This window comes from Nerophis lumbriciformis, linkage group LG20 (genome assembly GCF_033978685.3).
Source record: "Nerophis lumbriciformis linkage group LG20, RoL_Nlum_v2.1, whole genome shotgun sequence".
In the NCBI taxonomy this organism is placed as follows: Eukaryota; Metazoa; Chordata; class Actinopteri; order Syngnathiformes; family Syngnathidae; genus Nerophis; species Nerophis lumbriciformis.
Genome location: NC_084567.2, coordinates 39,133,444 through 39,205,532, shown reverse-complemented (window position 1 = coordinate 39,205,532; position 72,089 = coordinate 39,133,444). Strand labels below are relative to the sequence as shown.

At 39.0% G+C, this 72,089-nt stretch overlaps 3 protein-coding genes across 4 annotated transcripts in view; 2 read left to right on the top strand and 1 right to left on the bottom strand.

Annotated features, from left to right (window-relative positions):
* The window catches only part of gsna (gelsolin a), a 110,111-nt gene extending 104,265 nt beyond the window's left edge, over positions 1–5,846 (bottom strand). Inside the window, exon 1 of one of the 2 annotated variants that reach the window (XM_072915358.1) lies at positions 5,625–5,846. The gene's annotated coding sequence lies outside the window, so the exon portion shown is untranslated. The remainder of the gene's footprint in view (positions 1–5,624) is intronic. The other variant, XM_072915359.1, reaches the window with a different exon arrangement.
* Positions 5,847–21,430: 15,584 nt separating this feature from the next.
* On the top strand, positions 21,431–65,965 carry LOC133619682 (serine/threonine-protein phosphatase 2A 55 kDa regulatory subunit B alpha isoform). The gene is made up of 10 exons (XM_061980893.2): positions 21,431–21,738; positions 28,255–28,323; positions 40,937–41,034; positions 42,281–42,446; positions 46,281–46,393; positions 46,809–46,986; positions 52,450–52,614; positions 55,887–56,056; positions 56,326–56,417; positions 64,867–65,965. Exons 1-10 carry the CDS (start codon positions 21,732–21,734, stop codon positions 65,144–65,146), a joined length of 1,338 nt encoding a protein of 445 aa, XP_061836877.1. The 5' UTR covers positions 21,431–21,731; the 3' UTR covers positions 65,147–65,965.
* Positions 65,966–68,079: 2,114 nt separating this feature from the next.
* LOC133619671 (BCL2/adenovirus E1B 19 kDa protein-interacting protein 3-like) overlaps positions 68,080–72,089 on the top strand; it is a 39,054-nt gene continuing 35,044 nt past the window's right edge. Inside the window, exon 1 of the mRNA XM_061980867.2 lies at positions 68,080–68,323. Coding sequence (XP_061836851.2) covers positions 68,272–68,323 — 52 coding nt within the window. The 5' untranslated portion in view covers positions 68,080–68,271. The remainder of the gene's footprint in view (positions 68,324–72,089) is intronic.

Sequence of the window (72,089 nt, the reverse complement as noted above, 5' to 3'; positions counted from 1 at the left end):
GATGGGAACGTAGATCGACCGGTAAATCGAGAGCTTTGCCTTCCGGCTCAGCTCCTTCTTCACCACAACGGATCGATACAGCGTCCGCATTACTGAAGACGCCGCACCGATCTGCCTGTCGATCTCACGATCCACTCTTCCCTCACTCGTGAACAAGACTCCGAGGTACTTCAACTCCTCCACTTGGGGAAAGATGTCCTTGAATTGTGAGGGATCAGACAAAGAGCAGCTCGAAGACCTCTATGAAGAACACTAACAAAGGACCCAGATTTCTCTCGCCCGGACGCGGGTCACCGGGGCCCCCCTCTGGAGCCAGGCCCGGAGGTTGTGCACGATGGCGAGTGCCTGGTGGCCGGGCCTGTCCCCATGGGGCCCGGCCGGGCACAGCCCGAAGAGGCAACGTGGGTCCCCCCTCCAATGGGCTCACCACCCATAGCAGGGGCCATAGAGGTCGGGTGCAGTGTGAGCTGGGCGGCAGCCGAGGGCAGGGCACTTGGCGGTCCGATCCTCGGCTACATAAGCTGGCTCTTGGGGCGTGGAACGTCACCTCGCTGGGGGGGAAGGAGCCTGAGCTAGTGCGTGAGGTGGAGAAGTTCCGGCTAGATATAGTCGGACTCACTTCGACGCACAGCAAGGGCTCTGGAACCACTTCTCTTGAGAGGGGCTGGACTCTCTTCCACTCTGGCGTTGCCGGCAATGAGAGGCAACGGGCTGGGGTGGCAATTCTTGTTGCCCCTCGGCTCAAAGCCTGCACGTTGGAGTTCAACCCGGTGGACGAGAGGGTAGCTTCCCTCCGCCTTCGGGTGGAGGGACGGGTCCTGACTGTTGTTTGCGTTTACGCACCAAACGGCAGCTCAGAGTACCCACCCTTTTTTGGATTCACTCGAGGGAGTACTGGAGAGTGCTCCCCCGGGTGATTCCCTCGTTCTACTGGGGGACTTCAACGCTCATGTTGGCAGCGACAGTGAAACCTGGAGAGGTGTGATTGGGAAGAATGGCCGCCCGGATCTGAACCCGAGTGGTGTTCTGTTATTGGACTTTTGTGCTCGTCACAGATTGTCGATAACAAACACCATGTTCAAACATAAGGGTGTCCATATGTGCACTTGGCACTAGGACACCCTAGGCCGCAGTTCCATGATCGACTTTGTAGTTGTGTCATCGGATTTGCGGTCTCATGTTTTGGACACTCGGGTGAAAAGAGGGGCGGAGCTTTCTACCGATCACCACCTGGTGGTGAGTTGGCTGCGATGGTGGGGGAGGATGCCGGACAGACCTGGCAGGCCCAAACGCATTGTGAGGGTTTGCTGGGAACGCCTGGCAGAGTCTCCTGTCAGAGAGAGTATTAGATGACCATAGTCACTAATGAGATGACCATAGTAACTAGTATATCATCCATAAGCGCAGATTCCAACCATTGAAATATTTTGTATAGTTAAAGACTTACGGTCATTAGAAAACATGACTGCACATCATAATGGCAGCTACACTTTCCATCTTAAAGATCTAAAAAAATATTTGGGAATGTTTGGCGGGCCAGATTGAAAAGCTCAACGGGCCGCATGTGGCCCCCGATCCTTAATTTGCCCAAGTCTGCTCTAACCACTAGGCCACTGAGTAGGTTTGTAGGCATTGTGACATTTGGTGGAGGAGGAATTATGGTGTGGGGTTGTTTTTTTAGGAGTTGGGCTTGGCCCCTTAGTTCCAGTGAAAGGAACTTTGAATGCTCCAGGGTACCAAAACATTTTGGACAATTCCACGGAATGGCACTTCAAGTTTATATGTGAGTAAAGGCAGGTGGCCAAATCCTGTGGGAATCTTAACTAAGATTGCTCGCCAAATAAAAACTATATTGCTTTTTTTTTGGTCTCCTCTTTGGAGCGTACACAAACATCCAAATCCCCGTCTACCACGCAGTTGTCGAAGGCCTCTCAGGGTGGATTATCACCGATGAGATAGAGGATTTGGATCTGGATGGCAACAGTGTGTCTATATCTCCTCCCCACACAAACAATCATGGCTGCTGATACCTACTCACTCAGGATGTTGACACTAACTTCCTCTGTCTCCCTCATTATTTGCTTAGACGTTTCTGTGGCAACAGCAGAAACTGTGAATGTCATCCATGTCTGATGATGTCATTGTTCAGTGTTGGCGTTGACGCACTTTTTGTGTCTTTTTACTCATTGAAATCAGAAAGGACTGTCATGACTTGGTCTTGGGTGTGTGCTTTTCCGGGATGCAACGGAAAGTTGGCTCGGGCGAGACGGGAATGAAGGTACATGATTTATTTATTATTATCAAAAAAAAAAGGAATAAATGAAAGCGCGCACAGTGGCGGAGAATAAACTATGAAACCAAAAGACTATAGCAAAAAAAGTACAAATGAAAAGCACGCACAGTGGCGGAGAACAAACTATGAAAAACAAAAAGACTATAAACATGGAACAAAAACTTACTTTGACAAGGGACGTGAAGCAGGATCTTAGAGGATGAAGAGAGTACACAAGCATAAATGTGGAGAGGTCGTCAGAACGACAAACTGAAAAGAATGAACTTAAATACTATGGACATGATTAGTGAAAGCAGGTGCGTGACTCAAAACGTGAAACAGGTGCGTGACGTGACAGGTGAAAACTAATGGTTGCTATGGTGACAAAACAAAAGTGCACAAAAAGTCCAAAACCCAAAACGAACATGACCAAAACAAAAACATGATCACACAGACATGACAAGGACGCGCATTTCCGGAAGCCCGCGCGTCCACTGGACGCGGATTTTTATTTTTATTTTTACCTACTACTTTGTAGGTCAACAAACGGGGCAAATATGTGCCTTTTGAAGTGTTAAAGGGGAACATTATCACAATTTCAGAATGGTTAAAACCATTAAAAATCAGTTCCCAGTGGCTTATTTTATTTTTCGAAGTTTTTTTCAAAATTTTACCCACCACGCAATATCCCTAAAAAAAAGCTTCAAAGTGCCTGATTTTAACCATCGTTATATACACCCGTCCATTTTCCTGTGACGTCACATAGTGATGCCAACACAAACAAACATGGCGGAAAGAACAGCAAGCTATAGCGACATTAGCTCGGATTCAGACTCGGATTTCAGCGGCTTAAGCGATTCAACAGATTACGCATGTATTGAAACGGATGGTTGTAGTGTGGAGGCAGGTAACGAAAACGAAATTGAAGAAGAAACTGAAGCTATTGAGCCATATCGGTTTGAACCGTATGCGAGCGAAACCGACGAAAACGACACGACAGCCAGCGACACGGGAGAAAGCGAGGACGAATTCGGCGATCGCCTTCTAACCAACGATTGGTATGTGTTTGTTTGGCATTAAAGAAAACTAACAACTATGAACTAGGTTTACAGCATATGAAATACATTTGGCAACAACATGCACTTTGAGAGTGCAGACAGCCCAATTTTCATCAATTAATATATTCTGTAGACATACCCTCATCCGCGCTCTTTTCCTGAAAGCTGATCCGTCCAGTTTTGGAGTTGATGTCAGCAGGCCAGGGAAGCTAGGGTCGATAGCTCGCTCGTCTGCGGGAACAAACTGCCGCCATTGCTTGCCGTGCTACCGAGGACCTTTGTCCCTGAATTGCTCACACACTCCGGCAGATTCAATGGGGGTCTGGCGGCAGATTTCTTTGACTTTATCGTTGGAAATGCATCTGCTTTGAGTGTCGCAGGATATCCACACATTCTTGCCATCTCTGTCGTAGCATAGCTTTCGTCGGTAAAGTGTGCGGAACAAACGTCCAATTTCTTGCCACTTTGGCATCTTTGGGCCACTGGTGCAACTTGAATCCGTCCCTGTTCGTGTTGTTACACCCTCCGACAACACACCGACGAGGCATGATGTCTCCAAGGTACGGAAAACAGTCGAAAAAAACGGAAAATAACAGAGCTGATTTGACTCGGTGTTTGAGAAAATGGCGGATTGCTGCCCGATGTGACGTCAACGCTCCGAGAGCGAATACTAGAAAGGCGTTTAATTCGCCAAAATTCACCCATTTAGAGTTCGGAAATCGGTTAAAAAAATATATGGTCTTTTTTCTGCAACATCAAGGTATATATTGACGCTTACATAGGTCTGGTGATAATGTTCCCCTTTAATGTGCGAGGAGTGTTCAAAAGGAGTCTCTTGGAGAAGTGGCTGACAAGTTACACTGCAAAAAGTCAGTGTTCAAAAACAAGGGAAAAAAACACAAAAATTAAGGGTATTTTACTTGAACTAGGCAAAATTATCTGCCAATAGAACAAGAAAATTTGGCTTGTCAAGACTTTCCAAAACAAGTAAAATTAGCTAACTTCAATGAACCCAAAAATACCTTAAAATAAGTATGTTCTCACTAATAACAAGTGCACTTTTCTTGGTAGAAAAAAAGAGACCTTTTTGTTCAATATGTTGAAAAATATTCTTAAATGAAGTAAATGCTAGTGCCATTATCTTGACATAATGAAAAATAAACAAATTGATAAAACTGCCGCAGTCATGTCCCTCTTTGGTGGTCCATGGAACCCGGATGACAGTGAGAGACTGTCACAACAACATAAAAAATAAAAAAAATAAACTTAGAATTGATGGATAGGCGGTATAGCTCAGTTGGTAGAGCGGCCGTGCCAGCAACTTGAGGGTTCCAGGTTCGATCCCCGCTTCCCCCATCCTAGTCACTGCCGTTGTGTCCTTGGGCAAGACACTTTACCCACCTGCTCCCAGTGCCACCCACACTGGTTTAAATGTAACTTAGATATTGGGTTTCACTATGTAAAAGCACTTTGAGTCAATAGAGAAAAGCACTAAATAAATATAATTCACTTCACATCTGAAGTTGATGTAGACTCTAGAGATTTAAGCGTTAAATAAATAAAGTATGCATGCCCTGGCACACCATTATCATCATTTCATGACTAAAGAAAAATAACTTTTTACACTTTTATACTGAAAGAAATACACCTACAACTTATTAAATACAAATATAGAAAAAACTACTGGCACGGTAAAGTTTAGCTCCATGAAGGAAAGAAGAAAGTGAATGAATGTTTATAACTGAATCAATTACATAGGCATAAAAATGTGTTTTCTTTTGTATTATTTAAATTTAAAACCCAACAACATTATGATTTGTGCAATTTCAGAATGTGCTAGTTCTTATTTTTAAACAAAGAAAAACAATCTGAAGTTGTCTTTATTCTTAAGTTATCGTGCCGTGATTTCACCAGTCCGGCCCACTTGGGAGTAGATTTTTCTCCATGTGGCTCCCACCCAGATCTAAAATGAGTTTTGACACCCCTGGCTTAGACGTTTCCGTGGCAACAGCAGATGTCTCATCCTGAGAATGTCATCCATGTCCGATGAGGTCATTGTTCTTTAATTTGCCACACAGCCTTGCCATCCTGCATTACAGTTTATGTCCTTATATGGCAACAGCTGTCTGCAGTATGTAATTGCTGGTACTAGTTAATAAAGCAGGACTAAACAGGCCACCGTACAGAGCTAAATCCCCGTTAGTCTCCACCGGTGTGAATGAAGGTTATATCCCATTAATAAAACAACAATATGGTCCGAACATTGGAGTGATTGAGTAAAAATTGGGGCGTACCTGACAGAGCCCGGAGGTTGTAATGTGAAACAAAGGGAGTCGTGGGAGAGCCGCAGTGAAGGCTTCAAGCTGCTGCGGGGGAAGGGAGGCGTCGAGTCGGCGTGGCAGCTGAGCGCAGAGCGGCCGTTTTAAAGCCGCTTGTCCCGGGACACTCCCCGCTATGACACGCCCTCTGCCCGGCCAGCACGGAGGTCATGTACCTAAGACCGATATCGTCCTCTTTTTCAAACATGAGAGTCATAACCTCACCTTTTTTGGTATATTATTAACCCAAACATATATAAAGGTTGTATTAAACTTATTTAATCTTTTTTTTTTTTTGTTACACTTCCGGTATCCAATACAGTGTTCCGGTTGCACTTTATCACCATCCACTGGTTGGGGTGTGAAATTACAACAGGGTAAACTTTGTTTCTCATGAACAATTTTGTGTAAACATTTGTCTTTACAGGTAAAAGCCAGTAAATTAGAATATTTTGAAAAACTTGATTTATTTCAGTAATTGCATTCAAAAGGTGTAACTTGTACATTATATTTATTCATTGCACACAGACTGATGCATTCAAATGTTTATTTCATTTAATTTTGATGATTTGAAGTGGCAACAAATGAAAATCCAAAATTCCGTGTGTCACAAAATTAGAATATTACTTAAGGCTAATACAAAAAAGGGATTTTTAGAAATGTTGGCCAACTGAAAAGTATGAAAATGAAAAATATGAGCATGTACAATACTCAATACTTGGTTGGAGCTCCTTTTGCCTCAATTACTGCGTTAATGCGGCGTGGCATGGAGTCGATGAGTTTCTGGCACTGCTCAGGTGTTATGAGAGCCCAGGTTGCTCTGATAGTGGCCTTCAACTCTTCTGCGTTTTTGGGTCTGGCATTCTGCATCTTCCTTTTCACAATACCCCACAGATTTTCTATGGGGCTAAGGTCAGGGGAGTTGGCGGGCCAATTTAGAACAGAACTACCATGGTCCCTAAACCAGGCACGGGTAGATTTTGCGCTGTGTGCAGGCGCCAAGTCCTGTTGGAACTTGAAATCTCCATCTTCATAGAGCAGGTCAGCAGCAGGAAGCATGAAGTGCTCTAAAACTTGCTGGTAGACGGCTGCGCTGACCCTGGATCTCAGGAAACAGAGTGGACCGACACCAGCAGATGACATGGCACCCCAAACCATCACTGATGGTGGAAACTTTACACTAGACTTCAGGCAACGTGGATCCTGTGCCTCTCCTGTCTTCCTCCAGACTCTGGGACCTCGATTTCCAAAGGAAATGCAAAATTTGCATGGTTGGGTGATGGTTTGGGGTGCCATGTCATCTGCTGGTGTCGGTCCACTCTGTTTCCTGACATCCAGGGTCAACGCAGCCGTCTACCAGCAAGTTTTAGAGCACTTCATGCTTCCTGCTGCTGACCTGCTCTATGGAGATGGAGATTTCAAGTTCCAACAGGACTTGGCGCCTGCACACAGCACAAAATCTACCCGTGCCTGGTTTACGGACCATGGTATTTCTGTTCTAAATTGGCCCGCCAACTCCCCTGACCTTAGCCCCATAGAAAATCTGTGGGGTATTGTGAAAAGGAAGATGCAGAATGCCAGACCCAAAAACGCAGAAGAGTTGAAGGCCACTATCAGAGCAACCTGGGCTCTCATAACACCTGAGCAGTGCCAGAAACTCATCGACTCCATGCCACGCCGCATTAACGCAGTAATTGAGGCAAAAGGAGCTCCAACCAAGTATTGAGTATTGTACATGCTCATATTTTTCATTTTCATACTTTTCAGTTGGCCAACATTTCTAAAAATCCCTTTTTTGTATTAGCCTTAAGTAATATTCTAATTTTGTGACACACGGAATTTTGGATTTTCATTTGTTGCCACTTCAAATCATCAAAATTAAATGAAATAAACATTTGTATGCATCAGTCTGTGTGCAATGAATAAATATAATGTACAATTTATTATTTATTACAAGTTACACCTTTTGAATGCAATTACTGAAATAAATCAAGTTTTTCAAAATATTCTAATTTACTGGCTTTTACCTGTATATCCATCCATCCATTTTCTACCTCTTGTCCTATGTAAAAAAAAAAATTTTTTTAAAAAGTCTCTAAATTTAAAGACAACTCACACATGTTCATATGTATTTAGGTTTGAGTGACACTTTTAAATAGAATTGTATGAAAAATGTGTGTTGACAACCTCCCTTGATAATATTTCACGATGATGATAATATATAACTCTGAGTAAGCTGGTGTTTTTGTTTATTGTTAGAATCATTGTTTCTAAATTATCACAAAAGCTTTGTATTACATTGAGTTCCTGGCAGGGAGACGGGAGCTGTCTTTGGGGCCAGGAGGGAAGGCTCGTAAAACTCCACTGTGACTTCAAAGCGCGGAGATGGCAGGATCTGCCCAATTTCCAGACAAACTCTTTTTCATACTTGCCAACCTTGAGACCTCCGATTTCGGGAGATGGGGGGTGGGGGGCGGGGCGGGGGCGTGGTTGGCGGCGTGGTTAAGAGGGGAGGAGTATATTTATAGCTAGGATTCACCAAGTCAAGTATTTCATATATATATATATATATATATATATATATATATATATATATATATATATATATATATATATATATATATATATATATATATATAACAATTTCACCCTCACCTATGAACCCACGCCAGGAAACCAAGCAAAAAAGAACAGAAAACGAAACGACATCATCTGGTACAACCCCCCATACAGCAAAAACGTCTCAACTAACATTGGACACAAATTCCTCACTCTGATTGACAAACACTTTCCCAAAGACAACACCCTAAGAAAAGTATTCAACAAGAACAACATTAAATTGAGCTACAGCTGCATGAACAATATACGACAAAGTATCTCAAACCACAACAAAACAATTGCAAATGAGCCGTCGGCCCCCGGACAGAGCGACTCCAAAACCAACAAAGGCTGCAACTGCCGCATGAAACCTGATTGCCCTCTCAACGGGGGGTGCTTACAAACATCAGTTGTTTACCAATCTAAGGTAACACGCAAGGACATTAACACATCCGACACATATGTAGGATTAACCGAGGGAGAGTTTAAAACCAGATGGAACAATCACAAGGCTTCTTTCAGGAACCAAAACCTGCGGAATACCACAGAACTCAGCAAACACATTTGGGACCTCAAAGACAATAATGTTGAATATTCAATAACATGGCAAATTCTTGCATCCAGCACACCTTACAATAGAGGTAATAAAAGATGCAACCTATGCTTGAAAGAGAAACTGTTTATTATTTACCGTCCAGACCTGTCATCCTTCAACAAGCGCAGCGAAATTGTAACAGCATGCCGCCACAGACGGAAACACCTCCTAGGTAACACATGAGCCAATCACCACGCCCCTACGCCAGCCTGTACCCACCCACTCTGTGCCCTATATAAACCATGGTATGCGAATGCTCCCATTAAAATCTCCTGATGATTGAGGGAACCCCCCTCATGAAACAGGCCTGTAGAGATGAAATAGTCTTGAGATTTTTTTCCCCACACATACATATATATATATATATATATATATATATATATATATATATATATATATATATATATATATATATATATATATATATATATATATATATATATATAAGAAATACTAAGTCAAGTATTTCATATATATATATATATATATATCCATCCATTTTCTACCGCTTATTCCCTTTTGGGGTCGCGGGGGGCGCTGTAGCCTATCTCAGCTACAATCGGGCGGAATGCGGGGTACACCCTGGACAAGTCGCCACCTCATCGCATGGCCAATACAGATAGACAGACAACATTCACACTCACATTCACACACTAGGGCCAATTTAGTGTTGCCAATCAACTTATCCCCAGGTGCATGTCTTTGGAGGTGGGAGGAAGCCGGAGTACCCGGAGGGAACCCACGCAGTCACGGGGAGAACATGCAAACTCCACACAGAAAGATCCCGAGACCGGGATTGAACCCAAGACTACTCAGGACCTTCGTATTGTGAGGCAGATGCACTAATATATATATATATATAAAATAAATACTTGAATTTCATTTATTTACACATATACACACACATAACACTCATCTACTCATTGTTGAGTTAAGGGTTGAATTGTCCATCCTTGTTCTATTTGTCACTATTTTTCTAACCATGCTGAACACCCTCACTGATGATGCATTGCTGTGTGGCGCGCAAAAAGTGCTTTCATCAAATGCACTAGATGGCAGTATTGTCCTGTTTAAGAGTGTCACAACATTGCTGTTTAGGCAGACGAACTGCTTTACGGTAGACAAAACGTGACTGCTGTTGTTGTGTGTTGTTGCCGCGCTGGGAGGACGTTAATGAAACTGCCTAACGATAAACCCACATAAGAAACCAAGAACTCGCCCTCCATCATTCTACAGTCATAACATGATTGGGCAGGTACGCTGTTTATTTTGTGTGCCTGAATTTCGGGAGATTTTCGGGAGAAAAATTTGTCCCGGGAGGTTTTCGGGAGAGGCGCTGAATTTCGGGAGTCTCCCGGAAAATCCGGGAGGGTTGGCAAGTATGTTCTTTTTGAAGTATTTTACGAACCCTTTTTGAACTATTTTATGGAACTCTTTTTGAACTATTTTACGACCTCTTCTTTTGAACTGTTCGGTAACCAAAGGCAACGCTGTTTACGACCCACTTCCCTCTGGAAGCAGCTGTGGTCAGGTGGGGGGGGGGGGGGGGAGAAAGTCAAATATAAAAGGAGGAGTGCAACCTTTTGGCAGAGCGTGGGTGACACTGTAAGAGGTTACAGGTCCTCAATATTGAGTCCGAATTGAATTCTGCCTCTGTTTGATTCTTTGCCTCTTGTCTTGTTTAATAAATGTCATCCGTGTTTGAACCTGACATTCATTTTTCTTGTACAGTATGTCATGAAATAGAAATACAGTGCATTCTCAAAGTATTCACAGGGCTTCACTTTTTCCACATTGTGTTATGTTACAGCTTTATTCCAAAATGGAATAATTGAATTATAATTTGATTAAATTTTTGTGCTCAAAATTCGACAGACAATAACCCATAATGACGATGTAAAAGTTGTTTTTTTTAAATGCAAATGTATTAAAAAAAATAAATAAATAAAAATCACATGTGCATAAGTATTCAACGCATTTGCTCAATACTTAGTTGATGCACCTTAGGCAGCAATTACAGCGTCAAGTCTTTTTTAAAACGATGCCACACCTATCTTTGGGCAATTTCGCCCATTCCTCTTTGCAGCACCTCTCCAGATCCATCAGGTTTTCATTCAGTATGTCTCTGTGAACGGTTGCATTCATATTTCCCTCCATCCTGACTAGTCTCCCTGCTGAAAAGCATCCCCACAGCATGATGCTGCCACCACCATGCTTCACCGTAGGCATGGTATTGACCCGGTGATAAGTGGTGCCCGGTTTCTTCCAAACATGATGCCCGATGATGCCAAAGAGGTCCAGAGAGTTTTGTTTCTCGTGGTCTGAGAGACTTTCAGGTGGATTTTGGCAAACTACATCCTTTCCGCACGCACTGTACCGCCTTGATAGTCTTTTAAGTTAAATAAATGTTGTATTTGTATTCCAAGAATGGGAAGCTACTGTACAAGTTTATACTTCTTTCTGCTCATTTTCATGCATGGTGTATTTTAATGTTGTAACAAGTATGTAATACTGAGTGAGTGAAATAAAAATGGAATTTTGAAGAATTCTGTTATTCTTTGTCAAATGTGTTCCTCAGACACCAAATGACATGATGATGGCTTATTAAAAATGAAAGGAGGCCGGGAGAAATGTTGATGTTTATTATAAAATCACCCACCAAAATGTAACGCTCTTATTTGTTTCATACATCATAGATCACTTGTTTACATTTTAACTTACATGTGAAAAGGAGTAGAAAAAAGCATAGCATATACAGTACTTAATTCTTACTACTTTTTAATTGAAAGTTTACTAAATGATCGTGTATTTTTTTCCTTCTATCTTCTGTAACTAGAATAAAACCCAGCATAAAAAATGTAGGCAAAAAAAACTAATTTTTTGGTGAACACATGCGATAAAACAACTCTTTTTTAACCGTATGTATCACATTTATTTACAACTACGAACATATACAACATAGGTACAGTCGTGGTCAAAATTGGACATATACTTTTAAAGAACATAATGTCATGGCTGTCTTGAGTTGCCAATACTTTCTATAACTCTTATTTTTTTTGTGATAGAGTGATTAGAGCACATACTTGTTGGTCACAAAAAACATTCATGAAGTTTGGTTCTTTTATGTATTTATTATGGGTCTACTGAAAATGTGAGCAAATGTGAGGGTCAAAAGTATACATACAGCAATGTTAATATTTGCTTACATGTCCCTTGGCAAGTTTACCTGCAATAAGGCGCTTTTGGTAGCAATTGTCGGAGGCAGATATTTACATATATCCGAATTTAAGTTGTACTTCTTCCATTTCTTTGTCATATTTGAAAACAGCTTGTGTTTTCCATTTCTTCTCTTGATGCTCTGTCAGCAAGTAAACTGTGTGTGTTAACCTTGAGTTCTTTGGAATGTATTATGGCTAGGGAGACGTTGTGCTTGTATTATGGCTAGGGAGGGGGAAGGAAAGAGAGGTTTTTGGAGTTGGGAAGACAGACCATTTTGGGAGGCGCAATAGAATGTTTTAGGGTTAGACTGGTCTCAAAATGTATATTGGCAAAACTTTGAAAATATACAACAAAATACCTATTCTGTCTCTGGTGGTTTTTCAACTCAGCTTTAAGTGTCGTAAAGAGCTTGGGAGCGAATTGTGACTTGAATTCCCTGGGAGGAACAACTGGTCCAAAACGCAACACCATCCACAAGCTTCTGCTTGAATTTTTGACCACTCCTCTTGACAAAATTGGTGACTTTGAGACCTCTGCTCGAACCAGTTCAAGTCAATTTAGTTTTATTTGCAACTTTGCCAGTCAAACTCTGGTAATGTTAGAGAGCAACATGGGGCCATGCATTTATCAATATTTTTTTATTTTAATTTTATTTTAGATCTACCAATAAAATGTATTAAACATTTGTGTAATAATAGTATTCACTGTTAGAAACGGTCCTCTGGGGCCAAACATGACTGTGATGTGGCCCTCAGTAAAAACAATATTGCTCTAACCAGTTCAAGTCAATTTAGTTTTATTAGCAACTTACACAAGCAAACTCTGGTAATATAAGAGAGCAACATGGGGCCATGCATTTATCAATATTTTTTTTTACATTTTAGTAAAAAAAACAAAAAACTAATAAAATGCATTAAAAAAAATTGTGTATTAATAGTATTCACTCTGGGGCCAAACATAACTGCGACGTGGCCCTCAGTGAAAACGACTTTGAGACCTCTGCTCGAACCAGTTCAAATCAATTTAGTTTTGTTAGCAACACAATCCAACTCTGGTAATATCAGAGAGCAACATGGGGCCATGCATTTATCAATATATTTTTGTACATTTTAGTTGTTTTTTTATATCTACTAATAAAATGCATAAAAAATGTGTGTAATAATAATATTCTGGTACCAAACATGACTGCGATGTGGCCCTCGGTGAAAACGACTTTGCTCTAACCAGTTCGAGTCGATTTAGTTTTATTAGCAACTTACACACTCAAACTCTGGTAATATTAGAGAGCAACATGGATTTATCAATATATTTTTGTACATTTTTTTAAAAATCTACTAATAAAATGCATTAAAAAATTGTGTATTAATAGTATTCACTCTGGGGCCAAACACAACTGCGATGTGGCCCTCAGTGAAAACGACTTTGACACCTCTGTTCGAACCAGTTCAAGTCAATTTAGTTTTATTAGCAACTTATACAATCAAACTCTGGTAATACCAGAGAGCAACATGGGGCCATGCATTTATCAATATATTTTTTTACATTTTAGTTGTGTTTTTTTTTTTAAATCTACTAATAAAATGCATAAAAATGTGTGTAATAATAGTATTCACTGTAAATGCGGCCCTCTGGGGCCAAACATGACTGCGATGTGGCCCCCAATGACAATGAAAACGACTTTGCTCTAACCAGTTCAAGTCAATTTAGTTTTATTAGCAACTTACACAATCAAACTCTAGTAATATTAGATACCAACATGGGGCCATGCATTTATCAATATATTTTTTTACATTTTAGTTTTATGTTTTTTTAAATCTACTAATAAAATGCATAAAAAATGTGTGTAATAATAGTATTCACTGTAAACGCGGCCCTCTGGGGCCAAACATGACTGCGATGTGGCCCCCAATGACAATGAAAACGACTTTGCTCTAACCAGTTCAAGTCAATTTAGTTTTATTAGCAACTTACACAATCAAACTCTAGTAATATTAGATACCAACATGGGGCCATGCATTTATCAATATATTTTTTTACATTTTAGTTTTATGTTTTTTTAAATCTACTAATAAAATGCATAAAAAATGTGTGTAATAATAGTATTCACTGTAAACGCGGCCCTCTGGGGCCAAACATGACTGCGATGTGGCCCCCAATGACAATGAAAACGACTTTGCTCTAACCAGTTCAAGTCAATTTAGTTTTATTAGCAACTTACACAATCAAACTCTAGTAATATTAGAGACCAACATGGGGCCATGCATTTATCAATATATATATATATATTTTTTTTAATCTACTAATAAAATGCATAAAAAATGTGTGTAATAATAGTCAGGGGCGCCGAAAAGGGGGGGTAAAGGAGACGGATTCTAGGGGCCCATGATGGAGGGGGGCCCAGAGAGGCCCCTAATGATGATGAAATTATAATACAGAAAAAATAATGACACTGTGTTGGGGGCCCTGTAAAGATTCTTTTCATGGGGCCCAAAATCCCTGGCGGCGCCCCTGATAATAGTATTCACTGTTAAACGCGGCCCTCTGGGGCCAAACATGACTGCCATGTGGCCCTCGGTGAAAACGACTTTGCTCTAACCAGTTCAAGTCAATTTAGTTTTATTAGCAACTTACACACTCAAACACTGGTAATATCAGAGAGCAACATGGGGCCATGCATTTATCAATATTTTTTTTTTTTACATTTTAGTTGTAAAAAAAATCTACTAATAAAATGCATTAAAAAATTGTGTAATAATAGTATTCACTCTGGGGCCAAACATAACTGCGATGTGGCCCTCAGTGAAAACGACTTTCAATCAATCAATCAGTCAATGTTTACTTATATAGCCCTAAATCACGAGTGTCTCAAAGGGCTGCACAAGCCACAACGACATCCTCGGCTCAGATCCCACATCAGGGCAAGGAAAAACTCAACCCAATGGGACAATGAGAAACCTTGGAGGGGACCGCAGATGTGGGGACCCCCCCACATCTGACTTTGACACCTATGCCCGAACCAGTTCAATTCAATTTAGTTGTATTAGCAACTTACACAATCAAACTCTGGTAATATTAAATACCAACATGGGGCCATGCATTTATCAAAATATTTTTTTTACATTTTAGTTTAAAAAAAATGGTGTAATAATAGTATTCACTGTTAACTTATACAATCAAACTCTGGTAATATCAGAGAGCAACATGGGGCCATGCATTTATCAAAATATTTTTTTTACTTTTTAGTTTTTTTTAAATCTACTAATAAAATGCATTAAAAATGGTGTAATAATAGTATTCACCGTTAGAAGTGTAGAAACATAACTGCCACCTCTGCTTAAAACAGTTCAAGTCAATTTAGTTTTATTAGCAACTTATACAATCAAACTCTGGTAATATCAGAGAGCAACATGGGGCCATGCATTTATCAAAATATTTTTTTTACTTTTTAGTTTAAAAAAAAAATCTACTAATAAAATGCATTAAAAAATGGTGTAATAATAGTATTCACTGTTAACTTATACAATCAAACTCTAGTAATATCAGAGAGCAACATGGGGCCATGCATTTATCAAAATATTTTTTTTACTTTTTAGTTTTTAAAAAATATACTAATAAAATGCATTAAAAATGGTGTAATAATAGTATTCACCGTTAGAAGCGTAGAAACATAACTGCCACCTCTGCTTAAACCAGTTCAAGTCAATTCAGTTTTATTAGCAACTTATACAATCAAACTCTGGTAATATCAGAGACCAACATGGGGCCATGCATTTATCAAAATATTTTTTTTACTTTTTTAAAAATCTAATAATAAAATGCATTAAAAAATGGTGTAATAATAGTATTCACTGTTAACTTATACAGTCAAACTCTGGTAATATTAGAGAGCAACATGGGGCCATGCATTTATCAAAATATTTTTTTTACTTTTTAGTTTTTTAAAAATCTACTAATAAAATGCATTAAAAATGGTGTAATAATAGTATTCACCGTTAGAAGCGTAGAAACATAACTGCCACCTCTGCTTGAACCAGTTCAAGTCAATTTAGTTTTATTAGCAACTTATACAATCAAACTCTGGTAGTATCAGAGAGCAACATGGGGCCATGCATTTATCAAAATATTTTTTTTACTTTTTAGTTTTTTTTTTAAATCTACTAATAAAATGCATTAAAAATGGTGTAATAATAGTATTCACTGTTAACTTATACAATCAAACTCTAGTAATATCAGAGAGCAACATGGGGCCATGCATTTATCAAAATATTTTTTTTACTTTTTAGTTTTTTTAAAATCTACTAATAAAATGCATTAAAAATGGTGTAATAATAGTATTCACTATTAACTTATACAATCAAACTCTAGTAATATCAGAGAGCAACATGGGGCCATGCATTTATCAAAATATTTTTTCTACTTTTTAGTTTTAAAAAAATCTACTAATAAAATGCATTAAAAATGGTGTAATAATAGTATTCACCGTTAGAAGCGTAGAAGCATAACTGCCACCTCTGCTTAAACCAGTTCAAGTCAATTTAGTTTTATTAGCAACTTATACAATCAAACTCTGGTAATATCAGAGAGCAACATGGGGCCATGCATTTATCAAAATATTTTTTTTACTTTTTAGTTTTTAAAAAAATCTAATAATAAAATGCATTAAAAAATGGTGTAATAATAGTATTCACTGTTAACTTATACAATCAAACACTAGTAATATCAGAGAGCAACATGGGACCATGCATTTATCAAAATATTTTTTTTACTTTTTAGTTTTTTTTAAATCTACTAATAAAATGCATTAAAAATAGTGTAATAATAGTATTCACCGTTAGAAGCGTAGAAACATAACTGCCACCTCTGCTTAAACCAGTTCAAGTCAATTTAGTTTATTAGCAACTTATACAATCAAACTCTGGTAGTATCAGAGAGCAACATGGGTCCATGCATTTATCAAAATATTTTTTTTTACTTTTTAAAAAATCTAATAATAAAATGCATTAAAAAATGGTGTAATAATAGTATTCACTGTTAACTTATACAATCAAACTCTAGTAATATCAGAGAGCAACATGGGGCCATGCATTTATCAATATATTTGTTTTACTTTTTAGTTTTTAAAAAATCTACTAATAAAATGCATTAAAAATGGTGTAATAATAGTATTCACCGTTAGAAGCGTAGAAACATATCTGCCACCTCTGCTTAAACCAGTTCAAGTCAATTTAGTTTTATTAGCAACTTATACAATCAAACTCTGGCAGTATCAGAGAGCAACATGGGGCCATGCATTTATCAAAATATTTTTTTTACTTTTTAGTTTTTTTAAAATCTACTAATAAAATGCATTAAAAAATGGTGTAATAATAGTATTCACTGTTAACTTATACAATCAAACTCTAGTAATGTCAGAGAGCAACATGGGGCCATGCATTTATCAAAATATTTTTTTTACTTTTTAGTTTTTTTTAAAATCTACTAATAAAATGCATTAAAAATGGTGTAATAATAGTATTCACCGTTAGAAGCGTAGAAACATAACTGCCACCTCTGCTTAAACCAGTTCAAGTCAATTTAGTTTTATTAGCAACTTATACAATCAAACTCTGGTAGTATCAGAGAGCAACATGGGGCCATGCATTTATCAAAATATTTTTTTAACTTTTTTAAAAATCTAATAATAAAATGCATTAAAAATGGTGTAATAATAGTATTCACTGTTAACTTATACAATCAAACTCTGGTAATATCAGAGAGCAACATGGGGCCATGCATTTATCAAAATATTTTTTTTACTTTTTTTTTTTTTTTAAATCTACTAATAAAATGCATTAAAAATGGTGTAATAATAGTATTCACCGTTAGAAGCGTAGAAACATAACTGCCACCTCTGCTTAAACCAGTTCAAGTCAATTTAGTTTTATTAGCAACTTATACAATCAAACTCTGGTAATATTAGAGAGCAACATGGGGCCATGCATTTATCAAAATATTTGTTTTACTTTTTAATTTAAAAAAAAATCTACTAATAAAATGCATTAAAAAATGGTGTAATAATAGTATTCACTGTTAACTTATACAATCAAACTCTAGTAATATCAGAGAGCAACATGGGGCCATGCATTTATCAAAATATTATTTTTACTTTTTAGTTTAAAAAAAATATACTAATAAAATGCATTAAAAATGGTGTAATAATAGTATTCACCGTTAGAAGCGTAGAAACATAACTGCCATCTCTGCTTAAACCAGTTCAAGTCAATTTAGTTTTATTAGCAACTTATACAATCAAACTCTGTTAATATTAGAGACCAACATGGGGCCATGCATTTTTCAATATATTTTTTTACATTATTTTTTTTTTTTTTTTTTTAAATCTACTAATAAAATGCATAACAAAAGGTGTAATAATAGTATTCACTGTTAACTTATACAATCAAACTCTAGTAATATCAGAGACCAACATGGGGCCATGCATTTATCAAAATATTTTTTTTTACTTTTTAGTTTTTTTTTAAATCTACTAATAAAATGCATTAAAAAATGGTGTAATAATAGTATTCACTGTTAACTTATACAATCAAACTCTAGTAATATCAGAGAGCAACATGGGGCCATGCATTTATCAAAATATTTTTTTTTACTTTTTTAAAAATGTAATAATAAAATGCATTAAAAAATGGTGTAACAATAGTATTCACTGTTAACTTATACAATCAAACTCTAGTAATATCAGAGAGCAACATGGGGCCATGCATTTATGAAAATATTTTTTTTACTTTTTAGTTTTAAAAAAATCTACTAATGAAATGCATTAAAAATGGTGTAATAATAGTATTCACCGTTAGAAGCGTAGAAACATAACTGCCACCTCTGCTTAAACCAGTTCAAGTCAATTTAGTTGTATTAGCAACTTATACAATCAAACTCTGGTAATATCAGAGAGCAACTTGGGGCCATGCATTTATCAAAATATTTTTTTTACTTTTTAGTTTTTAAAAAAATCTACTAATAAAATGCATTAAAAAATGGTGTAATAATAGTATTCACTGTTAACTTATACAATCAAACTCTAGTAATATCAGAGAGCAACATGGGGCCATGAATTTATCAAAATATTTTTTTTACTTTTTAGTTTTTTTAAAATCTACTAATAAAATGCATTAAAATGGTGTAATAATTGTATTCACCGTTAGAAGCGTATAAACATAACTGCCACCTCTGCTTAAACCAGTTCAAGTCAATTTAGTTTTATTAGCAACTTATACAATCAAACTCTGTTAATATTAGAGACCAACATGGGGCCATGCATTTTTCAATATATTTTTTTACATTTTGGTTGTTGTTTTTTTTAAATCTACTAATAAAATGCATAAAAATGTGTGTAATAATAGTATTCACTGTTAACTTATACAATCAAACTCTGGTAATATTAGAGAGCAACATGGGGCCATGCATTTATCAAAACCTTTTTTTTAACTTTTTAGTTTTTTAAAAATCTACTAATAAAATGCATTAAAAAATGGTGTAATAATAGTATTCAACGTTAGAAGCGTAGAAACATAACTGCCACCTCTGCTTGAACCAGTTCAAGTCAATTTAGTTTTATTAGCAACTTATACAATCAAACTCTGGTAATATTAGACACCAACATGGGGCCATGCATTTATCAATATATTTTTTTTACATTTTAGTTTAAAAAAAATGGTGTAATAATAGTATTCACTGTTAACTTATACAATCAAACTCTGGTAATATCAGAGAGCAACATGGGGCCATGCATTTATCAAAATATTTTTTTTTACTTTTTTTAAAATCTAATAATAAAATGCATTAAAAAATGGTGTAATAATAGTATTCACTGTTAACTTATACAATCAAACTCTAGTAATATCAGAGAGCAACATGGGGCCATGCATTTATCAAAATATTTTTTTTACTTTTTAGTTTTTTTTAAATCTACTAATAAAATGCATTAAAAATGGTGTAATAATAGTATTCACCGTTAGAAGCGTAGAAACATAACTGCCACCTCTGCTTAAACCAGTTCAAGTCAATTTAGTTGTATTAGCAACTTATACAATCAAACTCTGGTAGTATCAGAGAGCAACATGGGGCCATGCATTTTTCAATATATTTTTTTACATTTTTTTTTTTTTTTTTTTTAAATCTACTAATAAAATGCATAAAAATGTGTGTAATAATAGTATTCACTGTTAACTTATACAATCAAACTCTGGTAATATCAGAGAGCAACATGGGGCCATGCATTTATCAAAATATTTTTTTTACTTTTTAGTTTAAAAAAAAATCTACTAATAAAATGCATTAAAAATGGTGTAATAATAGTATTCACCGTTAGAAGCGTAGAAACATAACTGCCACCTCTGCTTAAACCAGTTCAAGTCAATTTAGTTTTATTAGCAACTTATACAATCAAACTCTGTTAATATTAGAAACCAACATGGGGCCATGCATTTATCAAAATATTTTTTTTACTTTTTAAAAAATTTAATAATAAAATGCATTAAAAAATGGTGTAATAATAGTATTCAATGTTAACTTATACAATCAAACTCTGGTAATATCAGAGAGCAACATGGGGCCATGCATTTATCAAAATATTTTTTTTACTTTTAAAAAAATCTAATAATAAAATGCATTAAAAAAATGGTGTAATAATAGTATTCACTGTTAACTTATACAATCAAACTCTGGTAATATCAGAGAGCAGCATGGGGCCATGCATTTATCAAAATATTTTTTTTACTTTTTTAAAAATTTAATAATAAAATGCATTAAAAAATGGTGTAATAATAGTATTCACTGTTAACTTATACAATCAAACTCTGGTAGTATCAGAGAGCAACATGGGGCCATGCATTTATCAAAATATTTTTTTTACTTTTTTAAAAATTTAATAATAAAATGCATTAAAAAATGGTGTAATAATAGTATTCACTGTTAACTTATACAATCAAACTCTGGTAATATCAGAGAGCAACATGGGGCCATGCATTTATCAAAATATTTGTTTTACTTTTTTAAAAATTTAATAATAAAATGCATTAAAAAATGGTGTAATAATAGTATTCACTGTTAACTTATACAATCAAACTCTGGTAGTATCAGAGAGCAACATGGGGCCATGCATTTATCAAAATATTTTTTTTACTTTTTTAAAAATTTAATAATAAAATGCATTAAAAAATGGTGTAATAATAGTATTCACTGTTAACTTATACAATCAAACTCTGGTAATATCAGAGAGCAACATGGGTCCATGCATTTTTCAATACTCAAAAACAAAAACACGCAGAAAAATATCGACACGGGATTACGCGCCCATCCGAGCATCTGCCCCGCGTAGTGCGCGCGCATGTCAAAGAAGCATTAAGGAGGCTGTGGCCGGTCACGGGTGGAGGACATCGGACATTTGGACAAGTGTCTCGCGTGGGATGCGAAGTCGCGACTAAAGCGGAACAAGGCGTGTGTGGGGGGGGGGAGAAGAGCGTGGAAAGCATCCGTGTCACGGCTGACTCAACCACCGACATTCAGCGGGATTTCAATCTCAGGAGAAAAGTTGACTTCCTTCCCACGAACCGACGCGTGGGAGTGGGAGGAAGGATCGCGTTTTTTGGCCGCGGCGAGCCCCGGCTGTCTGTGTCGTCATGGCAGGTAACTCGCGTGGACGGACTTATACATGCACCATTCTGTTGACGCCCTGTTGACACTTTAGCCCACGCTAGCAGGCTAACGAAACTTAGCCCGTGCTAATGCTAATGCTAATGCTAATGCTAACGTTAGCTCGCCCGCAAACTCCAGCGTCATCACGCATTGCTAATGCTAATGCTAATGCTAACTAGCCTGCTAGCTCACGTAGCACGGTCACCCCACCAAGCTGAGTCCCCACTCGCGAAACACATCGATAGTCCGTGTCCACGCGTGTAAAACTCATCATTTTTAGACCAGTGCTCGTTTTGTCGAATGGGTTATTTTTGGAACATTAAAGTTCCACACTGTCCGAGGCGAGCTAACGCTAGCTCAAACTTTGACATTGCCCACATGCTATAAACACCGCAGAGCTAGCTGATAAATATCGTGGAATATAATTTTTTTTATATATAAGCGCCTGAATAATTCACCGGTATATACCTTCTTTTTTTTTTATTCATGCAGCCGAATATTAACAATGTAATGTTCAATTCATCAGCTGTTAACGTCACTTGTTCAGTTCATTTTCTACCGCTTGTCCCTTTTGGGGTGGCGGGGGGTGCTGGAGCCTATCTCAGCTGCATTCGGGCGGAAGGCGGGGTACTCCTTGGACAAGTCGCCATCTCATCACAGGGCCAACACAGACAGAAAACATTCACACTCACATTCACACACTAGGGACCATTTAGTCCTATTTGGGATTTATTATCAATATATATATATATATATTTTTTTTTTACTTAAATTGGACATAAAATGACTATTTGGTTAGTCGTGAGGCGTAAATGCTGCAATGTATGTGTTCATTTTGGGCGGGGGAAATGAGACGGATGCATTGCTTCATCCCCTGTTTCAAGAGGATGATGCCATGACCTCATCAGAATACCTTTATAGATAATACCGTACTTTTCGGACTATAAGTCACAGTTTTTTTCATAGTTTGGGTGTTCGGGTGTGCGACTTATGTGTGAAATGATTAACACAGTAGCGTAAAATATCAAATAATATTATTTAGCTCATACACGTAAGAGACTAGACCAGGGGTCGGCAACCCGCGGCTCCGGAGCCGCATGCGGCTCTTTGATCACTCTGATGCGGCTCAGCAGCTTACTTGCTGCTGAACCCCCCAATTTTCCCGTGAGACTTCCGGATTTCAGTGCCTCTCGCAGAAAACTCCCGGGATTAATATTCACCGAATTTCACCCTTACGGCTATAATAGGGGCGTGCCATGATGGTACAGCATTTGGCGCCATCTACAATCTGTATTAACAGAGTGCCAGCACAACATTTGTTAAACAATATAAATTTGGTGCTTGCACACGTACGTGACAGCAAGGCATACTTGGTCAACAGCCACACAGGTTACATTGACGGTGGTCATATAAACCAACTTTAACACTCTTACTAATAATGCGCCACACTTTGAACCAAGATCAAACAAGAATGACAAACACATTTCGGGAGAACATCTGCACCTTAACACAACATAAACACAACAGAACAAACACCCAGAATCCCATGCAGCCCTGACTCTTCCGGGCCACATTATACACCCCTGCTACCACCAAACCCCCCCCCCCCTGTGCATCGGTTGAGGTGGGCGGGGTTTGGTAGCGGGGGGGTGGGGTGTATAAAGTATCCCGGAAGAGTTAGGGCTGCATGGGATTCTGGGTATTTGTCCTGTTGTGTTTATGTTGTGTTACGGTGCAGATGTTCTCCCGAAATGTGTTTGTCATTCTTGTTTGGTGTGGGTTCACAGTGTGGTGCATTATTAGTAAGAGTGTTAAAGTTTTTTGTTTTTTATACCGTCAGTGTGAGCTGTGTGGTTGTTGACCAAGAATGCCATGCTGTCACCTACGTGAGCAAAGCGGCTGATCAGGCACGCTGACTGTAGTGGGTGCTATATACTGTACCATCACGGCACGCATGACGCTGACAAGCGCTATTAAATAATAACCCGCGTGCCGCACCAGTTTTCAAATTCCACATTATTATTGGTTATACATACCACAAAGCAAAAAAAAAACTTCGTATACAGTGTTATTTCATTTAAAATTTCAAAACATTTTTGCGGCTCCCATTGTTATCTATAATTTGTGAAACTGGTCAAAATGGCTCTTTGACTGGTAAAGGTTGCCGACCCCTGGACTAGACGTATAAGATTTCATGGGATTTAGCGATTAGGAGTGACAGATTGTTTGGTAAACGTATAGCATGTTCTATATGTTATAGTTATTTGAATGACTCTTACCATAATATGTTACGTTAACATACCAGTTGGTTATTTATGCCTCATATAACGTACACTTATTCAGCCTGTTGTTCACTATTCTTTATTTATTTTAAATTGTCTTTCAAATGTCTATTCTTGGTGTTGGGTTTTATCAAATACATTTCCCCCAAAAATGCGACTTATACTCCAGTGCGACTTACATATGTTTTTTCCTTCTTTATTATGCATTTTCGGCCGGTGCGACTTATACACCGGAGCGACTTATACTCCGAAACATACGGTATGTGTTCATTTTGGGCGGGGGAAATGAGACGCCTGCATTGCTTCATCACCTGTTTCAAGAGGATAATGCGATGACCTCATCAGAATACCTTATAAGATCAGTGTTTTTCAACCTTTTTTGCGTTGAAAAAATCCGGAGGCACACCACCAGCAGAAATCCTTAAAAAAACTAAACTCTGTTGACAGTAAAAAGTTGTTGTCGCAATTGTTGGATATGACTTTAAACCACACCCAACCATGCATCACTATAGGTCTTGTCTCAAAGTAGGTGTACTGTCACCACCTGTCACATCACAACTTGACTTATTTTGAGTTGTTTGCTGTTTTCCCGTGTGTAGGGTTTTAGTTCTTGTCTTGTGCTCCTATTTTGGTGGCTTTTTCTCTTTTTTTGGTAGTTTCATGTCTTCCTTTGAGCGATATTTCCCGCATCTACTTTGTTTCAGCACTCAAGAATATTTCAGTTGTTTTTATCCTTCTTTGTGGGGACATTGTATGTAATACCGTATTTTTCGGACTATAAGTCGCAGTTTTTTAAAAAGTTTGGCCGGGTGTGCGACTTATACTCAGGAGCGACTTACGTGTGAAATGATTAACACATTAGCGTAAAATATCAAATAATATTATTGATCTCATTCACGTAAGAGACTAGACGTATAAGATTTCATGGGATTTCGCGATTAGGAGTGACAGATTGTTTGGTAAACGTATAGCATGTTCTATATGTTATAGTTATTTGAATGACTCTTACCATAATATGTTACGTTAACATACCAGTTGGTTATTTATGCCTCATATAACGTACACTTATTCAGCCTGTTGTTCACTATTCTTTATTTATTTTAAATTGTCTTTCAAATGTCTATTCTTGGTGTTGGGTTTTATCAAATAAATTTCCCCCAAAAATGCGACTTATATATGTTTTTTCCTTCTTTATTATGCATTTTCGGCCGGTGCGACTTATACACCGGAGCGACTTATACTCCGAAACATACGGTATTTGTTCATTTTGGGTGGGGGAAATGAGATGCCTGCATTGCTTCATCACCTGTTTCAAGAGGATAATGCGATGACCTCATCAGAATACCTTATAGATCAGTGTTTTTCAACCTTTTTTTTAGCCAAGGCACATTTTTTGCGTTGAAAAAATCCGGAGGCACACCACCAGCAGAAATCCTTAAAAAAAACGAAACTCCGTTGACAGTAAAAAGTTGTTGTCGCAATTGTTGGATATGACTTTAAACCACACCCAACCATGCATCACTATAGGTCTTGTCTCAAAGTAGGTGTACTGTCACCACCTGTCACATCACAACTTGACTTATTTTGAGTTGTTTGCTGTTTTCCCGTGTGTAGGGTTTTAGTTCTTGTCTTGCGCTCCTATTTTGGTGGCTTTTTCTCTTTTTTTGGTAGTTTCATGTCTTCCTTTGAGCGATATTTCCCGCATCGACTTTGTTTTAGCACTCAAAAATATTTCAGTTGTTTTTATCCTTCTTTGTGGGGACATTGTTGATTGTCGTGTCATGTTCGGATGTACATTGTGGACGCTGTCTCTGCTCCACAGTAAGTCTTTGCTGTCGTCCATCATTCTGTTTTTGTTTACTTTGTAGCCAGTTCAGTTTTAGCTTCGTTCTGGATAGCCTTCCCTAAGCTTCAATGCCTTTTCTTAAGGGCACTCACTTTTTGTTTATTTTTGGTTTAAGCATTAGACACCTTTTTACCTGCACGCTGCCTCCCGCTGTTTCCAACATCTACAAAGCAATTAGCTACCGGCTGCCACCTACTGATATGGAAGAGTATTACACGGTTACTCTGCCGAGCTCTAGACAGCACCGACACTTAACAACAACAACACATCATTTGCAGACTATAATTACTGGTTTGTAAAAAATATTTTTAATCTAAATAGGTGAAATTACATAATCTCCCACGGCACACCAGACTGTATCTCACGGCACACTAGTGTGCCACGGCACAGTGGTTGAAAAACACTGTTATAGATAATATATTTGTACCCCAATTATTGGGGTACAAATATATGTTCCATGGAAAATATAGAACAATACACACGGCGCTCACAAATCTATCAAAATATTTTGGGGCAGTATGGCTCGGTTGGTAGAGCGGCCGTGCCGGCAACTTGAGGGTTCCAGGTTCGATCCCCGCTTCCGCCATCCTAGTCACTGCTGTTGTGTCCTTGGGCAAGACACTTTACCCACCTGCTCCCAGTGCCACCCACACTGGTTTAAATGTAACTTAGATATTGAGTATCACTATGTAAAGCGCTTTGAGTCACTAGAGATAAGCGCTATATAAATATAATTCACTTCACTTTTAGTACGACTTTGGTAAGCTATGAAGCCACACTGTTTGATGGTGTTTGTATAAGGTAATACATATTACCTGGCGTTTTGTCTCACAATATTATGCAAAACCAACTTTTCTTACCTTCTGGTACCTGCTGATCTCTATTTGGGATCTGCATATGTCCTGAAAATTCGCCGTAGTTGATAAGCTTCTTCTTTTTCTTTATCTTCTTGTTATAGGACATTCATCCTCCCGCTGTTGCCATTTCTAATATAAAGTAGTGTAAGTTCTTACTTATATCTGTTAGTAAACTCGCAATGAAAGCGCTAAAACATACCGGTGTGTTGGGACTACAGTATTCACCCAAGGAACTTAGGTTATTAGAGAGTTCCGGTGTGCCGTGGGAGATTATGTAATTTTCACCTAATTGGTTTAAAAGCTGGTACCTTTTAAGTCTACTTTATACTTCTTTTTGTGCCCTTGTGTGCACGATCCTTTCCATCCTTATCTTCTCCATTCTTTGTAACTGAGCTACTGTGTGGAAATGTTTTCCCGTAGTGGATCATTAAAGTTTGTCTAAGCCTAAGTCTAAAAATCTTTTTTGCAAACTAGTAATTATAATCCGCAAATAATGTGTCGGTGCTGTCTAGAGCTCGGCAGACTAACCATGTCATACTCTTCCATATCAGTAGGTGGCAGCAGGTAGCTAATTGCTCTGTAGATATCGGGAACATGGTTTGTCGTGATCACAATATGCAGATGGCAGCGGGAGGCAGTGTGCAGGTAAAAAGGTATCTAACGCTTAAACCAAAAATAAACAGAAGGTGAGTGCCCCTAAAAAAGGCATTGAACCTTAAAGTTGATTTGATTTGATTAGGGAAGGCTATGCAGAACGAAACTAAAACTGAACTGGCTACAAAGTAAAGAAAGACAGAATGCTGGACGACAGCAAAGACTTACAGCGTGTGGAGCAGAGACGCAACAATGCCCACACAAAGAAGGCTAGCATCCGCACAACTTAAATAGTCTTGATTGCTAAAACAAAGCGGGTGTGGGGAATAGCACTCAAGGAAGACATAAAACTTCTACAGGAAAATACCAACAAAACAGGAAACGGCACCAAAATAAGAGCGCAAGACAAGAACTAAGACACTACGCACAGGAAAACACCAAAAATCTCCAAATAAGTCAGGGCGTGATGTGACAGGTGGTGACAGTACACCTACCGGTACTTTGAGACAAGCCCTATAGTGATGCATGCTTGGTTATGGTTTGAATTCATATCCAGCAACTGCGAGAACGACTTTTCACTGTCAATATCGGCTGCTGAGTTTCATTTTTTTAATGTATTCTGCTGGTGGTGTGCCTCTAGACTTTTTTTAATGAAAAAAATGTGCCTTGGCTCAAAAAAGGTTGAATAACACTGCCCCAATATGTTGCAAAGAGCTATTATGTCATTTTCTGCCAATAATCCCCCTCTGCTGCTTTTTAGGCGTCAAGATCGTCTTAGAATATGTGAATGTGGCAACTGATGACTCATAAATGACAGACTGGTTATTCAATTATTCATTCTATCGCCTGATAAACATTACAACATAAGAGGATCATTGCTTTTCTGTGGTGCAACCGTCATTTTTAATGTTTTTTTCTGCATTTGCAGGAGGTGGAGGTGACATGCAGTGGTGCTTCTCTCAGGTGAAAGGAGCCATTGATGACGATGTGGCCGAAGGTATGAGCATTAGGGGAGGAATCGCCATTTAGACGTGGTGGAAAGCTATCTCTGTGTGTCTCATTTTGTCTTGTTTCCATGAGGCTTATGTAGCCTCGCACTCGTCTCGTTTTTAGTCATCAATTAATCAGGGAAAAAACAGGGATAGGAAATGTCAAGATTGTGCAGAGAAAAATTTAAATCCACAATTGCAAAAATGGAAATTGTACACGGTCTAATTTGCTTAGTTGACCATGATGCATGTGCATGTATTTTTTATGTATGATGTGGACGGACAAAGTGAGCAAAAAAAAATGTAGCGTTGCATAGCAATACCATCGGCTCATTGATGTCTCTAAAAGAGTCCAATAAGAAAGTATCAATCAATCAATCAATGTTTATTTATATAGCCCTAAATCACAAGTGTCTCAAAGGGCTGCACAAGCCACAACGACATCCTCGGTACAGAGCCCACATAAGGGCAAGGAAAAACTCACCCCAGTGGGACGTCGATGTGAATGACTATGAGAAACCTTGGAGAGGACCGCATATGTGGGTAACCCCCCCCCCCCTCTAGGGGAGACCGAATGCAATGGATGTCGAGTGGGTCTGACATAATATTGTGAGAGTACAGTCCATAGTGGATCCAACATAATAGTAAGAGTCCAGTCCATAAAAATTTAAATCCACAATTGCAAAAATGGAAATTGTACACGGTCTAATTTGCTTAGTTGACCATGTATTTTTTATGTATGATGTGGACGGACAAAGTGAGCAAAAAAAATATAGCGTTGCATAGCAATACTATCGGCTCATTGATGTCTCTAAAAGAGTCCAATAAGAAAGTAGCTACGGTATTTTTTGGACTATAAGGCGCACTTAAAATCCTTTCATTTTCTCAAAACTCAACAGCGCGCCTTATAACCCGGTGCGCCTAATGTACGGAATAATTTTGGTTGTGCGTATTGACTTCAAAGCTCTTTTATTTGGTGCATGGTGAAATGACCAGTATATGGCAGTCACACATAAGAGATACGGGTTAGACTGCAATATGACTCAAGTTAACAACACCAAAATTTCCAAAATGTTCCATTGAAAATATAGAACATTACACACGGCACTCAAAAACCTATCAAAAAATGTTTTAGTATGACTTTGGTAAGCTATGAAGCTGCACCGCTTGATAGATTGTACTGTGCTTCAACATAGTATTGTTATGGTGTGTGTGTAAGGTAAGACATATTATCTGGCGTTTTATTTCACAATATTATGCAAAAGCAACTTTTCTTACCTTCTGGTACCGGCTGATCTATATTTGGGATCTGCAAATATCCTGAAAACTTGCGTGCGTCCGCCTTTGTAGTCCGTGCCGACACCGTAGTTTGTAGGCTTCTTCTTTTTCTCTATCTTCTTGTTATGTGACATTCATCGTCCGCTGTTGCCATTTCTAATATAAAGTAGTTTAAAGCTCTTATCTGTATCTGTCAGTAAACTCGCCATGAAAGCGGTAAAACATACGGGTATGGTGAGTTTACATTATTCACCCAAGGAACTTTAGTTATTAGAGAGTTCCGGTCGGACGGTTTTTCACGGGACACATTTCGGGCGTTGTTGTTGCACTCGTGAGCCACGGATGAGGAGATGCTGCTCCGTGATTGATTGAAGTAAAGTCTGAATGTCATTAAAACAGTTAGCTCCATCTTTTGACACTTCTTCCACCCCCGTCCTTGCACGCTACACCGCTACAACAAAGATGACGTGGAAAAGACGCTGTCGAAGGTGAGCCACGTATATAAAACCGGCCACAAAACGGCGCATCCTGAAGCGACTGTCAGAAAGCGGCTTGAAGATGACGTGTAAAATATCTATGCTACATTTTGACCAAAGAACCACAATTTCATGATATGTAGACCACAAGGAAATGTTTTCAATTCAGAAAAAAATTATAATAATATGACTCCTTTAATGTGCCTTATAATCCGATGCGCCATATGGTCTGGGAAATACGGTAGTCTTTTTTTTGTTTGTTTTTGTTTTTTGAGAATCAAGGGGGCTCTGGCTATTAGCTAAATATAGCAACTAAGTTGGCCACACTGGTCCCTCTTGCTAAGTATTATGTTTTGGCAGACCAGGTGCCTATGAGGTGTGCGAAATCAAACCATAGAGGCATGTCGGTGATATTTATAAAACCATCTTGCCTTCTTTCGCACTTGGTCGAAACGAGATGTTTTGGAATATGAGACTTCATACCTGCCAAATACTCCGGTTTTCCTGTAATTAGTACGGTTTTCATCAACCTATTCCGGGTTACGGTTGCAGTGATAAAAAATATGGTTTTTCATTACCGGTAATTAAAAAAAATTAAAAAAAAAAAAGTTTTATTCACGAAATCGCGTAACAACAATGACAATCGACACTGCTTCCCGTAACTTCCTATCGAGCCATTCCGAATGCCATGCACGAGGCTATTTATAGCACCGCTGCCAAGCACGAGGCCATTGTTTCCAAACGAGCGAACGATCATGGAATCAGCCCGAGAAAAATCGCATACGAGTCTTAAACCGAAAAGAAAACTGCAGTCATTCCGTGAAGAATATTCAAAAGCCTATCCGGGAATAATTATCCGTTCCAAAAAGGGTGAAAACTACGCGAATTGCACCTTGTGCAGACAAGATTTTTCGATCGGACACGGAGGAATTAGCGATGTAAAAGACCACGTTGGGACAAAAAAACACAAGTCTAATGCCATTGCTAGCGATACAAGTGGAAAACTTTCAACGTTTTTCGTCGCCCAAACAGATTCTTTGGATGTGATAAATGCCGAAGTTTTATTTACGGAGGCAATAATTGAGCAAACAAAAAGGTAATGACAGCAATGTTATCTATTGGAATTGTTTAGTACTGTTATACTGTTAAAAGTGTTTATACTATTTATGCTTTCAAGTCCAAGTTGAAGAAATCTTGTTAAATGTTGACAGCATAACTACCAAAATACAGAAGTATGTCCTTAATATTTTTGCAGTGCTATTTCTGTTGAAAAGTTAAAATGATTACATTAGAGATGTGATGTGCCACTTTTCAAGTGTCTGATGGCTTCAATTAATTTTCATTAATTTTTCATATTTTGAATTCTTTTGAAAGGCTTACAAAAAAACTACATTTGAATTGTAATTCCATGCTATTGACAGGACTATTAATTTTAATGAAGTTAGCTTGCCATGTTTACAGTATGATAATTGTGATAGAAATGTGAATTTTAGGCACAGAATATTTTATACAATTGAACAAGGCAGTAGATTATACAAGCTTGGACAGAAAGTTAATAATGACACCAATTTTTTTTTAAATTGAATTGTTTAGTACTGTTTTACCATTTGTTTACTGTAAAAAGTGTTTATACTGTTTATACTTTCAATTAACAAATTGAAGTCTTGTGAAAGGTTGACAGGATAACTGGCATTAACTGTCAAAATAATTTCAAACTATTGAAGTTAGCTTACAGAATAAACATGTCAATCAACCCATATGATTTTTGCTGTAATATTTTTGTTTTGAAAAGTCACTGTGACTGATAGAAAAGTGATGGTTTTAGCAACATTTTAACCTGTCTGAATGCAATCAATCATTTTGCGTCGGGGGGCTTCCCTGAACCCCCCACCAGGACTTTGTCCTGGACCTACCGGGGCCTGCGGCCCCTGGACCCTGGCTACTAGGTTTTTCTGATTTCAAAAGTTGGCAGGTATGTCAATACCATCGACTCATTGATGTCTCTAAAAGAGTCCAATAAGAAAGTAGCTACGGTATTTTTTTTGGACTATAAGGCGCACTTAAAATCCTTTCATTTTCTCAAAACTCAACAGCGCGCCTTATAGCCCGGTGCGCCTAATGTACGGAATAATTTTGGTTGTGCGTACCGACTTCGAAGCTCTTTTATTTGGTACATGGTGAAATGACCAGTATATGGCAATCACACATAAGAGATACGGGTTAGACTGCAATATGACTCAAGTTAACAACACCAAAATTTCCAAAATGTTCCATTGAAAATATAGAACAATACACGGCACTCAAAAATCTATCAAAAAATGTTTTAGTATGACTTTGGTAAGCTATGAAGCTGCACCACTTGATAGATTGTACTGTGCTTCAACATAGTAGTATTGTTATGGTGTGTGTATAAGGTAAGACATATTATCTGGCGTTTTGTTTCACAATATTATGCAAAAGCAACTTTTCTTACCTTCTGGTACCGGCTGATCTGTATTTGGGATCTGCAAATATCCTGAAAACTTGCGTGCGTCCGCCTTTGTAGTCCGTGCCGACACCTTAGTCGATAAGCTTCTTCTTTTTCTCTATCTTGTTGTTATGTGACATCCATCGTCCGCTGTTGCCATTTCTAATATAAAGTAGTTTAAAGTTCTTATCTATATCTGTCAGTAAACTCGCCATGAAAGCGCTAAAACATACCGGTATGGTGAGTTTACATTATTCACCCAAGGAACTTTACTTATTAGAGAGTTCCGGTCGGACGGTTTTTCACGGGACACATTTCGGGCGTTGTTGTTGCACTCGTGAGCCACGGATGAGGAGATGCTGCTCCGTGATTGATTGAAGTAAAGTCTGAATGTCATTAAAACAGTTAGCTCCATCTTTTGACACTTCTTCCACCCCCGTCCTTGCACGCTACACCGCTACAACAAAGATGACGGGGAAAAGACGCTGTCGAAGGTGAGCCACGTATATAAAACCGGCCACAAAACGGCGCATCCTGAAGCGACTGTCAGAAAGCGGCTTGAAGATCACGTGTAAAATATCTATGCTACATTTTGACCAAAGAACCACAATTTCATGATAAGGAAATGTTTTCAATTCAGGAAAAAATTATAATAATATGACTCCTTTAATGCGCCTTATAATCCGGTGCGCCCTATGGTCTGGGAAATACGGTAGTCTTTTTTTTGTTTGTTTTTTTGTTTTTTGAGAATCAAGGGGGCTCTGGCTATTAGCTAAATATAACAACTAAGTTGGCCACACTGATCCCTCTTGCTAAGTATTATGTTTTGGCAGACCAGGTGCCTATGAGGTGTGCGAAATCAAACCATAGAGGCATGTTGGCGATATTTATAAAACCATCTTGCCTTCTTTCGCACTTGGTCGAAACGAGATGTTTGGAATATGAGACTTTAGTGACGTACTTTGCCTTAGTTACGTCAGTGGATGTCTCCATATATGGTAGAGGTTTACCCAAAGAGCTTTGTGCGAGTCCGCCAATTTTATTCAGTTGTAGTCCAAAGTTGCAGTCAATAAGTTCTTTATTTTTGTCTATCCTCTTGTTGTCGGGCAGACTGGCTAAAAAAACCTCAGATCTAGCCATTTCTAATTAAAAGTAGCACATCATTCTAGCTTGTATCTGTCAGTAGACTTGATATGGAAGCGTTAAAACTACAACATGGCTGACGTGGTGGAGATGCAGATGAAGGAGGCTTGACAGGAGAACTTTGGCTCCTAAATATGACCTCCCACAAAACAGCGCATTCTGAAGACAAGTCAAAAAGCGTTTTGAAAATGGTCTGTTAGACTACATCTTTGTGTAATTTGGACCAAATAACCACCATTACATTTTATGTAGACCACAAGGAAGTGTTTTATATGTAGAAGAAAAAAATCATATGACCCCTTTTCAAAGGGGAACTGCACTTTTTGGGGGAATTTTGCCTATCTTTCACAATCATTATGAGCGACACGAAGACATGTTTTTTAAAATTTATATTAAAGATGATAAACGCTTGGAAAATGCGGCTAACCGTTGTAGCCTTCAAAGCCCTCTGAAAAATCTTCTAAACCCTCCGTTTTGTAGACATACTGCAAGTATATATATTAAGTAGTAACCGACACCTTCATAACAATATGTAATATGTACAATATACACACTTCAAGTATATATATTATGTAGTAACAGACACCTTCATAACAATATGTAAAATATTTACCGTATTTTGATCACTTCAATCATTGCCGGAACTAATTCTTCAGCACATATATGCCTGAGTGCAGCTGGGATAAGCTCCAGCGACCCCGAGAGGGACAAGCGGTAGAAATGTATTTCCGTTTCCATGGCAGCGCAATTGTGACGTCTGGCAACAACCTCTCCCAGATACAAACACGCGAGTGTGTTTCAATCATAGCAGATTCAGTAACAAACAACGAACATGACTATTTTTGGACAAATGAGGATTCACAACCTTATCTTTTTGAATCTATATTTATGGAGTATGAACTGCTGCTTCTAGAAGCGAGTACGAAGGAAGAGTGAGACGTTGGGTTATTGTGCTGGAAAAAGAGTTCCTCAGTGTTCGCTCTTACAATAACGATATCGCTACAGCTTGGTTATTATGCAGGTTCCGGAACATAAATAAGGTATTGTTGGTAGTTTTAGGATGCGTTTTTAAAGGGATTTAGAGGCAGAATAGATTGCTCCCATTAGACCCATTAAAAGAGTTCCTCAGTGTTCGCTCTTACAATAACGATATCGCTACAGCTTGTTTATTATGCAGGTTCCGGAACATAAATAAGGTATTGTTGGTAGTTTTTGGATGCGTTTTTAAAGGGATTTAGAGGCAGAATAGATTGCTCCCATTAGCTGCATTGCTAGCCACCAAGAACGAGCAGATTTTTATATTAGAAAGCCGGGGGGAAAAACTTTTGTGTTCTTGTCGCTTATGATTGTGAACAAAATTCCAAAAAAGTGCAGTTCCCTTTTAAGAAACTGAGTTAGGATGCTAGCTACTAGGGGTGTAACGGTACACAAACATTTCCGTTCGGTACGTACCTCGGTTTAGAGGTCACGGTTCGGTTCATTTTTGGTACAGTAAGAAAACAACAAAATATACATTTTTTGGTTATTTATTTACCAAATTTGTAAACAATGGCTTTATCCTTTTAACATTGGGAACACTATAATAATTCTGCCCACGTTAATCAACATTAAACTGCCTCAAGTTGTTGCTCAGATTAAATAAAATGACAAAAGTTTTCTTCTACATATAAAAAGTGCAACATTAAACAGTTTCAAGTCAACTCATCATGCTTAATTTATTACAGCATTTGGGAAGCCTGTAGTTGATTTTTATTATGTAAATGTTATATTTTTATCAACATGTGATAGCAGGGACCCTGCCATTCAACACTAGGCTGCTGCATTACTAATGATTAATGTAACTACAGCTGAAAAAATGGTACAATAGCAATAGGATAGACTATTCATCCCTGAACACCATGGAGTTCATTGAGGCTTAATGATGCAGTTATTTCATTATTATATCAACTATCAGAGACAGAAACTCTTCATTTAACATACCGTATTTTCCGCACCATAAGGCGCCCTGGGTTATAAGCCGCGCTTTCAATGAACGGCATATTTCAAAACTTTGTCCACCTATAAGACGCCCCCGTGTTATAAGCCGCATCTAACTGCGCTAAAGGAATGTCAAAAAAACAGTCAGATAGGTCAGTCAAACTTTAATAATATATTAAAAACCAGCGTGATGTGGGCGCGCACGGAGTCGTATATCAACATGGACGGAGCTGCGTGAAAAAAGCCACCCGGCCTCTTCGCGTAAACTTACCTTAACCACTCGCTCATCTTTTCTTCATCCATCCCTTCGAGTTAGCTTTTATGATGACGCCGGCTGGAAAGGTCTCTTTTGGCAAGGTCTTCCTTTTGAATATCACCATGGGTGGAAGTTTCTGGCCATTAGCATGGCAAGCTAGAACCACAGTGAAGGATGACTTCTCATTCCCTGTGGTGCGAATATTCACCGTACGTGCTCCCGTTGTATCCACAGTGCGGTTCACAGGAATATCAAAAGTCAGTGGAACCTCGTCCATGTTGATAATGTTCTCTGGCCGGATCTTTTTTTCAGCTATCTTGTTTTTACAATATGCACGGAAAGTAGCCAGCTTTTCTTAATATCCGCGCGCTTCTTCTTCTTCTACGCGGGCGGGTGGTTGCTTACAGTAGAAGAAGAAGCGCTTCCTGTTCTATGGGAGCGGGTGCTTACCTTGGCGGTTGCTTGCGTAGAAGAAGAAGCACTTCCTCTTCTACGGGGAAAAAAGATGGCGGCTGTTTACCGTAGTTGCGAGACCGAAACTTTATGAAAATGAATCTTAATATTAATCCATATATAAAGCGCACCGGGTTATAAGGCGCACTGTCAGCTTTTGAGAAAATGTGTGGTTTTTAGGTGCGCCTTATAGTGCGGAAAATACGGTAATGTCCTTTTTTGATGCTTCAACACAGCTCAATCAACACAGGAAAAGGTAAAGTGAAATAACAGACAGACAGGGCTTTGCTGTCCGTAACACACACACACACGCACACACCGCAAAATGAGCTAACGTTACGCTAAAAGCGAATTAGCCTTCACCTCAAGCCAGGACTGTGAGCGAGCTGAGCTGCCTTTTATATTCCTAGAAGGTCAACGGGCTCATAGTGATGTTACTAGTAGTTGACTGGGAGGTGTTTATTATAATTTGGAGAGAGTCCGCTGCCTGATGCTTGCCTGCTAAACGCTAAGCACTGACTACATGCGCTCTGAATACGCACTGCTGATTGGCTGTTACCGCTCTGTTTGTAACCAGTCAGATGGTTGTGTGGGTGGGACAATGCTGGGTGCTGTGTAGAGGACTGACAGAAACAGAGGCAGAAGGAAGCGGAGGCGGCTACTTATATGTTCGTGTGAAAACTCGTTCGGTACACCTCCGAACAGAACCGAAACCTCTGTACCCAAACGGTTCCATACAAATACACGTACCGTTACACCCCTACTATCTACCTATAAGTTGTAACAACAAACTACATTCACAGACAGACAGTCCTATTGTAATGTGTTTATTAGGGTGAACCGATGGCACCAAATGTATTTTTGGTGGGCCGCAAAGGGGAGCGATTTTAACCCTTAATTAGTTGGTTTGTGTTTGTTAACAGAATACACACTGATTATAACATTTATTCAGTCTCTGAAAACATCTAAAATCCAATCATTTAGATTTAAGGCCTGACAATAATCAAACTCTTTTAAAATCTATACAATTTAGGAAAGTCTTAAAAATACAGGACTGTCATTTGTGTCAGAATTTTTACTATGTAGCCAACCGTTTGTCACCGCTGCGAAACAATTTTCCACACTACTCATTTCAAGTGAGAGAGAGAGGAAGTATGCCGGACGAAAAGGTGAGCCATTTGCTTTCGTAAGCGTCGATGAACGAGAACAATGCTGTGTAGTCAGAGTTGTGCGAGGCTTCTCCTTTGCCACCCGGGGTCGTGTATGTCAGCACATCCGCCCCTCCGGTCGTGGGTACAGGCAGATGCACTGGATGAACGTGTCGGTAGTACCCTTGAGGTGCTATGCAACTGTTCTAAAGCACTTTGCCTCCAGGGGAAATACATTAACGAACCAACCTTCTGCAAGAAAACTTTTAAACTTGAATCATTTCATATTCCAACATGTAATTCAGGAACTCGTGTTTTTGTTCATATGTTTGTACTTTGATTGCCGGTACGGATGTGAAATTAGTCTTACATTAAACTTAAATTAAAGTCTTAAATTGATTATTACAGCCTGCGCAGACCCTGTTATCAAAAAGTCAGGCCGTGGGCCCAACATGGACATGCAATCACCATCATTTATTAATGATAGACACCACTTTGCATAATAACTACTAGAACCCTTCCAAATAATCCCCAAATTCGGAGCCTACGGTGTGCAAGCTCAAGCGCGAACACAGGCAAGCGGTAAGCCTCATTTTGCACTGCAACAACTCAAAAAAAGGTAAGCGTACGGGTAAATGACATCCTTTAGTTTGTAAAGCATGTGCACGACATTTTTGTGGATGCTGTGGGAGACAAAGTAACCAAAGAACATTAAAAGCAAAACAAGCATGTTTAGAAATACAAATGCACTTTTTTAGTTAATTTCTTTTTGTGATATAATAAACTAGGGCTGGGCGATATGGCCTTTTTTTAATATTGCGATATTTTAAGGCCATATCGCATGAATGAATGAACACTTGATGCATATAATCACAGCAGTATGATGATTCTATGTGTCTACATTATAACATTCTTCTTCATACTGCATTAATATATGCTACTTTAAAACTTTCATGCAGAGAAGGAAATCACAACTAAAAAAAAATCACTATTTATTTCATACGGTGTTGATCTGGAAATGTTTGTCTCTGCATTTTAATGGTGTGGGCGTGTGGCACCGAACGGAGATGTTGACATGCGGAGTAAGCACTCTTCATTCTCTAGCAGGTGACTTTTCAAATGATGCTACATATTAGCAGTAATATTACTTTTTATAGCAACGCTTTTGCCCCACACTTGACAAATTACGGTTTTCTGTTTGACATATTCCCAGTTGAAGCCAAACCACCGCCAGACTATGGACCCCCTGCTGTTTTTTTGGGGAATTAATTATTCCTTCATTTGTTACCAGATTCACACCTTCTCTCTCTCGTGTGATGCGCTGGCATCACAGCTAACATTAGCCATGCTGCTACCTCTTTGCTGCGCGAGGGCGTATACGTATGTGACGTATGACGTGACTGTATGTGACGTATGTAAGAAGGTGCGCTTGTCTGTCTGTGAGAAGGAGACACAGGAAAGAGCCTGTAGTGTAATGCCAGCAGCTAAAAGCAACTGCGTGAGAACGTATACTCGAATATCACGATATGGTCATTTTCTATATCGCACAGAGACAAACCCGCGATATATCGCGTATATCGATATATCGCCCAGCCCTATAATAAACACAATATTAGTATTGTTTTATATCACCAGCATTAAAGGGTTTGATTTTTTTTTACATTAACACACATCCCTGTGGTTCTTTGGTCAAAATGTTACATAGATTTTTTTTACAGACCATTTTGAAGCTGCTTTCTCACTTCAGAATGCGCTGTTTTGTGGGTGCGTTTTATTTACAATATTTTCCGGACCATAGGGCGCACCAGATTATAAAACAATCAATGGATTATTTTCAATCTTTTTTCATATATAAAGTGCACCGGATTATAGGGCGCATTAAAGGAGTTATTTTTCTAAATGTAAAAGACTTGTGGTCTACATAACATGTAATGGTGGTTCTTTGGTCAAAATGTTGCATAGATGATGTTTTACACATCATCTTCAAGTCGCTTTCTGACAGACTCTTCCGGATGCGCCGTTTTGTGGGCGGGTCTTATTTACGTGGCTCACCTTCGACAGCGTCTTCTCCCCGTCATGTTTGTTGTAGCGGTGTAGCGTGCAAGGACGGGGGTGGAAGAAGTGTCAAAAGATGGAGCTAACTGTTTTAATGACATTCGGCCTTTACTTCAATCAATAACGGAGCAGCATCTCCTCATCCGTGGCTCACTAAGTGCAACAACAACGCCGGAAATGTGTCCCGTGAAAAAGTTATTACTCTCTAATAACTAAAGTTCCTTGGGTGAATAATTTAAACTCACTACACCGGTATGTTTTAGCGCTTTCATGGCGAGTTTACTGACAGATATAAGTAAGCGCTTTACACTACTTTATATTAGAAATGACAACAGCGGAGGATGAATGTCCCATAACAAGAAAATAGAGAAAAAGAAGAAGTTTATCGACTACGGCGTCACCACAGACTACAAAGGCGGAAGCCGGCAAATTTTCAGGACTTATGCAGATCCCAAATACAGATCAGCAGGTACCAGAAGGTAAGAAAAGTTGCTTTTGCATAATATTGCGAAACAAAACGCCAGATAATATGTCTTACCTTATACACACACCATAATGATACTCCTATGTTGAAGCACAGTACAATCCATCCAGCGGTGTGGCTTCATAGCTTACCAAAGTCCTACTAAAACATTTTGATAGATTTTTGAGCGCCGTGTGTAATGTGATATATTTTCAATGGAACATATACAATTTTGGTGTTGTTTACTTGAGTCATATTGCAGTCTACACGTATGACTGTCATCTACTGGTCACACTTATCATTTTACAATGTACCAAATAAAATAGCTTCGAGGTCGGTAAGCACAACCAAAATTATTCCATACATTAGTCGCACCGGGTTATAAGGAGCACTGTCAAGTTTTGAGCAAATAAAATGATTCTAAGTGCGCCTTATAGTCCAAAAAATACGGTACATTTATAGCAGTTGTATTCTTTTTTTTGGGGGGTGTTATAGTATACAACAAATTGTCCCTCATTCCCTGCCCTACATGTGTGTTATTTATTCTTAACTCTAAAGCGGTACATCATGCCTGACACCTCAGGCAATCTGCATCTACTTAAATGTCTTTTTATAATCCTCTGTAGTGCAGCCTTTCTGCTTCATTGGTCAGGAATGGGTTAAATAACTGCGTGAAAACTGGGTTACTCTCATTCAGTCTGCTCTACATCCATCTCGTAGTGCATAATGATGTTTGCACAGAAGAAAGTGCTTGCATTTCTCTTTGTAGTCCATCTGTGCCGTGGACAATGTTGGCCAGAGTTCACCGCTGAGGGTACTTGCGATGTATTCAAAGGCCCAGCGAATGTTACATTACTGTACAATAGGAGAGATTGATTCAATGTCCTTTTGTGCTTTTTTTTCAGCGGATATCATCTCTACGGTGGAGTTTAACCACACAGGCGAGCTGCTGGCTACGGGTGACAAGGGCGGGCGTGTCGTCATTTTCCAACAGGAAATAGAGGTGTGACCCAAATACATTTTTTTAGGAATATTTCACAACAATGTTGGTTATACAAAACCCAAAACCAGTGAAGTTGGCACGTTGCGTAAATCGTAGATAAAAACAGAATACAATGATTTGCAAAGCCTTTTCAACTTATATTTAATTAAATACACTGCAAAGACAAGATATTTAATGTTCGAACTGAGAAACAACATATTTTTTTTGCAAATAATCATTGGGCACTAATACACCCCCATACCATCACAGATTCTGGCTTTTGAGCTTTGCGCCTATAACAGTCTGGATGGTTCTTTTCCTCTTTGATCCAGAGGACACAACGTACACAGTTTCCAAAAAAACGTTTGAAATGAGGACTTGTCGGACTACAGAACACTTTTCCACTTTGCATCAGTCCATCTTAGATGAGCTCGGGCCCAGCAAAGCCGGCGGCATTTCTGGGTGTTGTTGATAAATGGCTTTGGCTTTGCATAGTAGAGTTTTAACTTGCACTTACAGATGTAGCGACCAACTGTAGTTCCTGACAGTGATTTTCTGAAGTGTTCCTGAGCCCATGTGGTGATATCTTTTACACACTGTCGCTTGTTGATGCAGTACCGCCTGAGGGATTGAAGGTCACAGGCATGCTGCTTAAGTGCAGTGATTTCTCCAGATTCTCTGAACCTTTTGATGATTTTACGGACCGTAGTTGGTGAAATCCCTAAATTGCTTGCAATAGCTCGTTGAGAAATGTTGTTCTTAAACTGCTCGACAATTTGCTCACGCATTTGTTGACAAAGTGGTGACCCTCGCCCCATCCTTGTTTGTGAATGACTGAGCATTTCATGGAAGCTGCTTTTATACCCAATCCTGGCACCCACCTGTTCCCAACTAGCCTGTCTACCCGTGGGATGTTCCAAATAAGTGTTTGATGAGCATTCCTCAACTTTCTCAGTCTTTTTTTCCACTTGTGCCAACTTTTTTTAAACATGTTGCAGGCATCAAATTCCAAATGAGCTAATATTTGCAAAAAATAACGTTTCTCAATTCGAACGTTAAATATCTAGTCTTTGCAATCAATTCAATTGAATATAAGTTGAAAAGGATTTGCAAATCATTGTATTCTGTTTTTATTTACCATTTACACTACGTGCCAACTTCTCTGGTTTTGGGTTTTGTATTTCTTTGTCCCTAAATACCTTAACATTTGTATCATCACACTTCTATCATCACGTCTAACTGTCATTGTCATGTTGTTTATAAACAGAATAAGAGTCTGCCTCAGTTCCGGAGCGAGTACAACGTTTATAGCACTTTCCAGAGTCACGAGCCCGAGTTTGACTACTTGAAGAGTTTGGAGATAGAAGAGAAAATCAATAAGATTCGCTGGCTCCCTCAAAAGAACGCTGCACAGTTCCTGTTGTCAACCAATGGTAAGAACTTGTCTCTGATGCAACAACTAATGGCGCACTTGCCAATAATGATGCTCTTTGAGGCAGAGTGGTTACCTTAAAATCTGCTTAATGTTGACAAATAAAGAACAGCAAAGCAGGAAACTGCTGTTTTATACTGTACATTATACAATGTGTTATATTATCATATTGCATCTTCAATGCACATACATTATGTATTATGCATGACAGTGATTGTATAACTGCTTCCCTGCATATTTGGCTAATTGACAACATTAGTGATAGATACGCAAATAGCCTATTGGTGTCCAGAGAGACGATGTTAATGAAACAATCTCAAATAATACAGGTTTCATTTATTTTGTACCATATAATGGCTAATGTAAATGTGACAATAGGTATATTATGCAACCAAGCTTTAGAATGACTTACAGTTAACTAGAGATCGACGGATATGTTTTTATCAGGGCCGATTCCGATTATTAGTTGTGAATGAGCTGATATTCTCTTCATATTCTCTACTGCTCGCTAGTGTTACCTTATCTGAGTTACTGTGCAGAAACATGGAGAAAATAATTACAACAATTACATTTCATTCACTTAACCTTGTTACGAAAAAAATCTATCAGAATAATACATAATGTAGGTCTTTTCAGCAGACGAGTTACTTTTCAAATGACCCAAGTCGAGGTGATCTACCTTGTGCGTGTGCAAATAATATACATATACATACGTACGTACGTACGTACGTACGTACATACATACATACATACATACATACATTGGACACACCTTCTCATTCAATGCGTTATTTCCATGACTATTTACATTGTAGATTGTCACATCAAAACTATGAATGAACACATGTGGAGTTATGTACTTAACAAAAAAAGGTGAAATAACTGAAAACACGTTTTATATTCTAGTTTCTTCAAAATAGCCACCCTTTTCTCTGATTATTGCTTTGCACACTCTTGGCATTCTCTCCATGAGCTTCAAGCACTCTTGTGAAGTGATTTTTTTTTTTATAATAACAAATAAAAAAATATATATACAGTGTCTGTGTGTGTGTGTATGTACCGTATATATATATATATATATATATATATATATATATATATATATATATATATTCATTCAGTGGAACCTCAATCTAAAAACTTAATTGTTTCGCCAAACAAGAATGTTCGTATAATAAAGTTAAGTTAAAGTACCAATGATTGTCACACACACACAAATGTGTCCTCTGCATTTGACCCATCCCCTTGTTCACTCCCTGGGAGGTGAGGGGAGCAGTGGGCAGCAGCGGTGCCGCGCCCTGGAATAATTTTTGGTGATTTAACCCCCAATTCCAGCCCTTGATGCTGAGTGCCAAGCAGGGAGGTAATGGGTGCCATTTTTATAGTCTTTGGTTTGACTCGGCCAGGGTTTGAACTCACAACCTACCCATCTCAGGGCGGACACTCTAACCACTAGGCCACTGAGTAGGTAATAAAGCAGAGTTCCCCATAAAAATCAATGTAAACATAATTGGCTCTTGCCTCGACGAAAGTCCCTATTTTAGTAAAAAAAACACACTTTGAAGACACTATATTGTGTGTGTGTGTGCGTGTGTGTGTATATATATATATATATATATATATATATATATATATATATATATATATATATATGTATATGTATATATATGTATGTGTATATATATATTGTGTGTATATCAAACCAAAATAACAAGAGGGTAATAGCTAAACAGTCTCTTACTTATCCAAACCGCAACATTACAGAAAGCTGAAATGTCAACACTGAACACCCACCCAAACACACAAGTCTGGTTGGTGCGCCCGAAAACCAAAAAACAGAATAATGGAAAATCATTTTAACCTTGTGTTTGGAAATATGTGTTTTAAACAAGCAGGGACTTCATGTAGTCGCCGTTAGCATTAATAAAATCTAGCAGTGTGAAACAGTCCTTCATCGGCCTGTGCCTAGGTAGTGCCTTTTCCTTCGCTGTAATAAAGGTCCGCTGTAGCATTTTTTTGGGGTTTCATCACAATTAAAGACTTGCTGCAGAAAACATCCCCCTTCGCTGATAAGATCCTTAAAAAGTTGAACTACAGAGCTAAAATGCTTGCTCAGTGTCTCGCAACGTGAAACGGTACAGCATTTAACGTGTTTCTCATCACAAAAAGTGATCTCTAAGACAGGCTGACACAGCTTTGACCAATACGACACTTGTGGAAAAAAATGCGTCAGAAGTGCCGCCGGTCTCGAAGCTCTTCAAAATGGCTGCGCCTGTGTGTACAGGATGTAAAAAGGTTGTGACATAGGCGGCCCCGCTTCTTCAAAATACCGTGCCCACGGTTACAAGAAGTGATGTCATCAAAATGGCAGCCCTTTTGGGCTTCCAGCGGCACACAAAATGAATGAAACGTTAGTCCGCTGAGACATGGTCTCCACACAGAGGCATATTTGCTGTGTTCGTAAACCGGAAAGTACGCAAAGAGAGGTGTTCTTCGGTGCCGATAATTGGTCAATCTCTACAATTAACTAATGATTCTAGTTAGGGATGTCCCGATCCATGTTTTTGCACTTCCGATCCGATACCGATATTGTTTTTGCATTTCCGATCCGATACCGATACTTACCGATACTGACCGATACTGGCCTATCCGAGCATGTATTAAAGTTTAAAGTTATTTAGCCTACTTAGTTGTCAGAATCATGTTGAAATGGGTTTTAGTACTCTTGATAACAACTAGCCAGCTGAATTAGGGGAGTTTGAATAATACACAATGGTTGGTAACAAGAAACTGACCTGTTTATTCAAGGATAAACACAAAATAGACAAAATTATACATGACAAACAGAAATGGCATCATTGAACTAGGGCTGGGCGATATGGCCTTTTTTTAATATTGCGATATTTTAAGGCCATATTGCGATACACAATATATATCTGGATATTTTGCCTTAACCTTGAATGAACACTTGATGCATATAATCACAGCAGTATGATGATTCTATGTGTTTTGATTGATTGATTGAGACTTTTATTAGTAGGTTGCACAGTGAAGTACATATTCCGTACAATTGACCACTAAATGGTAACACCCCAATACGTTTTTCAACTTGTTTAAGTCGGGGTCCACTTAAATTGATTCATGATACAGATATGTACTATCAGATATATACTATCATCATAATACAGTCATCACACAAGATAATCACATTGAATTATTTACATTATTTATAATCCAGGGTGTGGAGGGGGGCGCCGGATGTAAGTGTCAAAAAGACAGCCAAAATAGGTTGATATGCGAGCACCTTAGAGGGAGCGTTGCTCGCACGGCTGCGCTAGCATCACAGCTAACGTTAGCCATGCTGCTACCTCTCTGCTGGGAGAGGACGTATACGTATGTGACGTATGACGTGACAGTATGTGACGTGTATAAGAAGATGCGCTTGTCTGTCTGTGAGAGGGAAACAGGAAAGTGTGAGAAGAGCCTGTAGTGTAATGCCAGCAGCTAAAAGCAACTGCGTGAGAATTGTGGATGTGTTGAAGGTGTGCTGGAAAATGCGGAACGGAGATTACGGAGCAGCAGAAAAGTGGAATGTATTATTTAAATCTGTGCGTTGGAAAACACGGACCGTAGTTTTTAAAAAAACTGGATCTGGATCGGCATTTTCCCATGCCTTGCCGATACGCAATTTTTGGCAAATATCGGCAGCCGATACGATCCAAATATCGGATCGGGACATCCCTAATTCTAGTTATTGGGGCCCCATTCAGTGGCTATGATCCTTAGGTTTTTGCTAAGATTCACATATGTGTTTATCGTGTATTGTCTTTTACAGATAAAACTATTAAACTGTGGAAAATCAGTGAGCGAGACAGGAGACCAGAGGGGTATAATCTTAAAGAGGACGATGGACGCTACAAGGATCCGAACTCCATCACCTCACTGCGGGTCAGTCCATGAACCATACACACCCTGACAGCACGAGGATGGGATCATGCAACCGCACTACAGTTCATCAAATGATTCGAACAGAATAATCTACCTGTGCACCTGATCTGCCAAGTCAGATGATATTCACATTAAAATGTATAGTCAATGGCAGCAAGTTAGATTAGGTATTAAGGAGGTGCAGTGTTTTTGCTGGAACTTCCAAAAACATTTGTTTGGCAGCCTAGCAAGAATGCCCACAGCCATCATCTGTGTTTATAATATAATGTCAAACCTGCCTTTACCACCCATTTTTGCTGTGCTCAATAAATTCCCCCCCTAGAGGGAAGACATGCTTTGATTCAAACAAAAAAAAACAGTTTCAGCCAGATTTGCATGACATAATTTAAAGTACCTGACTCTTCATACGATTAAGGTGCCAGTTTTGATACCAATGGACCTCATGGTGGAAGCCAGCCCACGCAGGGTGTTCGCCAACGCTCACACCTACCACATCAACTCCATCTCCGTCAACAGCGACAACGAGACCTACTTGTCTGCAGACGACCTCCGCATTAACCTCTGGCACCTTGAGATCACCGACCGCAGCTTCAGTATCCTTTTCTGCCCATTGTTGCGTTACTGGTGAAACATGACATTTGCTGTGGGTGTGTTTAGAATGTGATGACACCAACAAGATTTTTCTGTGATTGAGGACGTTCTGTTTATTCACATACGAGGGTAGGCCTGGGCCGATATTAGATAAGTCAATTAACTGGTGATAAATGAAAATTAAGTCTGTAAGTTTTCCAACGTCAATAAATTTCTATGTGCATGCTTCAAGAGAATTCACACTTTTTATCGGTTTCAGTAGCTAAAAGGAAGAGGTTGAATTCGGTCCGTGGACCTTCAGTTCATTCTACTTACCGTATTTTCCGCACCATAAGGCGCCCTGGGTTATAAGCCGCGCCTTCAATGAACGGCATATTTCAAAACTTTGTCCACCTATAAGCCGCCCCGTGTTATAAGCCGCATCTAACTGCGCTAAAGGAATGTCAAAAAAACAGTCAAATAGGTCAGTCAAACTTTAATAATATATTAAAACCAGCGTGATGTGGGCGCGCATGGAGTCGTATATCAACATGGACGGAGCTGCGTGAAAAAAGCCACCCGGCCTCTTCGCGTAAACTTAAACTTACCTTAACCACTCGCTCATCTTTTCTTCATCCATCCCTTCGAGTTAGCTTTTATGATGACGCCGGCTGGAAAGGTCTCTTTTGGCAAGGTCTTCCTTTTGAATATCACCATGGGTGGAAGTTTCTGGCCATTAGCATGGCAAGCTAGAACTACAGTGAAGGATGACTTCTCATTCCCTGTGGTGCGAATATTCACCGTACGTGCTCCCGTTGTATCCACAGTGCGGTTCACAGGAATATCAAAAGTCAGTGGAACCTTGTCCATGTTGATATCTTGTTTTTACAATATGCACGGAAAGTAGCCAGCTTTTCTTGAAAGTCTTTAGGCAGTTGCTGTGAAATAGTAATCCGTGTGCGGATGGAGAGATTGCGTCTTTTCATGAACCGGATCCCTGTCGCTTAGTAGGAGCCATTTTGTGGTCTTTACAGATGTAAACACACAAAGGAAATGAAACGTACGGTAATATCCGCGCGCTTTTTCTTCTTCTACGCGGGCGGGTGGTTGCTTACAGTAGAAGAAGAAGCGCTTCCTGTTCTATGGGGGCAGGTGCTTACCTTGGCGGTTGCTTGCGTAGAAGAAGAAGCACTTCCTCTTCTACGGGGAAAAAAGATGGCGGCTGTTTACCGTAGTTGCGAGACCGAAACTTTATGAAAATGAATCTTAATATTAATCCATATATAAAGCGCACCGGGTTAAAAGCCGCACTGTCAGCTTTTGAGTAAATTTGTGTTTTTTAGGTGCGGCTAATAGTGCGGAAAATACGGTACAATTCTGAAACACAAATCAAAAAATAAAATTAGGGCCGTTTTTCGATTTTTATTATACATGGCATATTTTAAAACAAACAAAAAAGGGTTACTTTTCATTAAAATATTGCCATAACATTTTATTTTGTGCTGTTTTCCTTTTATGGATTTTTATCTTTCCAGATAAACACAAAAATCTAATTAATGTTTATCCAAAATGCAGAAATGCGTGTTTATCTGTGTGATGACAAATTGAACCGGAAGCAGTATTTTAGATTTTCCTTTGCGTTTAGCATGTTTTTAGCATAACGGTAACATCTTTGTTCAGCAGGAGTCCTATTGTCATTTAAAAAAAAAGTGTCATTAAATAGTTGTCCAACTTTTGTTTCAGAAATGAAAATAGAAAAAATGGCCCGGAATTTGTTTTTGGTTTGCGTTTCAGGTTTGGAAATAGAATGTACAGAAGGTACCGTATTTTTCGGAGTATAAGTCGCTCCGACTGAAAATGCATAATAAAGAAGGGAAAAAAACATATATAAGTCACACTGGAGTATAAATCGCATTTTTTGGGGAAATTTATTTGATAAAAGCCAACACCAAGAATAGACATTTGAAAGGCAATTTAAAATAAATAAAGAATAGTGAACAACAGGCTGAATAAGTGTACGTTATATGAGGCATAAATAACCAACTGAGAACGTGCCTGGTATGTTAACGTAACATATTATGATATAGAACATGCTATAAGTTTACCAAACAATCTGTCACTCCTAATCGCTAAATCCCATGAAATCTTATACGTCTAGTCTCTTACGTGAATGAGCTAAATAATATTTAATATTTTACGCTAATGTGTTAATTTCACACTTAAGTCGCTCCTGAGTATAAGTCGCACCCCCAAACTATGAAAAAAACTGCGATTTATAGTCTGAAAAATACAGTACATGGACCGAATTCTCTTGTCCTTCAAGTGATTTGACTCTTTGTGAGGCGAGGCGGCGCCGCAGCTCTTAGGGTCAGCATATGTTCCATGTACCCTCCGTTCATTCTATTTCCAATTCTGAAACGCAAATCAAAAAACAAAGTTAGGGCCGTTTTTCGATTTTTACTATAAATGGCAGATTTGAAAACAAACAAAAAAGGGTTTATTTTCATAAAAATATCGCCATAAAATTTGGTTTTGTGCTGTTTTCCTTTCATGGATTTTTATTTTTCCAGATAAACACAAAAATCCAATTCATGTTTATCCAAAATGCAAAAATGCGTGGTGACAAATTGAACCGAAAGCAGTATTTGAGCTTTTCCTTTGCGTTTAGCATGTTTTTAGCATAACTGTAACACCTTTGTTCAGAAGGAGTCCTATTGTCGTTTAAAAAAAATCTCATAAAATAATTGTCCAACTTTTGTTCCAGAAATAAAAATGGGAAAAAAAGGCCCAAAATTAGTTTTTTTATTTGCATTTGATCATTCAACATCAAATGAACGAGAGGTACACAAACCGCATTGGTTAAAATATTTTAATTTTCTTTTCATAAATGAGAATTGAAAAACAGAAAACTTTTTCTTTTTTTCAATTTCGTTTTAAAATACAAAAGAAAAATTGAATAACAAAGGGTTTTTCTTTTTGCCGTTGAAAAGCAATAACCAAATATAAAATATGGTTTGATTTTCCTTTTATATTTTGTAAAAGAAAAATGATTATCCCCTGTATTCTGTGGTACCCTATCCATAAACTGTGCTTCTGGGGATACCCTTTTTGCAGAACAGACTCCAATATTAACAAAAGAAGCAATGTAATAATTGGAAAAAATTTAATTTGTGCATTGGTTTCTGCGGCTGCGGGCGGTCTTTACTACAAATAAACGCTAGTACTGATAACCGCTTTAAAACTCCCAACGGTAAGTATTACTGCAATAAATTAAAATGATCAATTATCATTAAAAACTGCACTTTGAAATGGACGGACTGGCTAGTGCTAGCTAGCTTAAATTCTAACATGTGACAACAGATACTAAAGTTTTTCCTCATTATGAAACGTCATTCCCCAATCTAAACTTGTACAAACATTACTTTATAAACAACTGAGCTACAGTATTCACACTAAACATAAAGGATGTGCTGTTTTTTGCAGAAACTTATTGATAAACTCCACAGTGTCAAGTTGAAACAGACAAACTCTGTTCAACAAGAAGTGAAACAATTGATCACCTTTATACAATTTACAAATAAAATATAAATATATTTAAACACACTAATAAAAATAATATGGCTCCTCTGAAGCCATAACAATCTTTATTAATGTTTTCTCTGCCAAGAAAGTATATTGTCTATTTATTTTAGTTATTCAAAAAACAACTTGGTTAAAATATTTTAGTGTGTATGAGTACTTTTTGAGGACATTCAACAATACCACAATAATGATAACTGTGATCATTTTGGTCAACATTACTTTATTTAGGCATTTTGTTTATTGCTTTGGTTGTGTATGTTTGAGGGTCCCTCATCCCCCCTTAACAGAGACAGAACCTTTTTTATTAAGGCCCGCATGGCCCATTGTATAAGGACTCCCAAAGGGAGTCCTTATACAATGGGACATAAGGACCTATTGAATTTCTATGGTTTTATTATTATTATTATACCGGCCGCCTCTTTGAGCTGCAATTTGACCCACTTAACATGCTTCAAAACTCACCATATTTGACGCACACGTCAGGACCTGCGAAAATTGCTTTTTGATAAAAAAAAACCGAACAGCAAAACTCAAAATTGCGCTCTAGCGCCCCCTAGAAAAAAAAAAAAACTAGACTGCCTGTAACTCCCACTAGGAAGGTCGGAGAGACATGAAACAAAAACCTCTATGTAGGTCTGACTTACACCTACCTTTCATAATTGTATATCTTTGGGCAAAAATCAACAGGAAGTTGGCAATTCCCCCTTCAAGACAAAAAAGTACTAAAAACAGTCACTGTTGCCTCTTTGAGCTGTAATTTGACCCCCTTAACATGCTTCAAAACTCACCAAACTGAACACACACATCAGGACTGGCAAATATTGCGATCTAATAAAAAAACCTAACCCCAAATTTAAAAATTGCGCTCTACAGCAATTTTTGAATAAAACGGAGAAAAAACTGCTCCTCTGAAGATAAAAATGACAAAACTGCCTGTAACTCCCACTGGGAAGGTCGGAGAGACATGAAACAAAAACTTTTCCTTAGTCTCACTTAGACCTACATTTCATAAATTGACAACCCCCAGCAAAAATCAACAGGAAGTTTGCTATTCCCCCTTCAAAACAATTTCTTTGTAAAAACCGGTCACCTTCCTTCAAAATCTATCTCCTCTGAGCGCGTTTGTCGTTTAGGCTTCAAACTAACACAGGAGAGAGATTGAACCCTTGTGTATAAAAGTATAGAACAGCTTTTTAATACCTGCTCCGGTTTTGATTTTATGACCCTTCAAAGACCCGCTGCACTGATGCTGCTGCGCTGCTGTTTTTTTAAGATGGCTGCTCAAAAGCAGGAAGCACCAACATGCCCACACAATGCAGACAAGGTAGGTACACTAGACAAAAGTCTTGGGACACTTCAGACTAAAAGTAGACAAAAGTATTGGGACACTTAGGACTAGCACCTGCCAAATACGCGGGCCCGACCAATGCTGCTTGCAGCTTTAATTTATTTTGTTTTTTATTCAGACAAAGTATATTTTATTTGTACTATTTGTTTGTTTTATCTAACTTGGTATTTAAAAGTTTACATTTCAATTACAATGTTAAAATATACGAAAAATACAAGTTAATTGCATTCGAATTCTATATGGAATATACTTCCATTATTATTATTATGTATTGTCATTACATCAGTGGTTAATTTGGTCTCAACAAAATGATGGCAATAATGTTTATTGGCAATTATTTGAAAGTGAATATATCGAGCAAAATTTGTTATCGACCCATGCATAGGAGAGGGCTTAGATGCAACTATGCATATAACAATGTTTGGATAAGAAATACCTGTGGCCAAGTGTAGGGATCTTGGACTTTAAAAAGTTGGTTCCCACTGATACACACAAACTTTGTGCATTTGCCAAGTGGATCTGTAGAAAGTATTCCTCCCTAATGCAGCGCTATCAGATATTGTTGACATTAAACCCGCCAACATGGAGGAGCTAACGGAAGTGATCACTGCAGCTGAGTTCCATCCGCATCAGTGCAACACCTTTGTCTACAGCAGCAGCAAAGGAACTATTCGCCTGTGTGACATGAGGATCTCTGCGCTATGTGACAAGCACTCCAAACGTGAGTAACTCTGCCCATGTACCTCCCCATTAAGATGTCCTAACTCCACAACACAAGAGGTATAGTGTGAAAAGTGTTACTTTCTTGTAAAATGGCACAATCATGTACCGTGTTTTCCGGACTATAAGGCACACTTAAATTCCTTTTTTTCTTCCTCAAAACTCGACAGTGTGCCTTATAACCCGGTGGGCCTAATGTACGGAATAACTCTGGTTTTGCTTACCAACCTCGAAGCTATTTTATTTGGTAAATGGTGTAATAATAAGTTGAGTTTGAGTTTATTTCGAACATGCAAGTATACAACATGATACATCACAATCTCCAGTTTCTCTTTTCAACATGTTCGAAAAGGAGTAGGAAGAAGCAGAGCTTATTTAATCCTACCCCTTTTCTTTTACATAACAGTTGCTAAAACTTTTGTTCACTTCCTGTTCTCAATTTATTCACAATATACTCCATAAGTAATCACAATAAAATAAGTAAATAAATGATAATTGGTGAAGTAAGTTACATTTCATATGTTGAGATAAGTAAGATTATTTTGTGAGTGAAAGAATGGATGAGTTAAATAAATTCAGAATGTTTATCATGGTTCTTCTTCTTTGTACTTTGTAAACACTTTAAGTTTGAAGAGTTTCTTGAAGTGGATCATATTAGTACATTGTTTGATTGCTTTGCTTAATCCATTCCATAATTTAATTCCACATACTGATATACTGAATAAGTGTGACCAGTAGTAACAAGTAAACAACTCAAACATTTTTATATGTTTCATTGAAAATATAGAACATTACACACGGCGCTCAAAAATCTATCAAAATGTTTTATTACGACTTTGGTAAGCTATGAAGCCGCACCGCTTGATGGATTGTACTGTGCTTCAACATGCGAGTATTATTATGGTGTCTATAAGGTAAGACATTATCTGGTGATTTGTTTCGCAATATTATGCAAATCAACTTTTCTTACCTTCTGGTACCTGCTGATCTGTATTTGGGATCTGCATAAATCCTGAAAAATTGCGCGCTTCCGCCTTTGTCGTCCGTGGCCGACCCCGGAGTCGATAAGCTTCTTCTTTTTCTTTATCTTCTTGTTATGGGACATTCATCCTCCACTGTTGCCATTTCTACTATAAAGTAGTGTAAAGTTCTTACTTATGTCTTTCAGTAAACTCGCCACGAAAGCGCTAAAACATACCGGTGTAGTGAGTTTACATTATTAACCCAAATAACTTTCATTATTAGAGAGTTCCGGTCGGACGGTTTTTCATTGGACACATTTCCGGTGTTTTTTCCGAATGAGGAGATGCTGCTCCGTTATTGATTTGAGTAAAGTCTGAATGTCATTAATAAGTTAGCTCCATCTTTTGACACTTCTTCCACTCCCGTCCTTGCACGCTACACCGCTACAACAAAGATGACGGGGAGACGCTGCCAAAGGCATACCTGCCAACTACTCCGGTTTTCCCGTAATTAGTACGGTTTTCATCAACCTATTCCGGGTTACGGTTGCAGTGATAAAGAATACGGTTTTTCATTAATTAAAAATGTTTTTATTTTTTTTAAGTTTTATTCACGAAATCGCGTAACAACAATGACATTCGACCTGCTTCCCGTAACTTCCTATCGAGCCATTCCGCGAGGCTATTTACAGCACCGCTGCCAAGCACGAGGCACCTGTTGTCATTGTTTCCAAACGAGCGAACGATCATGGAATCAGCCGTAGAAAAATCGCATACGAGTCTTAAACCGAAAAGAAAACTGCAGTCATTCCGTGAAGAATATTCAAAAGCCTATCCGGGAATAATTATCCGTTCCAAAAAGGGTGAAAACTATGCGAATTGCACCTTGTGCAGACAAGATTTTTCGATCGGACACGGAGGAATTAGCGATGTAAAAGACCACGTTGGGACAAAAAAACACAAGTCTAATGCCGTTGCTAGCGATACAAGTGGAAAACTTTCAACGTTTTTCGGATTTTAGCCACAAAAAGGTAATGACACCAATGTTATCTATTGGAATTGTTTAGTACTGTTATACTGTTAAAAGTGTTTATACTATTTATGCTTTCAAGTCCAAGTTGAAGAAATCTTGTTAAATGTTGACAGCATAACTACCAAAATACAGAAGTATGTCCTTAATATTTTTGCAGTGCTATTTCTGTTGAAAAGTTAAAATGATTACATTAGAGATGTGATGTGCCACTTTTCAAGTGTCTGATGGCTTAAATTAATTTTCATTAATTTTTCATATTTTGAATTCTTTTGAAAGGCTTACAAAAAAACTACATTTGAATTGTAATTCCATGCTATTGACAGGACTATTAATTTTAATGAAGTTAGCTTACCATGTTTACAGTATGATAATTGTGATAGAAATGTGAATTTTAGGCACAGAATATTTTTTACAATTGAACAAGGCAGTAGATTATACAAGCTTGGACAGAAAGTTGATAATGACACCAATTTTTTTTTTAAATGGAATTGTTTAGTACTGTTTTACCATTTGTTTACTGTAAAAAGTGTTTATACTGTTTATACTTTCAATTAACAAATTGAAGTCTTGTGAAAGGTTGACAGGATAACTGGCATTAACTGTCAAAATAATTTCAAACTATTGAAGTTAGCTTACAGAATAAACATGTCAATCAACCCATATGATTTTTGCTGTAATATTTTTGTTTTGAAAAGTCACTGTGACTGATAGAAAAGTGATGGTTTTAGCAACATTTTAACCTGTCTGAATGCTAATAATCATTTTGCGTCGGGGGGCGAAGCCTGAAACCCCCACCAGGACTTTGTCCTGGACCTACCGGGGCCTGCGGCCCCTGGACCCTGGCTACTAGGTTTTTCTGATTTCAAAAGTTGGCAGGTATGCAAAGGTGAGCCACGTAAATAAGACCGCCCACAAAACGGCGCATCCTGAAGCGACTGCCAGAAAGTTGAGATTATCTGTTAAACATCTATGCAACATTTTGACCAAAGAACCACCATTACATGTTATGTAGACCACAAAGAAGTCTTTTACGTTTAGAAAAAAATCATAATAATATGACTCCTTTAATGCGCCTTATACTGTATATAAAAAAAGATCAAAAATAGACCATTCATTGGCAGTGCGCCTTATAATCCGGCGCGCCCTATAGTCCGGAAAATACGGTAACCGATTCTCTCCTATTCACACACAGCAATTACCTTTTTGATGTCTAAACATTTCAGTTAATGCAAGAATTTCTTCTTTAACTTTACGTTTTCATCATTTCCCTTTGACCAGTGTTTGAAGAGCCAGAAGATCCAAGTAATCGCTCTTTCTTCTCTGAGATTATATCTTCAATCTCAGACGTTAAATTCAGCCACAATGGACGCTACATGATGACCAGGGACTATTTGTCTGTAAAGATTTGGGACTTGAACATGGAGAACAGGCCAGTGGAAACTTATCAGGTGTGTTCTTTCATTGTTATATTTGCTAGATTGCCTCTAAAAGACTTGCATTTGATGACACAATGTATTTGTTTGGTATGATATTATAATGGTTGTCTAACATGGTATTCTAAGGGTAATACGAATTTCAGAAACCACCTGATGTCTACAGTTATTGTAGTTTAAAAGTATGACCACTAGGGGGCCCTCAAACATTTAATTTGAAAATGAAAATACTCTGGATTTTTGATGTTTTTCCAGTCTCTAACTGCTCTTCCATTTCTGTTCAGGTCCACGAGCACCTGAGGAGCAAGCTTTGCTCGCTGTATGAGAACGATTGCATCTTTGACAAGTTCGAATGTTGCTGGAACGGCAATGACAGGTGATAAAATGACAGCCCTCAAAAGACCTATCAGTGATAACACTGACATTTTGACATTAGGCTTGTGAAATTTAAATTTGGCTGAATAGACTTTTTTAAAGTATTCTTTTCATATTTAATTGTATGTATTTTTCAGACATTTGTATTTATTCAATTACACATCAATATTGATCCAACACACTGTAATAAACCCTTAACAAGACATTGTTCCTGAACTAGGCAGAGGGAGACTATTACCTGTGTGTGATGAGTGCTTTGAGTACTTCTAATTTCAATGCATTTTCTTTATTTCATGACTATTTACATTGTAGATTATCACTGAAGGCATCAAAACTATGACACCATTCTCTCGATGAGCTTCAAGCACACCTGTGAAGTGAAAACCGTTTCAGGTGACGACCTCTTGAAGCTCATCGAGAGAATGCCAAGAGTGTGCAAAGCAGTAATCAGAGCAAAGGGTGGCTATTTTGAAGAAATTAGAATATAAAACATGTTTTCAGTTCTTTCACCTTGTTTTGTTAAGTACATAAATCCACATGTGTTCATTCATAGTTTTGATGTCTTCAGTGACAATCTACTATGTAAATAGTCATGAAAATAAAGAAAACGCATTGAATGAGAAGGTGTGTTCTAACGTTTGGCCTGTACTGTATATGTATACATGTGTATGTACATATGCAGTGTTTCCCCTAGAAAATGTGTTGGTTAAGGTGGTGTCTCTCCAGGGGCAGGGGGCGACGGCCGGGACAGGCGGACGGACGGGGAAGGGGGTGGGTGGGTGTAAGGAACAGTGTAACTCGGCCTGTTGCCGTCACGTTTCCACCTCATCGCTGCCACCACAGCCTGGGGGGCAATAGACTGCAGATTGTGGTGAAGTAGGCCGGCTTCGTAGCATGAAGAAGCCTACAATTTTTGGTTGTGTTTTCCGCTCCATTTGCTGAATGGCGATATACAATATATCTCGATATTTTTTCCGTAAAGTAAAAACAAAACAGTCATACTTACCTACAGTCCTATTTACCTGAGATACTAAGTATGTCATTATTATGACTTAGTAAGTCAATATTTTGACTTAGTAATATATCAAGACAAAATAATGACTTAGTAAGTCAAAATCAATCAATCAATCAATCAATCAATCTTTATTTATATAGCCCTAAATCACAAGTGTCTCAAAGGGCTGCACAAGCCACAACGACATCCTCGGTACAAAGCCCACATACGGGCAAGGAAAAACTCACCCCAGTGGGACGTCGATGTGAATGACTATGAGAAACCTTGGAGAGGACCGCATATGTGGGTAACCCCCCCCTCATTTGACTTACTAAGTCAAATGTATGACTTACTGTAACTAAGCGTTTGCAATAAGCGTTTGAAAAAAAGAGTTAAAAGTGGGGCCCCATGCTGACATATGCTCAACTCATCATGCTTAATTTATTACAGCATTTGGGAAGCCTGTAGTTGATTTTCATGATGTAAATGTTATATTTTTATCAACATGTGATGGCAGGGACCCTGCCATTCAAAACTAGGCTGCTACATTACTAATGATTAATGTAACTATAGCTGAAAAAAAAGAGTACAATAGCAATAGGAGAGACTATTCATCCCTGAACACCATGGAGTTCATGTAGGCTTTATGATGCAGTTACATTATTATATAAACTATCAGCTTCAGGAAACTCTTCATTTAACATAATGTCATTTTTTTGCTGCTTCAACACAGCTCAATCAACACAGAAAAAGGTCAAGTGAAATAACTTAGTTGTTAACTGTAGGTCAATAATGCTTGTCCTTCTCTCAGACAGACAGGGCTTTCCTGTCCGTTTCATGTGGGGCGCACGCACACACACACACACACCGCACAGTGAGCTAACGTTACGCTAAAAGCTAATTAGCCTTCACTTCAAGGACTGCGAGCAAGCTGAGCTGCCACTTATGTTTCGAGAACATCAACGGGCTCATAGTGAGGCTACTAGTAGTTGAGTTGGAGAGGACTGCGAGGTGTTTATTATAATTTGGGGGGAGTCCGCTGCCTTATGCTTACCTGCTAAACACCTTTCTGCTCACCCCACCGTGAGCACTGACTTCATGCGCTCTGAATACGCACTGCTGATTGGCTGTTACCGCTCTGCGTGTAACCAATCAGATGGTTCTGTGGGTGGGACAATGCTGGGGTGCACCAGCAGCACAGCAGAGAGATGTCCTGACCGGGCTTGTTAAGACGTTAGTTTAGGCGGTGGCTCTTTGTTGTTAAGGCGGCCGCCTTAAAAACAAAGCGCTGCGGGAAACCCTGATATGTATATATTTATATATATATATACTGTATATATATATATATATATATATATATGTCTTAATAAGGTTATCCAAAAAATAGTGCTCGATACCGTAGTAGAGCGCAATATATGTATGTGTGGGGAAAAAAATCACAAGACTACTTCATCTCTGCAGGCCTGTTTCATGAGGGGTTCCCTCAATCATCAGGAGATTTTTAAATCTTAGGGCTGTCAATCATTTAGGTTTTCAACTTGTTTTCTGTACATAGTTTTGTCGTTTTCACGAATGGTGACATCCGCAGATTTGTTGATCTGGTCCCCCTTGTATCTTGATACTCGTGTCATGTGTTAGCAGCATAATCAGCAGTACACAGCCTTGAGGGGGGCAGATGTTTTTCTCTACCCAGACAAACTGCACGTATTCTGTCAGGAAACAAATGTAGCAGTGTTCAGGCCAAGTAGAAGTTTCTCTCTCTTAGTCTCTGGGGGATGCGGTTCGGACAATAAGCAAACTGGAGCGGGTTGAATAACTCAGGGAGTCCAACTGTGATGTTTGGTTTGACAAGCCATTCAAAACACTTGATCGCAATTAGTGTCATTCAGGCAGGATACAACTGATCTCTTTGCCACTGGAACTATGATGGACGTTTTGAAGCATCTGGAGATGATGGCATGTCTGAGGGAGATGTCACATTAGGGATTTCAGTCATAACATCTGCCAGCTCGCCAGTGCAGACTTTGCTGTAAGGGTTAATCCTGTCTGGGGTCCTCCCGAGTGTCAGCTGCATCTATGGTGAAAGCTGGTCCAACAAGACTAGTTCCCGTCTGGTTTGATGCTTCAAATCTTTCAAAGAAATTGTTTAGCCTGTCCAGAAAAGAAATGTTGTCTTCGTTTACCCGCTGCCTGGACTTGTAATCCGTCCTTGCCACATTTGTCTGGTGTTGCTATGTCACAGAGGTGAGCCTGCATTTTCTTTGCATATGTGCGTTTTGCTGCCTTGATCCCTTCAGAGAGTGTCGACCTAGCTCAGCAGTCTCGTCCCCTGCCCCGAAATCTGCATTTTGGACTGTCAGCAGTGAGTGTTTCTCTGTGGTTATCCAAGGTTTATGGTTGCCACGCGCAGCAAATATCTTTATCTCGGTGACATCTTCTGTGCACTGAGCAATGTAGCTAGTTACTGCCTCAGCATACTCCTCAATGTTTGTGATCTTCCTATATGGTTGCTGTTTTGAAAACCTCCCTGTCGGTGTGCCTTAAGCAGTCCTGAAGTGGCTTGATCCTGATTAGTTTTTTTCCACTGGCCTGATGTGGTCCGTATACTGACACCAGCATAACAGAAGGGTGATCAGAACAGCCGAGATAGGAGCGCGAGGTCTGGTGAGTTAGTATACACCAGGGTTGCCCACACTTTTTCTGCAGGAGAGTTACTTTTCAATTGACCAAGTCGAGGGAATCTACATCATTCATATTTATAATTTATATTTATTTATTAATGAACTAGAGGTTTTTGTTAACAAGTTAAAGGTGTTTAATGATAATACTAGCATGTTTAACACTTATAGATTCCTTTCTTTCATGAAGACAAGAATATAAGTTGGTGTATTACCTGATTCTGATGACTTGCATTGATTGGAATCAGACAGTAGTGATGATAAAGTCCACATTTTCAAATGAGAAGAAAAATTAAAGCTGCAAGCAGCATTGGTCGGGCCCGCGTATTTGGCAGGTGCTAGTCCTAAGTGTCCCAATACTTTTGTCTACTTTTAGTCTGAAGTGTCCCAAGACTTTTGTCTAGTGTACCTACCTTGTCTGCATTGTGTGGGCACGTTGGTGCTTCCTGCTTTTAAGCAGCCATCTTAAAAAAACAGCAGCGCAGCAGCATCAGCGCAGCGGGTTTTGAAGGTTCATAAAATCAAAACCGGAGCAGGTATTAAAACGCTGTTCTGTTATTTTGTACACAAGGGTTTAATCTCTCTCCTGTGTTAGTTTGAAGCCGAAACGACAAACGCGCTCAGAGGAGATAGTTTTTGAAGGAAGGTGACCGGTTTTTACAAAAAATTTGTTTTGAAGGGGGAATAGCAAACTTTCTGTTGATTTTTGCTGGGGGTTGTCAATTTATGAAATGTAGGTCTAAGTGAGACCTACATAGAGGTTTTTGTTTCATGTCTCTCCGACCTTCCCAGGGAGAGTTACAGGCAGTTTTGTCAGTTTTTTCATCCGAGGAGCACTTTTTTGTGCGTTTCATAAAAAAAATTGCGCTAGAGCACAATTTTGAGATTTGGGGTTAGGTTTTTTTATTAGATCACAATTTTTGCCAGTCCTGATGTGTGCGTTCAGTTTGGTGAGTTTTAAAGCATGTTAAGGGGGTCAAATAACAGCTCAAAGAGGCAAAAGTGACTGTTTTTAGTACTTTTTTGTCTTGAAGGGGGAATTGCCAACTTCCTGTTGATTTTTGCCCAAGAATATACTATTATGAAATGTAGGTCTAAGTCACACCTACATAAAGGTTTTTGTTTCATGTCTCTCCGACCTTCCTAGTGGGAGTTACAGGCAGTCTAGTTTTTTTTTTTCGTAGGGGGCGCTAGAGCGCAATTTTGAGTTTTGTGGTTCGTTTTTTTAAAAAAAAGGCAATTTTCGCAGGTCCTGATGTGTGGGTCAAATATGGTGAGTTTTGAAGCATGTTAAGTGGGTCAAATTACAGTTTAAAGTGGCGGCGGAAGAATAAAGAATAATAAAACCTTACAAATTCAATAGGTCCTTATGTCCCATTGTATAAGGACTCCCTTTGGGAGTCCTTATACAATGGGACATGCGGGCACTAATAAAAAGTCCTCCTTTCTGTCCAATACCACATGAAAGTGCTTGCTTTTTGCCATCTTATTTGTTCAGTTTTTATACTCCTTATTATACACTTCACAAGAAATACATTGGTGGCAAACTCCATAGCTTGCTAGCTTGTGCCCGCCAGCTTTTTGAGACTCTTATTCTGTTAGCGCAGGCAGGATGAAGCAGCGCTTTTATTGTGACGGTTGGAACTGTGCAGTCGGTCTTTAGAGTTTTGACGGCAGGTACGGCGCAAGGGTCTGTTGAAATAAAAAGTGTTTCTCACCTTCCTGTCGGTCATTGTTTCTTAATAATGATCTGGCAGCAGCAAGCGTCTTCTCACAAGACCCTCGGGTGCCGTGAATGTCAATCAAGTGACGTCTTGGTGAAGCTTGATGATCGCTCATTTTTAGGTCTATTTTTTTTAATGCCTGGCTGGCGATGGACTGACACACCCTCCGCCATCCACCGGTAGTTTGCGATCGACGTAATGTGCACCCCTGGTATACACCAAGTCCAACATGTTTCTGCCCTATGGTTTTAAAGTTCACTATTTGTTTAAACTTGGGCAACACAGTTTTTTAAGTTAACTTTACAGACTTCATTATATCTCCCTGCATGCAGCGGTGTGACATGAAAGTGAAAATGAACATCATAAAAAGCTCAGAGGATAAACCAGCCACCAATACGAGTCGTGAATTTGTCACCTACCGTATTTTTTGGACTATAAGTCGCAGTTTTTTTCATAGTTTGGCCGGGGGTGCGACTTATGTGTGAAATTATTAACACATTACCGTAAACTATCAAATAATATTATTTATCTCATAAGAGATAGGTAAGAGACTAGACGTATAAGATTTCATGGGATTTAGCGATCAGGAGTGACAGCACGGTGGCAGAGGGGTTAGTGCGTCTGCCTCACAATACGAAGGTCCTGAGTAGTCTTGGGTTCAATCCCGGGCTCGGGATCTTTCTGTGTGGAGTTTGCATGTTCTCCCCGTGACTGCGTGGGTTCCCTCCGGGTACTCCGGCTTCCTCCCACTTCCAAAGACATGCACCTGGGGATAGGTTGATTGGAAAAACTAAATTGGCCCTAGTGTGTGAATGTGAGTGTGAATGTTGTCTGTCTATCTGTGTTGGCCCTGCGATGAGGTGGCGACTTGTCCAGGGTGTACCCCGCCTTCCGCCCGATTGTAGCTGAGATAGGCTCCAGCGACCCCGAAGGGAATAAGCGGTAGAAAATGGATGGATGGATGGATGGAGTGACAGATTGTTTGGTAAACGTATAGCATGTTCTATATGTTATAGTTATTTGAATGACTCTTACCATAATATGTTACGTTAACATACCAGTTGGTTATTTATGCCTCATATAACGTACACTTATTCAGCCTGTTGTTCACTATTCTTTATTTATTTTAAATTGCCTTTCAAATGTCTATTCTTGGTGTTGGCTTTTATCAAATACATTTCCCCAAAAAATGCGACTTATACTCCATTGCGACTTATACAGTATATGTTTTTTTCCTTCTTTATTATGCATTTTCGGCCGGTGCGACTTATACTCCGGAGCGACCTATACTCCGAAAAATACGGTATTTCTTGAGTATTGCGATTAATCGTTATTAAAAGGAAAATGTATTACTTTTCATGAAAGCTAGAGTGGTCATTGATTTGTGCCATTATAAGACCTGCTAAGAGAAGAGGAGGTCATTATTCCTGACTAGCTAGAGCCTTGGACAATATTTTAAAAAGGTTGGAACACCTGAAACACAACATGGTTTAATTAGCAATTTTTTTCATAGTTAATGTTTTTACTGGCTTCACTGAGCATGTACTGTGATGGCTTAGTGGTTAGAGTGTCCCCCCTGAGATCGTCAGGTTGTGAGTTCAAACCCCGGCCGAGTCATACCAAAGACCAGACTTGGGCAAATTAAGGCCCGGGGGCCACTTGCGGCGCGTTGAGCTTTTCAATCTGGCCCGCCGGACATTCCCAAATAATTTTTTTAGATCTTTAAGATGGAAACTGTAGCTGCCATTATGATGTGCAGTCATGTTTTCTAATTATGGTAATCTAATTAGTTACTATGGTAATCTACGTCACAGCAGCTCAGACGAGGCACCAAGCAGTGTGGGCGGGAAGCGTTTCCACAGACGCGGAAGGAGATTTTCACAACAAAGTTCTAAAGCTTATTGATATATACAATAGAATAGAAAGTACTTTATTGATACCTGGGGGAAATTCAGCAAATATCAGATATATCAGATTGTGGGTGAGTTTATTTTGTATCATATTTCACTGTTTGTTGCATTTTTGTTGCGTTTCACTTGATTGTAAAATATGTCGATCGAAAGGGGGTGTGACATTCATATTTTGTCAATATTCAGTGTTTTATCGTTCATAGAAAAAAAAAAAAAATTCCATTACGTTTTTTTTAAGGCGGTCTGTCATAATGTTTTTAGCATTCAATCAGACATTATTGTGAGGTTTTATATTAGTGTTCCTAAAAATAGATATACCGGCCCTCAGACAAATTTTTTTTCTCTAAATGTGGCCCCTGAGTCAAAATAATTGCCCAGGCCTGCCAAAGACTATACAAAATGAGACCCATTACCTCCCTGCTTGGCACTCAGCATCAAGGGTTGGAATTAGTTAAAGTTAAAGTACCAATGATTGTCACACACACACTAGGTGTGGTGAAATTTGTCCTCTGCATTTGACCCATCCCCTTTGATCACCCCCTGGGAGGTGAGGGGAGCAGTGGGCAGCAGCGGTGCCGCGCCCGGGAATGATTTTTGGTGATTTAACCCCCAATTCCAACCCTTGATGCTGAGTACCAAGCAGGGAGGTAATGGGTCCCATTTGTATAGTCTTTGGTTGGGGGTTAAATCACCAAAATGATTCCTGGGCGCGGCCACTGCTGCTGCCCACTGCTCCCCTCACCTCCCAGGGGGTAAACAAGGGGATGGGTCAAATGCAGAGAACACATTTCACCACACCTAGTGTGTGTGTGTGTGTGTGTGTGTGTGTGTGTGACAATCATTGGTACTTTAACTTAAACTTTAAATTGAGTCTTCATGTACAGTGCAGGCCAAAAGTTTGGACACACCTTTCCGATCAATGCGTTTTCTTTATTTTCATGACTATTTACATTGTAGATTGTCACATCAAAACTATGAATGAACACATGTGGAGTTATGTACTTAACAAAAAAAAAAGTGAAATAACTGAAAACATGTTTTATATTCTAGTTTCTTCAAAATAGCCACCCTTTGACTGTAAGTCATTGTGTTCTGCTGAAAACACTAAAAGTCCCGCCATCTTTTCTCCTTTTCCCCCCACCAGCGTGGCGATGACTGGCTCGTACAACAACTTCTTTCGGATGTTTGACCGGGGCCAGAGGCGCGACGTGACTTTGGAGGCTTCCCGCGAGAACATCAAGCCCATGCAGGTCCTCAAACCCCGCAAAGTGTGCGTGGGCGGCAAGCGCAAGAAGGACGAGATCAGCGTAGACAGTTTGGACTTCAACAAGAAGATCCTTCACACTGCCTGGCATCCCCAGGACAACATCATCGCCGTGGCGACGACCAACAACCTCTACATATTCCAGGATAAAGTCAATTAACAAGTTCAGGGTGAGCTCGCGTGAGATCTGGTGTGGGTGACGTCGTGACGCACCACCTGCCGCCTCGCGGCCTCAGCCAAGGTGAGTCATGGTAATAACGCTGACAACCAGCATCCCCTGTTTGTCACTACTGGGTGAGCGGCCTTTGATCCATACGGAGACAGAGGAAGCCTCGCTTTTTGCCCATCATCAACCTGTCTGTGACAGTGACATCTGCCTTGTTGTTTCAGTGATGTGCCATTTTTTTTTTTGTTTAGTTTTTTTTTTGCAAGTCCACATACCACTCTTGGAGTAATGTGGGTTTAACTGATTATCTTAAATTACAGTACAAATTTATTTTTATAAACTTCCCAAATGGCTCTGTGGAAACTCTTATTAGTGTGTCCCCTCCTTGTCCTGTGCCATAGTAGTTTAATTTTTTTCTAAGAAAAAAATTGCCAGTCTGTCTTTTTTTGTTGTTGCTGTTATTGTATGTGCGTATTTGCCCTTTTATAAGATAATCTGTAATGCTGTCATAGAGTATAATTATTTGGATCTCCTCACATATTTCCATTAAACCTTCGCATACTCACTAGTCACAAAAGTATGCTCACGGTTTTCCTTCCACGCTTGCTGTTCTTTACAGACCGCACCACCTCTGCGGTACAGAGACAAATCTACGTTCAAGTCTGGTTACTGTTTCAGTGACTCAGGTTTTTGGACGGCCAATAATTCTAAACAAGTTTTGTTCTAATTTGCGCTGTCCTGTGTTTAACAACTCTCTAGTGAGTCTATTCAAACATCACAATGGTTTATATTAAAAAGTAAAACTGTCTCCCAGATGTGTTCCGTCCTATTTTGATTAACCTGGATCTTAAGTACTGTTGTCTTCTCATGGTGTATGAAAGTACTTCAATGTATGTATTAGCCAAAAACAGATTACTTTTATTTGAGGCTTTTGGTGACGTCAATGGTTTATTCCGATACAAATACTGTATGTGCTGGAAGATAGTTGAATCACTTTATAAACATCTGATGCCTCTTATCAGTGTGTGCAACTACAGTTCAATTTTAATCTATGACAGTGACTAAAATAAAGGAACAACCTTTTTTTTGCATTCTTGTGATTGTTGGGCTTTCATATTGAGGCATGATTATTACATACCTGCCAACTACTCCGGTTTTCCCGTAATTAGTACGGTTTTCATCAACCTATTCCGGGTTACGGTTGCAGTGATAAAAAATACGGTTTTTCATTAATTAAAAAAAAAAGTTTTTTAAGTTTTATTCACGAAATCGCGTAACAACAATTACAATCGACACTGCTTCCCGTAACTTCCTATCGAGCCATTCTGAATGCCATGTGCGAGGCTATTTATAGCACCGCTGCCGAGCACGAGGCACCAGTTGCCATTGTTTCCAAACGAGCGAACGATCATGAGAAAAATGGCAAACGAGTCTTAAACCGAAAAGAAAACTGCAGTCATTCCGTGAAGAATATTCAAAAGCCTATCCGGGAATAATTATCCGTTCCAAAAAGGGTGAAAACTATGCGAATTGCACCTTGTGCAGACAAGATTTTTCGATCGGACACGGAGGAATTAGCGATGTAAAAGACCACGTTGGAACAAAAAAACACAAGTCTAATAAAAAGTTAAAAAGTTAAAGTACCAATGATTGTCACACACACACTAGGTGTGACGAAATTATTCTCTGCATTTGACCCATCACCCTTGATCACCCCCTGGGAGGTGAGGGGAGCAGTGGGCAGCAGCGGTGGCTGCGCCCGGGAATCATTTTGGTGATTTAACCCCCAATTCCAACCCTTGATGCTGAGTGCCAAGCAGGGAGGTAATGGGTCCCATTTTTATAGTCTTTGGTATGACTCGGCCGGGATTTGAACTCCCAACCTACCGATCTCAGGACGGACACTCTAACCACTAGGCCACTGAGTAGCCGTTGCCGTTGCTAGCGATACAAGTGGAAAACTTTCAACGTTTTCCGTCGCCCAAACAGATTCTTTGGATGTGATAAATGCCGAAGTTTTATTTACGGAGGCAATAATTGAGCATGGACTTCCAATCGCACTGGCTGATCACATGGGACAGTTATTTCGGAAAATGTTTCCCGACTCGAAAATCGCCAACAACTATGGATGTGGTCGAACCAAAACATCAAACATTATTCAGTGTCTTGGAACAGAATCTTCAAAAAGTATCGCCGATGTCATGAAGACGGAACCATTTAGCATGTCGACTGACATTTTTAATGGAATTGATTAGTACTGTTTTACCATTTGTTTACTGTAAAAAGTGTTTATACTGTTTATACTTTCAATTAACAAATTGAAGTCTTGTGAAAGGTTGACAGGATAACTGGCGTTAACTGTCAAAATAATTTCAAACTATTGAAGTTAGCTTACAGAATAAACATGTCAATCAACCCATATGATTTTTGCTGTAATATTTTTGTTTTGAAAAGTCACTGTGACTGATAGAAAAGTGATGGTTTTAGCAACATTTTAACCTGTCTGAATGCAATCAATCATTTTGCGTCGGGGGGCGAAGGAACCCCCCACCAGGACTTTGTCCTGGACCCTGGCTACTAGGTTTTTCTGATTTCAAAAGTTGGCAGGTATGTTTCTACAATACAATAAAAGGTCCCCCGCGCCGCACGTTGAACACCAAATAATATTGACAAAAAGCCTTTTGGTGTACGTGAGTACAAGCACGTCGACTTAATATGGGCGTCGGGCCAAATCTTATATAAACCAATTCTAATATGTGCAATGTTATCAATACAACTTTTATTACGACACAGTAAGGCTATATGTTTGTTTATTTCTGCAACGTCATAGAAAAAAATAAAAATACACTTCAACCCTCCCTCTGTTTCGTTCTGTGACGTCATCATCCAGTTCCGGAGTATGACGTCATCATCCAGTTCCGGGAGGATCTGGGGGCGCCTCGCAGCTGCTATCGCCACAGCTAGCGGATAAAAACAGTACTCCTCCCCTATAAGAGAAGCAGCAGACGGCGAGGCGTTATATTTTTTGCCGGCCATTTGCCTGAATGTATAAAGAAAAAGCACACGTTTTGACATAACTAGATTTTTTTTTTTTATACAAGCCATCCTGGTCACCAACCATGTCCGACACTGCTGCTACACACAACAACAACGGAGACTACGGGCTCAACGGTAAGTCTGCTATATTTTTCCCTGTGTTCCTTGAGCGGGGTTTATATATTTAATGTCTCATTTTATTAACGACAATGTTAGTGAATCTTTTTTTTTTTTTTTTTTCGCCGCGAAGCTACATTTTTAAAAGGGGCGGAGTCCGTTGAATTTGTTTGACAGCGCGCTGGCCAATGACGAGCAAGATCGTCTTGATTGGCAGGCGTGTGGACCAATCAGCGAGTGATGCTAGGGTATGGAGGTGGGTTAAGGTTTATGTCAACAACACGCCAGAAATCGGTTAGTACTGAGCAAGCGATTTTTAAGAACCATTTCGACTTTTCTTAAAACATGTTGGTCTTTCTTGCTCTAGTCTTGTGGTCTATTTTTCACATTGTTTACTTACTAATAGTGAGTTAGCCAGATGGGGGGTTAAGCTGGCTGCACATGCTATATGTTTCCAGATTGTTCAGGGGTATCAAACGTACGGTCCGAGGGCCGGATCAGGCCCGCGAACAGGTTTTATCCGGCCCGCAGGATGAGGTTGCTAAGTATAAAAATGAACCTGAAATTTTTGAAAGAAATAAACAGCTGTTCTAAATCAATCAATCAATCAATGTTTATTTATATAGCCCTAAATCACAAGTGTCTCAAAGGGCTGCACAAGCCACAACGACATCCTCGGTACAGAGCCCACATAAGGGCAAGGAAAAACTCACCCCAGTGGGACGTCGATGTGAATGACTATGAGAAACCTTGGAGAGGACCGCATATGTGGGTAACCCCCCCCCCCCTCTAGGGAGACCGAATGCAATGGATGTCGAGTGGGTCTGACATAATATTGTGAGAGTCCAGTCCATAGTGGATCCAGCATAACAGTAAGAGTCCAGTCCACAGTGGGGCCAGCAGGAAACCATCCCGAGCGGAGACGGGTCAGCAGCGCAGAGATGTTCCCAACCGATTATTCTTTGTATCTATGTAGATCAGGCCTGGGCAATTATTTTGACTCGGGGGGCCACATTTAGAGAAAAAAATGTGTCTTAGGGACACTAATACAAAACCTCACAATAATGTCTGATTGAATGCTAAAAACGTTATGACAGACCGCCTTAAAAAACATAATGGAATTTTACATTTTTCTATGAACAATAAAACACTGAATATTGACCAAATATGAATGTCACACCCCCTTTCGATCGACATATTTTACAATCAAGTGAAACGCAACAAAAATGCAACAAACAGTGAAATATGAACACGAAGGGTACAAAATAAACCCACCAATAATCTGATATATCTGATACATCACTAAGCTTTAGAACTTTGTTGTGAAAATCTCCTTCCGCGAACAGGTTTTATCCGGCCCGCAGGATGAGTTTGCTAAGTATAAAAATGAAAGAAATAAACAGCTGTTCCAAATGTGTCCACTGGATGTGGCATTATCAATTCTTTGTATCTATGTAGATCAGGCCTGGGCAATTATTTTGACTCGGGGGGCCACATTTAGAGAAAAAAATGTGTCTTAGGGACACTAATACAAAACCTCACAATAATGTCTGATTGAATGCTTAAAAACGTTATGACAGACCGCCTTAAAAAACGTAATGGAATTTTACATTTTTCTATGAACAATAAAACACTGAATATTGACAAAATATGAATGTCACACCCCCTTTCGATCGACATATTTTACAATCAAGTGAAACGCAACAAAAATGCAACAAACAGTGAAATATGAACACGAAGGGTACAAAATAAACCCACCTACAATCTGATACATCACTAAGCTTTAGAACTTTGTTGTGAAAATCTGTGGAAACGCTTCCCGCCCACACTGCTTGGTGCCTCGTCTGAGCTGCTGTGACGTAGATTACCATAGTAACTAATTAGATGACCATAGTAACTAATTAGATTACCATCCATCCATCCATCCATTTTCTTCCGCTTATCCGAGGTGGGGTCGCGGGGGCAGCAGCCTAAGCAGAGAAGCCCAGACTTCCCTCTCCCCAGCCACTTCGTCCAGCTCCCCCCGGGGGATCCCGAGGCGTTCCCATGCCAGCCGGGAGAGATAGTCTTCCCAACGTGTCCTGGGTCTTCCCCGTGGCCTCCTGCCGGTCGGAAGTGCCCTAAACACCTCCCTAGAGAGGCGTTCGGGTGGTAGTAACTAATTAGATTACCATAGTAACTAATATATCATCCAAAAGCGCAGATTCCAATCATTGAAATATTTTGTATAGTTCAAGACTTACAGTCATGTGTAAACATCATAATGGCAGCTACCCATTCCATCTTAAAGATCTAAAAAAATTATTTGGGAATGTCCGGCGGGCCAGATTGAAAAGCTCAACGGGCCGCATGTGGCCCCCGGGCCTTAATTTGCCCAGGTCTGATGTAGATGATGCTACACATGTACAAAATAAACCATTGATTGATTGATTGATTGATTGATTTTGATTGAAAGCTTTATTAGTAGATTGCACAGTACAGTACATATTCCGTACAATTGACCACTAAATGGTAACACCCCAATACGTTTTTCAACTTGTTTAAGTCGGGGTCCACGTTAATCAATTCATGGTACACATATATACCAGTGACGTGCAGTCACTAGAGGCAGGTGAGGCGGGGCCTCACCTTCCATCATGGAAAGAAAACAAATGTAAAAAGAAAAAAATATATATTAAATTGTTAAATGTATCCAGTGATTATACTATAAAGTTATTTTCCATTTAACTTCACCAATTTTAGATTATTTTTATTCAAAATCGCTGAATTTTCACATTTGCCGTTCAAATACTGCGGTGAACAGCAGCCAGTTGAGGCACGTCACTCAGTGCCTCAACATGGACGGACTCGGCTAACTGCTGGTCTGCTGTGCAGTGAGACCGTATTGCTATATGAACTATATTATACATTTCCATAGTTTAGTTAGCTGAGGTATATAATGTACAGTGTATTTTGTCAACAACTGTATGTGTGTAACGTATTTCTTGTGCTGAGCGATCATAAAACGGCTGCAAAAGACGCTCTGGCTGAGGCTCGCCTCCTGCACCTCCGCCGTAGAATTTTTATATCAACTAAAGCCCACACTTAAACTTTCCACGTGCAAGATTGAATCTATTTAAAAAAGTTATTTCATAAGAAGCCAAAAAGTGCAAAAACAATAATGTTCGTGTTGGAGGAGTTGTGAATGACTGCAGGGCCACAACATTAGGTACACCTGCAGGCTGCAGGTGTACCTAATTCACAACTCCTCCAACACGAACATTATTGTTTTTGCACTTTTTGGCTTCTTATTAAATAACTTTTGTAACCTATTTTTATGGGCTTTCCTCTTTGTGATGTTAAGTTCCTGTTATGCGCTGTTATACAGTATATGCCTTGAGCTCTTATTTTGAATTCCTCACCAGCCATCAACCTCACCGCACGTCACTGATATATACTATCAGCATAATACAGTCATCACACAAGTTAATCATCAATTATTTACATTATTTACAATACCACATGATCATCAGTCGAGGAAAATGACCAAACTACATAAATAACATCCTGTAATTTGACTTTGATATCATTTTTTTCTCTTGATAGATTGAAAATGAACACCAATGAGTTGACTGATGAACATTATCACATCATTTATTCAAAAAGTATAAATAACGACAAATAAATACTATGAGCCGCAACATGTGTGTGTAAAAAAACAAAAACATGATTTGTACATTTTCAGAATGTGCTAGTTCTATTTTTAAACAAAGAAAACTGTCATGACTTGGTCTTGGGTGTATGC

What these genes read in the sequence shown, in the direction of transcription:
- LOC133619682 (XM_061980893.2), top strand. An exon ending in TGATGACGATGTGGCCGAAG is followed by an intron (nt 28,324 to 40,936) that starts GTATGAGCATTA and finishes CTTTTTTTTCAG; the next exon opens with CGGATATCATCTCTACGGTG. An exon ending in ACTCCATCACCTCACTGCGG is followed by an intron (nt 46,394 to 46,808) that starts GTCAGTCCATGA and finishes CATACGATTAAG; the next exon opens with GTGCCAGTTTTGATACCAAT.